At 36.5% G+C, this 72089-nt stretch overlaps 2 protein-coding genes across 2 annotated transcripts in view; one reads left to right on the top strand and one right to left on the bottom strand.

Annotated features, from left to right (window-relative positions):
- Positions 1 to 29270: 29270 nt before the first annotated feature.
- LOC144957654 (contactin-like) lies at positions 29271 to 47171 on the bottom strand. The gene is made up of 10 exons (XM_078888997.1): positions 45995 to 47171; positions 45448 to 45947; positions 41190 to 41279; positions 38327 to 38474; positions 37623 to 37760; positions 36337 to 36525; positions 35406 to 35413; positions 34913 to 35041; positions 34128 to 34194; positions 29271 to 29287 (listed from the first exon to the last, which is right to left on the bottom strand). The coding sequence occupies exons 1-10, from the start codon at positions 47169 to 47171 to the stop codon at positions 29271 to 29273; spliced, it is 2463 nt and encodes an 820-aa protein (XP_078745123.1).
- Positions 47172 to 63127: 15956 nt separating this feature from the next.
- Positions 63128 to 72089, top strand: part of LOC144957653 (contactin-like) — a 28846-nt gene continuing 19884 nt past the window's right edge. The window contains exons 1-3 of the mRNA XM_078888996.1: positions 63128 to 63237; positions 64832 to 64972; positions 66536 to 68805. Of these exons, the coding sequence (XP_078745122.1) occupies positions 63186 to 63237; positions 64832 to 64972; positions 66536 to 68805 (2463 nt within the window). The 5' untranslated portion in view covers positions 63128 to 63185. The remainder of the gene's footprint in view (positions 63238 to 64831; positions 64973 to 66535; positions 68806 to 72089) is intronic.

Genomic DNA, 72089 nt, shown 5'->3' with positions numbered 1-72089 from the left:
TACAACAAACATACTGTGGGGTGGGGGTGTGGGATGTGGGGGGGGGGGAAAGGGGGGGTGAGGGTTTGCTGTGGGGGGGGGTAATTTGAGCATAATGTGATCATTGAAAATGTTGGGAGATATAACATTTTCAAATTTGGTGATTAAATTAAACAAATATGGAAAACCCAAAAAAAAGGGAAAAATTTTTTTTTTTTTTTTTTTTTGGTGTGGTGGGGGGGGGGGGGGGGGGGGGGGGGGAGCCTATGTTTGCTTTTATTTAATTATAAAGTCACGCAGAAAATTTTCCTTTTTTTTGGTTTTAAAAATATTTTGTGTTGACAAGCTTGGAACGCGTAACAAGTTTTTGGGTAAAAAATAATTTTTTTCCCCTTAAAAAAAAAATAATATATCGAAAATTTGTTTCCCTTTTTTCTAGCAAAAAGCCATGGCAGATCTTTTCGTTAAAAAAGTTTCCCAATGAAAAGAAATATCTTATGTCCCCGTTTTTTCCCGTCTACCCATAAAAAACCAACCAAAACCTTTGTCGTCCCTATCACCCGAAAAATTCAAAATGATCTTTTCATCTCCCCTTTTTTTCACGATGGTGTTCATTGAAAAAAAAGGATGGTTGAAATCAGCTGTTTAACCCCCGAAATTTTTTAAAATTTAATTTTTTGTTCATAAAAAAAAATTTTTTTCTTCTAAATTTAAAATTTATATCTTTTAAATTTTTAAACTTTTTAAGAAAAATTTTTATTTATTGCCCGGTTAGCATTGTTATCGTTTTTTTGCCTTCTTAAATTTAAAGAAAACCGATAAAAAATTTAAAAACCATTTTTTAAAATTTTAAATTTTCCTTAAAAACCCCAAAATTCCGATAATTCTCGTTTGCTACCCTTAGCCCGTGACAAAAAACCCTTTATCTTTTTAAAATTTTGGCTACCTGTTTCCGTCAGATTGCCCGGTGATAACTAAAAATTTTAAATTAATAAATCATCGAATGACGAAATTCAAAAGACTTGATTAAAATATTGGCGAGATGCCCAAAAATTTAAATTTATCGGGGGGTGGTATAAAAAGACACAAAGCTTGAAAAAAAATTTCCAAAAAGCACAACAAAAAGGGACAGACTTTTATCGTCGAAGGATGATTGATGCGCTTCGTTAATTTCCCCTATTGAATCCCAGTTTCTCTTTTTTCTGGGTTGCTGGGTTCCCAAAATGGCCATGTAAATTTCATTTTTAACCCATCTTGAATGATCTCATCCTCCCCAATTGATATCTAAGCCCCGTTTTCGGGGTCCGATTGCCCAATCAAAAAAAAACCCCCCCCAAAAAATTTTTCCATGGGGCCCATCATCAGTTTCAAACTTTTTTCTCGTGTATTTTCAAAAATTTTTTTCAGTGCAAAACTTTGGTTTTTGATAGATGATGCTGGTTTTTTTCACCTTTCCCCCTTTTTCTTACATTTTTGGGGCTGTTTGGGTTTTGCTTGCCCGCTTAGGGGTTTTAAGTTTTTTCCTCGCGACCTCTGAAAGTTGCGTCCCCTTTCTTTGTGCCCTTTTGAATTTTTTAGTGGCCAAGGCTCGTTGGGGAAAAAAAAAACCAATTTTGGGTTTAGCCCAATTTCAAAAAAGTACACAGCCGTTTTTCTTATAGAAAATGAAAAATGATCGGGAAATCGCAAAAATGGGAAAAAAAGAAATTAAAAAGTTACAAAAAAAAAACAAAAAAGGGAAAACCCATAAACTTTCAAAATAATATTTACTCGTTTAAACAGTTGTTCCTAAACCCAAATTTTATGATTAAAAGGCTAATTTTCCCTTTTTTTATTATTTGGGGATTTCAACATTGTGGTTTTTAATTTCCTCAATTGTTATTTTTTTAAATTTTCATTTTTTTCAAATAAACAAATCTAAAGGGGGTCAAGTATTTTGCTTGACGGGAAGTAATTTCTAAGGGCCATTTTCTTTTTGGGGGCTTTGTGACTGGGGGGGCACTTTTGGGAAGTTGATGTGTGAGACCTTTCTTTGTCAAACGAGTTAGTCGAATTTGCTATTTTCACAACTTAGTTTACTGTTCTTTTGGTAAAAACGGACAGGTTTTTGCATTCCCCTTTTAAACCCATGGAGAACATATGTGAAAGGGACGTATAAAAAACCTGCCCCTTTTGTTGGAAACGGGTTTAAAATTTTATTTGGCATTGTTTTAAACCCAAGAAAAAACATTATGTCAAAATTTTTACAAAACATATTCTCAATGAAATCCCCCGACAAACAAAAAAAAAACACCCCGTTACTCACATTCTCTCCTTTTACTGGGGTTTTAAATCTACCTGGTTTTAAACCCAGATTTTTCCCACTATGAAAACTTCTCGTAACGGGCGTCATTTTTCTCGTCCTACGGTGTTGTTTTTGCCCTGGGGACCCTTTTTTTTTAGTGGATATTGCGCTATAGAAAAACTCGTTTTTTTTTTTGCCATCTGGGGTTTTATGTTTAGGAGGGGAAAATTTTTAGGATTGATGGGTTAATAAAACCTGGGGTTGGGTTTTCAAAGTTTCCCAATTTTTTTTTAAATTGTTTACATTATGAAATTTGTCGAGAGTCGTTTATTAGGTGTCTATTTACTAAATAAATTTCCCAAATTTTTTGGAAAAGGAGCGAAAATCCCTAGGATTGGGGGGTTAAAAAAAACCCGGGTGTATTTTTCTTTGTTTCCAATAATTATAATTGTTTACATTAGGGAAAACCCGGTAAAGGATTTTCGGGGTTTTTCTAGGGGGACTATTGACGTAAACCCACTCAAATTTAAATTTTTTAGTGGGCCAATTCTTTAAGCTTTTATCATAAATTGTTTTGGGTTGTAAATTGGATTCTTTTGTTTAGGGCCAAAGGCCCCCGCCCAGAAAAGGCGCCATCGTGGTTTTTAAACAAAGAAAATCTGTACTTTTTTTATTCTTCATGTGGTTTAAAAACTTTTAAAATGTTTTCTCGTGATCGAATGTATAAAATTCAAAACAGACGATTTTTAAAGGGTTTTTTCCCTTTTAAAACGTTTTTTAAATCTCGGAAAAAATTTTTTTAAAAGGGGGCCGTCTGTCATTGTTCCGATTTTTTAAGCATTAAAGTTCCCCATGCGCCCTTAAGGGGAAAGGGGCTTACAAATTTTTGGGAGTGTTTTGTTTTAAGTAGTTTAATTTACCCAATAACAGAGCCCCACTTTCCCCTTTTGACCCTTTTAGGGAGTGAGGGGTGTGTGTGTGTGTGTGGGGGTTTGTGGAAAAAAAAATTTTTTAAGTGTGTGTGTGTGTTTTAAGAGAGAGAAGAGGGAGAGAGAAAGAAGATGGAAAAGAGAGAGAAAATTTCCCCCCCTGTGAAGGAAAAAACAAAGGGTCTGAGCAGACACAGTTAAATTTTGTTTGCAAGAAAAACCTTTGATTTTCATTTGGAGTTGTTTTTAAAATTTTTTAAAAAAGTTTTAAAATGACACTATAAAAAATTCAACAACCTTTACTTTTGTGTTTTGACACGTTTTTTTCCTGTTGACATAAATCTTTTTAAACCCCAATTGTACTTTTTTAATGCCAAGGAAAAAAGTTAAATAAAGATAAAAATTTTTAAAATTTCCCTTATTCATCCCATAGGGGAAATTTTCTCTGGGGTCTTTTCCCAAAATCGAGCGGGAAAAACACAGGGTTAACCACGAAATAAAAAAAAAAAAAAAATGTTTGCATTACCCGTGCTGTTGTCATGACTTTTAAAATCATGACCACACATTTCTGACCTTTTCGTAGTAAGAAGTATGTAGTAGTAGTAGGAGGATTAGTAGTAGAAATTAGTATAGTATAGTATTATAGTAGAAAGGGTAGTAGTAGAAAATAGTATTGTAGTAAGTAAAAAAAGGCAGCATGGGAGAAGTATATTGTAGTATTTATAGTATTTTAGTAGTATTAGTAGAAAGTAGTAGTAGTATTAGTAGATGGTAGTATGAGTAGAAGTATTTAGAAGTAATAGTAGTAGTAGTATTATAGTAGTAAAAAAAATAGTAGAAAATTAGTAGTATTGTATTTGTTTTTAAGTTAGAAAATATAGTAGTGGGTAGTAGTATTAGTAGTAGAATAGTAGAAAGTATATTTGGGAGTATAGTAGTATTTTGTATAGTAGTAGTATAGTATGGGTAAATAGTAGTAGTTTTGTTTTTTGGGTTAGTAGTAGTAGTGTAGAGTATAGTAGTATTAGAAAGTATGTATATTTAGTAGTAGTAGGAGGGGGAGGAGGAGGAGGAAAGTAGGAGTAGTAGTGGTAGTAGTATAGTATAGTAGTAGTATAGTATATAGTAGAAAGAAAGTAGTATATATAGTATAGAAAAAGTATTTATCACTAGTAAATTTGTATTTATTTGGGGGGGAAAGTAGTAGTAGTATAGTATTATTTGAAAGTATAGTAGTATAGTGTAGAATATAGTAGTAGTATAGTAGTTAGTAGAAAGAAAAGTATAGAAATACCACAAAATAGAAAGTAGTGATTTAATAGTAGTATATTATATTTGTAGTTTTTGTAGTATAGTAGTAGTATTTTTTTAGAAAATTTTCCCAAACGATATACATTCCAAACATTTTGACCTAAAATTTTCCCCTTTTCTCTCTCTATTACCCCCCTCACCTCCTCTTGCCTCGCCCCTCTCTCTCTCTTCTCTTTTCCTCTCTTCCTCTCTTTTCTTTCATTTTTCTTTTTTCCCCTTTCCCTCTTTCTCTTCTTTTTAAAAAAAATGTCTACATAACCAACCCGCAGCCCCACTTTTAAATTTTTTTTGTCACGGGCTACCCCTAACCCTATTTACTTTGCGAGGTGTTAAAAATTTTTAAAATGGGGTTTTTAGGTAGGGATTTTAGGTAAAATGTATTTTTTTTTCCCCAAAATGTTTTTCACAGACTGAGGCTATGTTTGGGAATCACTTAGCAAAATTTTAAAATATGTTTCAATTTTTTTCCAAATCTAAACCCTGAAAGTATTTTCCTTTCGATTTTGGGGCCAACTATAAAATTCGTTACAGTGATGAACATGTGACTATGTTGTTGTTGTTTGGTTTACACTTATGTTGTTAAATTTTTTGTTGTTGTTTTAGATGATTATTATGAATGATGATTGATTGGGTTTATGAAAGATGATGATGAAAGATGTGATGGTTGATGTTATGGGGATGATGATATGAATGTTTATGATGGTGATGATGATGAGAGGGTGATGAAGATGATTTGATGATTTATGATTATGATGATGAAAGATGATGATGAGATGATGGTTTATAAAATAATCAATTTTCATAAATTTTAATTTTTTTTTTTTAAAATTTTAATTATTTTATTTTCCATTAGATTCCCAACATCCCTTTCTCAATTGGGGTCCTAAACCCGTCTTTGTATTTTGGGTTTTATTGAAACATCCTTTATTACCTTTTTGGGGAGGGGGGGTCGCGATACGTTAAGGGTTCGTTCCCGAAAAGGTTTCCGTTTTAATTTTTTTTCCCCGCTTTTGCCCCAAACCCGGGGTTTTCCCACTTCTTTTGAATAACCCCCCGGATCAGGTTTTTTAGTCGGGTCACCTTTAAACCCCACGACATCTCTAAATATCCCTTTTACTTTATACGGCTATAGAATATTTTTTAAAAAAAAGCGGCATTTTTTCAGGTTTAAAACCCCGCCTTACCCCCCTCATTTTCAGTATTTTCCCAAAAAGCGGGGGCCTTTTGCAGAAAAGTTTATTTTTTTTAAAAAAAAAATTTTTTTTTCCCAACCCAAAAAAAAATTATGGGGTTTGTTTTAAATTTTTTAAAGATCATTTTTTCAAAGTGCAATTAAGTATATATTGTGCGTTTTAAAAATTGTGAGATATTCTCTAGATGGAAAAAGAGAAGGGGGTTTAAATCAATTGGGAAGGGGTTTTTAAAATTTGGTTCCCCTTTTTTCCAAATTTATATCAATTGGGCCCCTTAGTGGGTATAACACCCCCTTTTTTACTACTTAAACGTGCTTGATTAAATTTTGAGTTATTCTAACCCACAGAAATCAAGAACCCACTTGAAATTTTTTTGAGTTTTTTTACTCTACCCAAAATATTTAAGACTACTTGATTGGTTTTAGTTAATTTTACCTACAGAAATCAAGGGGAAAGTTTTTAATTTTTGGTAGTAAAACTAATACTTTTCTAATACTTATGATGATAATGTTTTTGTATGAAGATGATAAGAGTTTATAGAAAAAATTTTTTTTAAAGGCATTAAAATTTTTTTTTAAAGTTCAGAGTTACTTGGGTTGTTCGGGACAGAAATTTTTATCAAATGGATTTCCCCCGAAAGGTACAGGAATGTTTCTACATTACCCTATATTACCAAATTTTTTATGCTGTTTGTGACATTTTTTTGGTGCGTGAACTAACATTAATGTATCTAATTTAACAAGTGCTTTTTTTTTCTTTGCAAAAAAAAAAATATATTGTGTGTAAAAAACATAACTGTATTTTTTTTTTTTTTTTAAATAACTTGTTTTTATTCCCAATGAGAAAATTTGGGAAAAAAAGGGACTGGTGAAGGCCCCTTAGTAAAAGGAGGGGGGGGGGGCATTTTAAAAAACAAATTCCCAAAAAAAAATAATTTTTTTTTCCACTCCAATTTTTTTCATATTTTTTTTTGAAAAACGGTTTTTTTTTTCAATAATAATTTTTTTGATTGTTTTTTTCCAAAGTCAATTTTTGGGTTTTTACTTTTACAACTGCTTTGGGTTTTGTCGTAATTCCCTTTTGTAAGGTAAATTTTTTAATTTTTTCCTCCCCCTCTTCTTTCCCCTTTTCCCCCCCCTCCTCCTCCTCCTCCTCCTTGTTCATCTTCCTCTTTTTTTTTAAACATTTTTCCTTTCTTTATGTCATCATTCATAAATTTTCATCCCTCATCCTTTATCATCATCATCTTTATCATCATCATCATCATCATCATCATATCATTTATAATTTATCATCATCAACATATCATTTTTCATTCATATCATCATTCATCATCATAATCATTTATCTTTATCATATCATCATCATCATCTCATCATCATCTTTATATCATCATCATGTTTTCACCCTCAATTTTTCCCTCAAATCATCATCATTTTTCATATTATTTTTTTAAACCCATTCCCCAAAATCATCTTTACATTATCTCATCATCCTGATCCTTTTTTCCAAACATTTAAAATCATCATCATCAACAAAACATCATCTTTATTTAAATCATAATCTCAAAAATCTTTATTTTGGGGTATTTTCAAAAATATTATTAAGGGGTTATGAAACCCTTTAGTGGCTTTTTATAGATGTTTTTGATTTTCCCCTTTTCATTATTGTAGATGGTAAAAATGACAAAAAGTTTTAAAGGGGGAAAGATGATAACTGAATGCACAAAAGGGCAAGACTTTTAAATAAAAGTCTGGGGTTCCCCTGTTTTAATTTCATACATTTTTTTTGTATGAAAAATTCCAAATCCAAAAACATATAGGGTTTGGGCAAATTTCACATTTTATGAATTTTAAAACCGAAAAAAAAAAACCAAAAATTTAAAACTTTTTTTCTTTTAACCATTTTCACTTATGTAGAATATTTTTTAAAATCCTTAAAAGCAAATACATGTGCGAGAAAAAAAATGTTTAAAGTGTGGGAGGTCCTCAAAAAGAAGAGAAGAACAGGAAAGTCATTTTAAACCCGGGAAAAAATCCCTGTTTTTCCCCCCTTTAAGTTACCCCCAATTCCTTCAAGCCACACCCCTTATAGTTTCGACAGTTCCCTGGGCAAATTTTAATTTTAAAACCCCCAAGATTTAAAACAAATTTATTTTAAAACCCGAAACATTTAAAAACCCTACATATTAATGTTAAACCCCCCCTTTTTTTGATAAAAATATTTTTTTGGTACTTTAAAACCCAAAAAAATAAACAAAAATTTCCCCTTTCAATTGTTGTCCCCTTTTTCCCAAATACCAATGAGAAATAATCAACGAATGTAATTTTCTACTACTTAACCCCAACGACCCCGCTCTTAACCCTTTAAACAATTTAAAACTTCCTAAACCATTTTGTAATTTACCTTATTTTTCAATGAAATCGAACGTTCCCTGAATAAAATCTTTTTAAGAACAAAAACCGAAAAAAAATGTAATCCCTCAGCTACCCCCCTTTTTCTTTTAAAATTGGTTTAAAATTTTTTTGCCATTTTTTTTTACAAATTCTTTCGTACCCTTTTTTGAATAACTTTTAAACTTACCCTCTTACATACAAAAATTTTTTTTCAAAAAAAAAATATCAGGGGAAAATAATGTGATCCCGATTTTGGGTGATGATAATAGAATTTATAATAAATAGTGATAAAAATAATAATAATAATAATAATAAATAATTTAAAAATAATAATAATAATAATAATAATAATAATAATAAAAATAATTTTAAAAATAATGAAAAAATAATTTAAAAATAATTTAAAAATAATAGTTAAAAAATTATTTAAAAATTTAAAAATATAATAATAATAATTTTAATAAAAAATTTTAAATTTTTAAAAATTTTAAATTTTAATAATAATAAAATAATAATAATAATAAAATAATAATAAAATTTTTTAAAAATTTTAAAAATAATTAAATTTTTTTTAATTTATTATTATTATTATTTTATTATTATTTTATTATTATTATTTTTAAATTTATTTTTTTATTATTATTTTAAATTTTACTTTAATATACCATAAAACCCCCCCCCCCCTTTTAGGCAAAAGATATTGAAGGCTTTTCTATTTTTAATTTGTAATAGACATACACATTTTGAACAGTCCGTTTTAAAATATTTTTCAAAGTTTTATTGAAATTCCACGTTGGGCTTTTCCAGAAAATCACCGTTGTAAAAAATTTTTTAAGATTCCCTACAAAAAAAATACATTTCAAAGGGCGGTGGTGAACCAAAAAACACTATTACAAACTGTACTTGACAGTTTTGCTTGTTTCCCTTTGTACAAGGTAGGGCCGGACTCATCCTCATTCAAAGGTTTGGGCCCCGGGCAGGGGCGTCCCCCTTCTTGGGGTTGCAGTCCTAAATAGGGCTTTTTGGTTTCTAAAATAAAACTTAGCGAGGGCCCCGATTCATCTAAAAGTGATATCCTCGTCGCCACCCGCTATGCATCAAATGTGGTGCATAAAAAAACAGGGAGACAAACATTTTACCAGTCAAAAAGACCCGTTTTTTTGTAAACTCCATAAATCATATTTCCCCAGACATAGTAATTTTTAACATGGCTTTTTAGAAAAAATGCGTAAACCAAAAGTTGTTTTAATAATGATATGAATACAAATTATTATTGAACTATAAACAAAATTTTGACAATAATTAACATTTTTAAAGGTTTTTTCCCCTTGGGCTTATACCTTTCCGCGGTGTTATGGTTGCAATGGGTCCCGACTAAAATAAACCAAGGACCCTGCTGGGTAATGCCCTTTGGTTTGTTTAGGGACAATTTGGAAAATAACCTTTAAAAAATCCTGGTTTAAAACCAAAACCCAAATTAATCTGTGTGGGGCCCAAATGAGGAGGGGAACCCCGCCCTGTTTGGGCTTACTCGAAAAAAATGGGGCGAGTCGTTTTAAGGTCTTTGTAAAGACATGGGGAGAAGCAACAGAATTCTATATCGGATCGGTCAGGGGCCTGCCGTAAGCCACGATTCAATCAAAGGGACTGTTTAAAATTTTCTACGGGGGGACACTTTCCGCCCCCGGAATTTAACCCCAAAAATTGGGGGCTTTGAATGTTCGTTTCTCAATGCGCGGGTTTGGGTTTTAAATCGAAACCTCTTTTAAATTTTTTTGTAAAAACAGGGGGAGAAATTTGGGAATTGGGGAGATTTGATGGAAAAAATGTGGGAAAAAAATAACTTTTCAAGGGCTAAAAAGAAATGGGATTCATTGTATGAGGGGGTGCAACAACATAGAGTTGGAAATTTTATTTTTAATAAAATATCAAAAAGGTAAAACATCGAGTGAAAGCATGTATTTTTACCGAAAAATCTCCATTTGGAAAAAAGCAGCTAAAACCCCACAACCCTGGCCATTAATTTTAAGTTCATTTGCCAAAAGCGATTAAAAGTGACTTTGGTTAAAAACAGTTTTTACGAATGTATAGCGGAGGGCAGCCCGCGAAACACTAAAAAAAAATGGAAAAAAATACAAAAAGTGGGTTTAAACAAAAAAGGTGGGATCCCGAATTAAAAACAAATTGACAGGAACATTGGAAGATTTTGGAAATTGGAAAATTTCAAAAACAGAAGCCTGAGGTTATTAGAATTTGCAAAGGCAAATCAACTGACCATACAAATCACAAAAACATCCACATAGGGAAGGGAAGCATTTACTTTTCCCCTCCCCCATGGCCCATCCATAAACCCCAATTTAATTTATTTTCCCCACCACAAAAAGTTTTAAAAAAAAGTAAAAAAAGGCAAAAAAAGAGAATATAACCCGGTGCAGAAAAGGCCCTTTACACGAAATTTTTTCTTTGTCCTCTGAAACTCAATTTTAAGTGAAACGCACTGACTAAAAATTTTGTATCCAAAAAAGATGCAGATAAAGGGAAAGGGAAAACCCAAAAAAAAGGGCCCTATTTGAGAGGTAAGTAGGGGGCAATTGGAGCTTTAAAAAATTTTTTGCAATGACATCCCTTTTTTTTTTCGAAGATATTGTTTTAACGGGAAAAGGGGTTTTTGTTTTTAAAAGAAAGATCGTGGGAAACCCCCTTTTAAAAAAATGCGTTTTTCATATGCGATAAAAGAAGGAAAAAAAAGGGAAAAATCTTTTGAATAAAAAAAAAACCAAAGGGCCCGGGGGTTAAGGGGGGGGGGGAAAAATTTTAACCCCTTTTTTTAATTTTTAACCGGGGGTTATAATACAATTTAAAAAAAAATTTTAAAGCAATAAATCCTTGGCATCGGGCTATGTACCGGGGGGAAAATCAAATAAGGAGGGAATTTTGGGAAAAAAACTGCACTAAAACGGGTTTTTCCCCAAAAAAAACTTTAAGAAAACCCCACCGGGGGAAAAAAAAAAACAAAAAAATAAAAAAACCATTTTTCCCAAAAAAGGGGACCCAAACGTGCAAAAACTACAGGGGGGAAACAACCTCATCACCATCCAGGGAAAAAAAAGTTCGGATAAAATTTTTAAAAACCCCCAAAAAAATTTTAAAAAAAAGAAATATTTACAGAAGACAAGCTTTGGGGTTTTTTGCAAAGAGAAGTACATTTTTTTCATTTTTTTCAAAAACGGGGAAAAGGGTTTTTAAAAAATGCTTCTCATTCCCCAAAAAAAAATTTCCCTTTTTTTAATTTTTTTTCCTTCAAAAAGGCCCTTTTAAAAGGGTTTTGCATACCGGGTGATGGCCTGGCTTTTACGCTATAAAATTTTGGGGAAAACTTATCCTTAAAAAAAAAGGGAAAATTTTTTTCCCCGCAGCAACCCAGCGCGTTTTTTTATAAACAGGGGCAGTTTTTTTTTTTAAAAAAACTTTTTGGTTTTTAAAAAAAGGGTTTAAAAATCTTTTCCCAAAAAAATTTTAAACAATATCTTTAAATAATAATGAAAAAAATCTGCAAGACCACCCAAAAAACCATTTCAAAAGGGGGGGGGGGGGAAACCCCCCCGGGAAATTGCCTTCGCCCCAAAGGGGAAAAACCTGATACCCCGGGGGAAAATTTTTGAAAAGGGGGGGGGTTTTTAAAAATTTTTAAAAAAACCCCAAAAACATTCCCTTTGGGGAAATTTTTCCCGAAAATAACAAGTATTTTTTTAAAAAAACAGGGATAACATGACAGGCAATGATTTTAAAAAAATGAAGAAGTACCAAAACCCCCTTTAAAAAACTGGGTGTAACCTTAAAAAAAAGGTTTCCCCCCTTTTTTGGGGAAAAAAAAACATGACGGGGGAAAAACCAAAGGAAACCCAAAAGGGGGAAAAAGCAAAGTTTTGAAAAAAACCCCATTTTAATTTTTGGGGGGGAAACTGAAATCTATTTCCCCAAACCCTTTTCATTTTCCCATACCGAAAAATGGATATGAGGGGGTTTGGGGCTTTTTTAAAAAAAAAAAGGGAAAAACCTCGTTTTCCCCTTTTTTTTAAAATACCGAAAAACCCCCCCTTTTGGCAACCAAAGAACAAAAAAAAGGAAAAACATTGGGGGAAAGGGGAAGTTTTCCGGAAATCAAGGGGAAAACCCCCCTGTCAATTTTTGAAAAAAGGGAAAAAGGGCGTGGGTTTTTGGGGGGGAAGGGTTTCCCCAGTACAAAAATTTCAAGACTGTTTTTAGGCCCCAAAGGGCCTTGAAGAGCCCAAAGGGGGAAAAAAAGGGGAAAAAAAAGAAAATTTTTGGCAACAAAGTCAAGGGGAAAAAACGGGGGGGGCATGGGGGGGTTAGAAAAAGGCCCAAAAAGGGGGAAAAATTTGGGGGGGTTTTTTGGAAAAAATTAAAAGGGGTTTTTTTTTAAAGCCCCAATTTTTTAAAAAAAAAGGGTCTAAAAATTTCCCCTTTTAAAAAAATTTAAAAAAAAATTTTTTTTCTTTTGTTTATAAAATTTATTTTTTTAAAAACGTATTGGGGAAAAAAAGGGAAAATAAAGTATTAATTAAAATTTTTTTTTTGGGTTTTGGGGGTTTTCTATTTCAGTGAAACGGGTTTTTTTTTTACTTTTTTTTTGGGGAGTGATATGGGGGGGAAAAAATTTCTAAAAAAAATTAAAAAAAATTTTTTGATGGTTGGGGGCAAAGGAAAAGGAAACTTCTTCACCTTTCAGGGGCCCCACCCCAAAAAAATTGACCCCCAAAGGGAAAAGGGTTTAAAGGGGAAAAGGAAAGGGGGTTTTTTAGCAAAAGGGAAAAAAATTTTTTTGTTTGTTCAAACGAAATTTAAATTGTTTTTTCAGAAGTGTGGAAATGGAAAGGGTTGCCAAAATTTTGGGGGTTTGGGAAAGGGGGGGCGAAACATGCCCTGAGGCTGTAAAAATTTTTCAATTATTATTTTTTATTATTATTATTATTTTTATTATTATTATTATTATTAAAATTTTTTTTATTATTTTTATTTTTATTATTATTAAAATTTTTTTATTATTAAATTATTATTTTTTTATTATTTTTTTATTTTTATTTTTTTTAAAATTAAATTTTTTTTTAAAAAATTTTTTTTTAATTTTTTTTTTTTTTTTTTAAAAATTAAAATTTTTTATTGTTTTTGGGGTTTTTATTATTACTTTTTCTATTATAAATTATTTTTTTTTATATGTTTGATGATGATTTATGAAAAAGATGTTAGGGGGATGAGGGTTATTTTTGATGTTTAAGGGAATGAGATGAGGGTTTTTATGATAAAATGATGTTTTAAGATAAAGATGTTTTATGATTATTATTTTATTTTTTTAAATTTTTTTTATTATTATTTTTTTTTTTTTATTATTTTTAAATTTTTTTTAAAATTTTTATTTTATTGGGGGTTTTGAGGGGGGGGAAAAAATTTTTTTTTAAAAATTTCCCCCCTTCAAATCATTTATGTTAAATTTAAGGGTTTTTTAAAATTTTTTTTGTTTTTAAAAAAGTTTTTTTTTATCCGAAACACTTTTTAAAAAATTTAATTTTTTTTTTAAATTCCCTTTAAATTTTAAAAAAAGGGGTTCGGGGGTTTTCTCGTTATCAAAAAAAAAAAAAACCTTTTTGGGGGCCCCCCGTTTTTTAACCCTTTTGTGAAAACCCCCCGGGGGTTTTTTTCCTTGCTTTTTGGGGGGGGGGCTTGGGGGTTTACGGGGGGGGAAAGGGGTGTAAACCCCCGGCGACCGTCACGAAACCACCCCAAACGAGCCAAGGCCAAACTTAGCTGCCCCGGGGTTTGGTAAATTTTTTCCCAAAAAAAGGTGCCCAAATTTTCACCCTACCCCGGGGGGCCCCCCATTTTTATCCTTATGTCAAAGCCCCCTCAGCCCCGCAATGGCGAAAGGGGCTGCCGCCTAGCCAAATAATACCCCGTTCGTGTCGGCCAGGGGTTCGTCGGTCACGTTCCGGAGAAAAAAAGCAAACGTCCCTGCCTCAATCGATTCGCGGCCCCTCATGCCGATCGGAAAAATGCGACGGCCGGGGATGGGCGAATGACGCCGTATATTGTCCCTGAACGCCGAGGCAAGGAGTATGGCAAAAATGTGCTTTTATCAAAGAACTACTGGCCGTTACTGCGTAGATATCCTCCATGTTACCAGGAGACCCACCTTTATTCAGGCGCGCAATCTTCCGATTCAGATCAGGTCTACGGTGGTCCAACGCTGAGGAAACTTCGAGGCTCATAGTAGGGTGGAGTTAGCGTTTACGCTAAAAGACCAATCGAAGGTTATAAGGGTCATGTAAGCGTAACGGACAGCAATGGGAGGGTGGTGAACCGAATTTCCTGGAAGTAGGTAGGCTGGTGTTTGCATAATATTTACAACCACCCAGAACGCTTGGACAACACCAACGTACGGTGTTCAGACCCATCCTTCCCTCTGTCTGGGGAGGACTTTAATAGCCACCATCTCGAATGGGGCTACTGAGGACTGCAACGAGGCAGGAAGAACAACTCGCTCATGGATGGTCTGTAATGATCTACACATAGTGTTAGATCCTACAGCCAAAGGGTACCTTCCGGAGGTACCGCCATAAGGAGGCGTATACTCCAGACCTCACTCTCGTAACGAAAGGACGCGAACAGGTGAACCTACTGCATGGTGAAAAGCGGACAGTCCTTCGGGGACTTTCCGCATTAGCCAGCACAGGCAGGTTCTTGCACCAGCCTGGGGTGACAATACCGATGGTGCAGTCTCTCCCACTTTGCCAGAGGGAATTTCAGGAAGGCTGAGGGGAGGAATGCTGTTCCTATATCGAGCAGGTCTGCCCTGCCATTCCTCCAAAGTCCAAGAATATAACCAAGATTTTAGCTAGGCTACTGGTTAAGAGCGCTCAACGCTCTATTCCACGGGGCCAACGGAAATTCTACACCCCTTGCTGGACAGCAGAGTCGGAAGAGCTGTACCGAGGTACACAGCAGACCCAGTCAGGACACAGCGATAGACTACTTCCAGTCCCTGGCAGAGAGGGAAGGAAGCAAACGGTGGCAGGAGGACCGTGGCAAGTCCGAATTTACACAATCCAAGCCTTCACGCTTGGGAGTTTGATAAAGAATGGGACCAGATCGGGAATTTCGCGAAGGCTGACGGAATGCGAGGCAGACACAATTGCAAGACATTAATAACCGTATAGTAAGCGGGTCCCTAATCAGGCTTTTTTGAGCGCGGTGTTCCGCAAGGCGTACCGTACGATTTTGGACTCGCACTACCTGCGGAAGGAGTCGGGACTGGAACGGCCCCGTTCAGTCCCCGAGTAAGTGGGGGCAGCCATTAGCGAAATGAAGAACGGCAAAGCATCAGGGATAGATGGTGTATATCCAGATATGGTGGACGCTTCTGGGCCCCAGGGCACGGGCCTGGCTAGCAGAGGCAATGTTCTGACAGCCTTGAAAAAGGTAAAGCTTCCACAAGTGTGGAAACATGGCGAAGATAGTTGCCATCCTGAAGCCAGGGAAGGAATGCCGCGAAGGAAGGCAGACAGTTTAAGACCATATCGTTGCGAGCTGTCTTTACAAATTGTTGGAAGCGTGTTCTATTAAAACCGATGGGGACCGGTCCTAGACGCTGCCCTGCCACTGACAGGCAGGCTTCAAGGGAAGGGAGCGTGCTCCACGGAGCAGGTCATTGCCCTTACAGGCATATTGAGCACGGGTTCGAGAAGGAAAACAGCAAAAACAGGTGCTCCCCCCCGCTCTGCTTCTCAACACCCCCCCCCCCCCCCCCCCCCCCCCCCCCCCCCCCCCCCCCCACCCCCCCCCCCCCCCCCCCCCCCCCCCCCCTCATACCCTACTCCACCGGGCGTACACCTCCCCACCCATAGGTCTGGTGCGATGCGGTTAATGCTCAAACTTGCAAAATCATAAGGTGCCATAAGACCTTGAAGTTGCTTCTCCTCTTCGATCTTAGGGAAAGACAATTCCATGGTCGCGCTGGGAGACGTCACGAGCAGAAAGTTAGGAAATTAAAGAATGGGTTCCTCAGCTGGGTCGGTACTTGAGCCAATGTTGTTTAACGTTTACATTAGCGATATGCGAACACTTCTCCCTGTGGCTGGGATACGCAGTCGACTGGGCACTCGTTACTTCAGAGTAATGTGTGGTCCCGTCTCGAGAGCGTACTCAGCCGAGGACCGTCAACCGACTCTAAGCCTACTTTGAAAGTGGTACCTGAAGATGAACACTTCAAAAAACCGTGTGCACTGCTTTTCACTTTGCAGTGGTGGCACACCCGTAAACTGAATGTCCTAGTCGGGACCAGCTACTCCCTATGAGCCGACGTCCAAAATATTTAGGGGTGACGTTGGATCGCTAGCCTTAACCTTTCGGGTTCATCTCGTAGGGGTTTTGCCGGTAGATAGAGAAGAAAACCGCAAACAGTCTTCTTAGAAGCTGGCTGGATCGACTCTGGGGCGATAGCACAAGCGCGCCTGAGAACGTCCGCCCTGGCCACTATGCTATTCCACCGCGGCGGTGTATTTGCGCTCCAGTGTGGGGGTAGAAGCAGAAACGTTGAGAAGGTGGATTGGATGTAAAACTTCCCCTCGCAAGTCGATGCACATAGTGTCGCGGCAAACGCTAGCAACAAGCATAGAGGAATGGGGCCCAAAAAATTAATGGCATGCGATCTAGCCCCCCCGTTGTCCGGAGGGAAGACCATTACGGGAAGACTGGCTGTGTAAGATCAAAGATTAGGGGAACCATGGGGATACCCTCTCATGCACATAATGAACGGTGCCCCATTTCGAGCCGAAATTAAAGTCCCGGCAACCCTTCTTGTACGCAGAATCCTGGACTACGGACAGAGCTGCACATACGAGATGGAAGTCGGTTTGACAAATTTCAATCCCTCGGAGGGGCGGGGGACCTACTGTCCTATATGTTGGTCGAGAAAGTTTGACGGCTTTGTGATTACCAGTAAAGAGGAGACACTGGGGAGCTTGCGAATCGGTTCGGTCGAGGGAGCTGCTAACGGCCCGGTCTGCGTTACATCTGTGGGGGTCTAACTTTCCTGGTCAAATATGTCCCACGCTAGTGGGCACAAGAACCCGAAACGGCCAGAGCATCTAGTCGAAAGGGGTGTGTTTGTGACGTTGCTACCAGGGAGGGTTCGCGACGGTTGCACGAACGATATGCGGACGGACTTTGCTGATTGGGTCGATCGTCCTAAACAGAATAGTGTGATCCCTATGAAGCTGCCTGTTGTGTAGGAAGCCGTTCGGCTTTGTCCTTCACAGGATGTTGACTTTGTCAGTTCATGTTTCACACTGGGTTCATTCAACAGGGGTCATCATTACAGGTTAGTGCTGGATGATATAAGTTGCTGACGGTTACTGTTATATCTAGTCTGTGAAAGGATGATTAAACGCTTCTGCTTCATGCATACCGATCTGTGATAAGATACCGGGGCAAATCTTGACAAGGTTTGGTTGAACATTTTAATATGCAATGTGAATAGTGGGTCGTGAGGGATGTCAAACCAATAACCTTACATTACCACTATCCATAAATGATATTCATGAGGCACTCTTGTGATATGGATGGGGAGGATGATATGTATAACGAGAACATACTAATTCAATGCTTATAAATACTAAATAGGAAACTATCAAGTAATTGCCATATTATATACACCATTTTACAAAATACATGCATAAGTAGTATGTATATATTTATAATATATTATTTTATATATATATATATTTAATATATATTTATATATATATATGTATGTATATATTATATATATTTATATATATATATATATTTATAGATATATATGTTTGTTATTATATCTATGTATTGTTATAAATAATGTAATGTAATTTTTCACTGACCCCTTGCGCAGAGTTGTTCTCGCTTATGTGGGATTTTTCGAGTTGACTTATCGCAGTGAACTCTAAGTAGATGAAATGACATGGGACGTTATCTCCTCCCCACTATGACTTATAAGGGTTTTCGACGGGGTGATGGAAGAGAGAATCTCAATGATCCAAAAATATATCAGGTTTTGGTGCGGCAGCTATTATTAATGGTGGTTTCTTTGGCAATCTTATTCCTGGGGTGTGTTAATTTAGCGTCGTGAGATTCGAAGTGACATCTCCGAGTGACGTCTTCCACAAGTTTTAAATCTATAGGTGCGAAGTTGTGGTCTTCTTATATGCTGTTGAGAAACCAGATGGCTTCCTATCATTGTACCAGGGCATGAACGAGCTAACACATTTGTAAGCTTAAATAGCCATTGGTGGTAGTTTTGTATTGAGTTGTGTGATTGTGGTGTATATTACAATCGAGGGATGTTGAAGAGGTTTGAAACTATGTCAATTACAATAATCATATAATAATGAGAATAATAATAATTACTTTATAATAATAATAATAATAAATAATATTAATAATAATAATATTAATAATAATAATAATAATAATTCATTATTAATTATAATAATAATAATAATAATAATAATAATAATAATAATAAGAATAATAATAATATTAATTATAATAATAATAATAATATTATTATTATAATTATATTAATAATAATTATAATATCATAATATAATAATAATAACAATTTTAAATTATAATAATAATAATTTACTAATCCTTTTTACTTCATACTACTTCTACTCACTTACTTTACTACTTCTACTCTACTTCTACTCTACTACTACTACTCTATTCCTACTACTACTTCTACTATACTACTACTATACTACTACTACTATACTACTACTACTACTACTATACTTCTTCTAATATAATAATAATAATAATAAGAATAATTATAAATAATAATAATAATTAATAATAATATAATAATCTAATAAATAATAATAATTATTATTATTTATTATTATTTTTTTTATTTTAAATATTATATTATAATAATAAAAAAACAATGTCTCTCGCTGTCTTGATAATCTTTATATTTTTCTGTTTCTCAGAGAAAGTAAAGTTTTGATGAAGAGGGTACAAAGGAAAAAAAATGCAGGATGCCACCATAATATATCGTGGGGATTCCGTTTAAAAAAGATTTGTTCAAGGTAAGATGCTGGGAAGAGTGAAGGAGAAATTTTGAGATGAGGGAAAGAAAGAAAGTAAAGAAAGAGTTGGATAGGCGTTAGAAACAGAAAGAGAGAGAGACGGAGGAGAAAGAAAGAGAGAGAGAGGGAGAGAGACGAGGGGGGGAGGATGGGGGGAGATGGGATAGAGTGAAGGCAGTGTATTTAACGAAGGGGAGAGAAGAAAAGGGAGATAGATTGGGAGAAACTTTTTGATTATGAAGCTTATGTTAATTCCGTTTTGACTTCAATAAGGCCTATCGGATAATAGGTTTCCTCTCAGTGGCGGCTTCACTCTGATTGTTATGAATAGTGTTCTCAGTACTCGAAAACTGACATGTATGATTGTTGGTGTCCAGGAGATGTGAAATTGTCAGAAACAGGTACATGTTTCTGCTGTGATGTATCTCTCATGTGCTCACTAATGGTCAATTCACATAAGGGGAAATGGTTAACTCGGTGTATCTATTAACAAACGGGTCTAGAAAGACAGTTTCTATATTATAGGGTGGCATGCCAATGCGCGGAGGGGGTGGTAAGAGGGCTGGCGTAAACGGCTTTGTACCTGAAAGTCCCCCTTTTGTATTCGGATTGCTTGATTTATTTGCTTGATTTTATAGTTTTTGATTCGGTTTACGTTTCATTTCATTACTGCATCTCCTTGTCTCTCTCTCTCTCTTTTCTCTCTCTCATTTCTTTCTTTCTCTCCCTTTTTACTTCCCTTTGCACACATACATCACACTCACAAACGTACACAGTTGTTTTTTTATAATGGGCGAATGTAATATAACATATACTTTAATTTACATGTTTACGGAAGAAGCTAAGGCGGAACGGAAGGTCGTTTTCATTTGTTGCTTATTAGATGAGGGCTTTTTTACTCCCTTTTATTTCACTATTTTTCAGGATGTGCCAGTGACTGGTTGAGCCGCGACTTACAGATCTTAGCTTTCTTGTTGTCAAATGTCATTAAGTAAAATGTGTTCCCTCAAACAACTGGCATTTATTCACACTCCTTGCCTTGTAAAACCCCTATTATTTCTTTGTCAAAACATAATCGTTTGAATTTATGTTTCTAAACTGGGTATAAGATATATTATTCAACGATTACATTATATTTTAGCTTATTTATTAGCTGAATAAAACAGCTGATTGGTCATTTACACAATAACTTTTAGTACGTATAGACACAATTCTAACGTTTTTTATCATTTTCTTTGGGGCAGGCAAAGTCAAACTCCAGAAAAATCACAAATGGCGGAATCGACAACTCTTCTGCCAAGAAAATCAAAAAAATCCCATTTTATAATCATCAACAATTATTCATTCTATCTGAATTCTCCTTGTGCTGGCGAATCCTGCCCCAATCGCCATTACGTTAACAGAATAACTAAAATGATGGACAAAAGATAAACATCAACTTCAACGTTATGATCGTTAAATTTGATTTGAAGGAGCAAAAACAAGGGCTTTCCATTCTTATGAGAGAGTAAGGCTCCTAATCCCACAGTATTCTTTTCTCAATTTGTAGTTTCACCGTTGTTCTTTTGCTCATGGTTTATATTTTATTTATTTGTCATCATATAGAAGCATTTTAAGTTTATAGAACAATCCTTTTATTGATTAGTCAAAGTTTTAAAATTTTCGATACGAACCCACTGTTCTGATATCCTCACGCCGCCATTGCGGTTCTGTCTTTTTTTTTATGAAACCAGCGATAACCATAGGTTCAGTTTACTCCCTACTGGGTGACTACACTTCCCGGGTCTCAGGGTTCACTCCACGGTTACCTACTTCCCACTATCTTTGCCGGATATTGTCGGTGTTTGCCGGGGGATCGTAAAAAAGCACTAATTGCTTGAAATACGAAATTCATTAAGGACCAGGCCACTTGAAGCGAATTTTACACTCGTTTCCACAAGGTGAAGGTATCACTAACTCAAGGGCCAAGTAGAGCATGAAATTATCGTTCACTCAGCATACAGTATTATGCCAGCTGTTCCTTTCTTAAGAACTGATGAAAACTATTCATCAAAAAGCAGTTTGTTTATACAAGCCAACGAAGTCAAAAATTGTCCCAGGAATTAATATGTAGTAAGGCACACAAAAAATTAAATACACAAGGGCATCCGGACTGTAGTTCTTGCTGTTTGGCGTGTTGACAAATCTAGATTAGGTCTATTCAATGGATCTTGAAACAAAATTAAAGTCTACCATGATTTACTCGTTTCTTGATTTTAGTGATAAAAAAAGAATATTACTAATCCATTTTCTTAAACATCGGGCTTTACGATGAAATATCTTAGTATATTACTGAATGAAGTTTCGCAGCAGTCAGATGTTTCAACTCTTCCAACGGCCTCTTGCGCCTTAGCTTTTAATTCATAATTTGCAGTAAGAAACAAATCAAAGAACTAGTTTTACAATACTGCATGTGCTATATCACGCTCTATTTTCTTTCATTTTACACACAGACCTTTGGTTCTTTTAAAATCAATTTTTTGTTTAAAATATATTATTAAAACATAGACTACCATATTTTTTACTGAGGTCGCCGTCATCATAACGATCCAGTTAGTGTTGGTTTACATTCGTAACTATCAGTATTGTTGGGTTACATCGTAAACTATCTTGTAGTGTTGGCTTACATCGTATCGATTAGTTGTGTTGGTTACATTATGTAACGATCTGTATGTTGGTTCCATCGTAACGATTAGTTGTGTTGGTTAATTCGTAACAATCTAGTAGTGTTGGTTTCCATCTTACAATCTAGTAGTGTTGGTTACATCGTAAACGATCTAGTAGTGTTGGTTACTCGTACGATCTAAGTAGTGTTGTTTACATCGTAACGATCTAGTAGTTGTTGGTTTACATCGTAACAATCAAGTAGTGTTGGTTACATCGTAACGATCTAGTAGTGTTTGTTCAGTGTAACGATCTAGTAGTGTTGGGTACTTCGCAACGATCTAGTAGTGTTGATTACATCGTAACCAATTTATAGTTGTGTGGGTTACATCGTAACGATTCTAGTTTGTGTTGGTGACTTGTAACGATCTAAGTAGTGTTGGTTACATCGTAACGATCTAGTTAGTGTTGGTTTACATCGTAACAACTTAGTAGTCTTGGTTACATCGTAACAATCTAAGTAGTGTTGGTTGGTTAAATCGTAAACGATCTAGTCGTGTTGGTTACAACGCGTCGTTAACGATCTTGTTAGTGGTTTGTTACATCGTAACGAAATAGTAGTGTTGGTTACATCGAAACAATCTAGTAGTGTTTGTGTTCATTCGTGAACGATATAGTATTGTTGTATACCATCGTAAAGGATAGTAGTAGTGTTGGTTACATCGTAAACGATCTAGTAGTGTTGGTTACATCGTAACGAATCTATTAGTGTGGTTACATCGTAATGATCTAGTAGTGTGGGTTACATCGTAACAATCTCGTAGTGTTGTTACATCGTTATCGATCTAGTAGTTCGTAGGTTATCATCCGTAAAAATCTAGTAGTGTTGGTTACCATCGTAAACGATCTAGTAGTTTGGTACATCGTAAAACGATCGAGTAGTGTTGGTTACATCGTAACGATCTAGTAGTGTTGGTTACATCGTAACGATCTGAGTAGTGTGGGTTACATCGTAAAGATCTAGTGGTTGGTTACATCGTACGATCTAGTAGTGTTTGTTACATCGTAACGATTAGTAGTGTTGGTTACATCGTAACAATCTAGTTAGTGTTGGTTACATCGTAACAATCTAAGTTGTGTTTGTTACACGTAAACGATCTGGATAGTGTTGGTTACATCGTAACAATCTTGTAGTGTTTGTTACTTCGTAACGATTAGTAGTTTTGGTTACATTCGTAACAATCTAGTAGTGTTGGGTTACATCGTAATGTCTAGTAGGTTGGTTACATCGTAAACGATCTAGTAGTATTGGTTACATCGTAACGATATAGTAGTGTTGGTTACATCGTAACGATTCTCCATTCGTATTGGTTACATCGTAACGATTCAAGTAGTGTTGGTTACATCGTGACGATCTAGTAGTGTTGGTTACATCGTTAACGTTCTAGGAGTGTTGGTTACATCGTAAGACTGGTTGTGTTGAGTTACATCGTAACGATCAGAAGTGTTGGTTACATCGTAAATACCTAGTATTGTTGGTATCGTAACGATCTCAGTAGTATTGGTTACACCGTAACGATCTAGTACTGTTGGGTTACATCGTAACGATCTAGTAGTGTTGTTTTACCCTCCGTAACGATCAAGTAGTGTTGGTTACATCGTAACGATCTAGTAGTGTTGGTTAATCCGTAAAAGATTCTAGTAGTGTTTGGTACATCAGTAAATAACGATCTGTAGTGTTGGTTACATAAGTAACGATCTACGTAGTGGTGGTTACATAGTAACTATCTAGTAGGTTGGTTACATCGAGCGATTCTAGTAGTGTTGGTTACATCGTAACTATTAGTAGTGTTGGTTTACATAGTAACTATCTAGGAGTGTTGGTCTACATCGTAATGATCTAGTAGTGTTGGTTACATCGTAATGATCTAGTAGTGTGGTTACATGTAAGATCTAGTTGTTTGTTGGTTACCATCGTATACTATCTAGTAGTGTTGGGTACATCGTAACGATCTAGTAGTGTTGTTACATCGTAAAACTATACTCGTAGTGTTGGTTACATCGTAACTATCTAGTAGTGTTGGTTACATCGTAATGATCTAGTAGCAGTAGGTGTGGTTACATTAGTAACTATTTCAGTAGTGTTGGTTTACATCAGTAATGATCTAGTAGTGTGTTTTTCGTAACGAGCATGCGATTTTCTGGTAAGGTGAGGGTTAATAAATTTTACCCGCTCTCTAAGCGCCTTACAAGGGGGTGTTCACTGGCCAAAAGCAACTTTTAAACATGTAGGGACGGGACATGCGCCTGTTAGGCGATATTATTACATTTTTGGACAAAGGACAACGCTCTTAACGACAGGGTACTCATTTTATACTGAGGTACGGTTGAGGAGAGAATGTGAGTAAAGAGCCTTTCCAGGACCCTCAACATAGGCCGAAGCGCGAGGCTTCGACCCAGGGACCTTCCGATTCGAAAGCGAGTGTTCATATCACTAGACCACATTAATAAAATGATCTGCTGGGGATGGCAAATCATAAATAAATCTAGAATAATATAGCATCAAGAAATAAGCTGCCTGAAAATCGATATTTCCAGTTGCAAGATAAGGAGGAGATTCGAATGGGACCTATTAATCTAGCGGTCTAAACTGATAAAACGTGGTTCTCGTGTGTAAAATTCATGCGTAAAGCCAGGCTGGAACCGTAGCCATCGTTAACTTTTAGCCTGTACACATAGAACTTGTAAGACGGTGCTGTTTGACGTCATACTTTAGGTTTGTGCCTAGTTTCTGGTGAGGTTGTTGTTATAGGGCTTAAGGAAACATAGTTATTTCATTGGTTGAAACTGTTGAATACAACTGTCGATTTGTTTTCTTTTGTGGCCAAAGTCGTGTCATTTGACGCATTGCTTGCGTCAATGTCTGGCTATATGCTTTACGAATGGCTACGTTCTATCTCAGTACTTAGCAAAGGCTTTGTGACTATATTAGATAGTATTGAAGTTTTGACGTCACTCAGGTCTTTGTTATTTGACTTTTGCCACAGTTTAACCAGATACCTATAAAACGTTCAAGCTTACCACATAGTTTTGTGTGGTGGTTCCGTTATACTTCCGCGATGGCCAATATTGTGATCTTCTTAGCCACGCGCCATACTATCTATAAGGATAAAGATTCACATTGCCTGGGAGTATATAGGTCGTGTAAATTAGACGTAGCAGTAAAGATCTTGAAGCTAATGTTTTAGTTTCTCGTTTTAAGTAGCTGGGTTGTTAAGGTGTGATTTAACAATAAAATGTAGGAATGCATATAGAGTTAGCAACAGAGTAATTTCTAATTTTTTTTTTGAAAATGGGTTTTACAAGTCTTTATAAAGAGCAATAGTACATACGTGTTCTGAAACCATTTTTAGAAAAATAAAAGCAAATTTTAACAATTTTAAAGATTGCTGTTTGTATCCATCTGATTTTACTAGATAGTTGAATTAGAATAACTTAAATAATATCAAGGTGTATGAATATCAAGGATACCATGAATAATAATTGATAGAATCTATGGCATTTATAAAGCAATTATGAAACCGTCGGGGTGTTGGAGAGACAATCGATGCTGTGTTCATGATGGCGGTTGTCTCTGGGATGTACAACACTTCACCTCTAGGAGTTGGGAAGACAGGTACAAAATACATGTTTACTAAGAACATAGCAGATTTGAAGCAGGTGTATAGTAAAAAATTAAACCTAAAACATTGTGCATTGCATTGCAAGACAAAAAAGTATCAATGCCCCTCCCCCCCCCCCCCCCCCCCCTCCCCACCCCTAATACGAGGGCCTCTGTCCTGTAATAAGGTAAGGAAGCTCGTAACTCAAAAGTTGTGAATGGAATGATTGAACACTTACAGTAATAAAACTTTGACACAATTTCTTTACTTTTCAAGGTAGTCGCCGTTCCGTTCGAAGCATTTCCTCCATCCGAGACAGCAGGGCAAAGACCTTGCCATAAAAAAATGACGTCAAGACATTTTCAGGAAATGCTCCACTTCTGTAATCAATTCTTCGACGTCGTCTAAATTGTTTCAATCCATGCGTCTCTTAAGGGGCTCCCAAACAGATAGAAATTGATGGGGGAATGAGATCTGGGTATGAGGAGTGATGTTGGTAATACTTTCCTACGCGTCCTTTGGAAACCAGTGCTTTGTAATGTTTGCCATATCGGGATTGTATGGTCGTGTTGAAAAACGACTCCTCTGCTGTGCCGACTGGGTCTCTTTCGTCGTAACGGCATCTGCTATGTTGTTCAAAGTTTCACAGTATTGGCTGCATTTATGGCCTGACCTGGTTGCAGAAAATCAATCAAGAGAAAACACCTTTGGCACCCCATAACGGTTTGTCCATAAATTTTCTCGCAGAATGTGCGCTTTGAACTTTTTGGCCAGTGCAAAGAAGGACGTTTCCAGTTCATGAATCCTTTTTGATTTCTGGCGTTCTTGTGGTTGAACTTCCCAGGTTTCATCACCAGTGGATAATATGGCCACGAAAACACACGACTGGTCATCAGGCCCTATGTCTCCAACCAGAGTCCAACTCCGCAATTCTTGCTCTTCATGACTCGTTGAAAGACGTTCTAGTGACCACTTCTTTGCACTCTGTTATGGGGAGTAGGCATCTTTGCTTTTATGCAGATCAGAATCTTGTTCATCAATAGTGCTTTAATCTCCGGTTTACATATGTCCAATATCATCATTGGTTAGGAGATATGGTTCTATTACCTTATTTCTGGGAAGCCCTCGTATAAAAAAAACACCAATAAGAACTCACCCTACTGTTCTCAGACTTTTTTGTTGTGCTGAGGACTAGAGGTTCCGAACACCTGTAGAGGCAGGCTGGTTTTTTGGGGTATCTATTGTCTTGGATTTCCTTTGCATTGTTTCATTATCTCTCCTTTTTAAAAATTTCTATTTGTAAATCTTTTGGTTTTAAATATTAATTGACAATCTGCTTTTTTTGTAACATTAAGACTTAGACACCATGGAGTAATGGGCATGATCTATATAAACTTTCATGTGTCGAGGTCATTGGTCACATTGACAAATTGTGCTCAAAGTGACCTACTTTGTGAAACGTGCTCACTGATTTTGACACTATCTATCATTACGATTGGTCATTGTGTTTCAGCTGGACAACATGGCAAGTTGTCAACGTCTTGACAAAGCGATATACTATCTATTGGTACGTTTTATTTGAATGGCTGGACGTCGTGAGAGTATTTTACATTGAAGAATAGTCAGTTCGGGACTTGTGACCCCTTGATAAATTGTTATATTTATAAATACCAAAGTTAAACAATGTAGATAATAGATCTATTGGATATTTACTATAGATAAAATAGGACCGTTGGACTTTTTCTTGCCATCTACAGCACCGCTGAACCCTAAGGACCCTCTCAAGGAATAGACGATTCCAGGCTGAAGGGTCCCTCGATAACTCCACGGGTCTGTTTTTCCCATGCACGATACGAGTCGTTGGAAAGGTAACGAGATGTCTGAGTGCGCCTGCCACCATCGTAACTGGGGAAACAATATGTGACCCCCTCGTCTCAAAACGGTATTAAGTCGGGACGATTTAAGATGCTTCAGATGGAAATTTCTATCCAGATATATCATGTTAAGATGAGTTTTTATGCTTTTTAGAGGAGAAGGTATATCATATTCTACTGTGTTTTATACCAACGTTTCATTTTTTTGAACAGTTTAAACTAAAATGTGACATTTTGCAATTGGTTCAATTCCGACATAATATAGCAATGACTTATGGGACATTTTTTGTTTTCTATTTTTGTAGGGAAATATATTCTTAATCAAAGCCCTATCTCCACTGAGTAAAATTCTTTTGGTAATTTTGAAAAAATCCAATTAATCTATTACAAAGTTGTTCACTTTCAAAGTGTTTTTTTATTTGGCTTGATCACCAAGAGAAAAAAATACGGAAAATATGTGATGCTTTTTCTGTGTGTTATTCTGGTTTGTGGCTGTGTCCCGTTTAGTACGTGGAATTAGATATTAAAACTTGGCAATTTTATGGCAAAATTATCAGAAGATATGATGAAGACGTCAGAAGAGTTCTAACTTGTATAGTTTTAGAGAACTGTATGGCAAGGGTTCAACTATAAATTTGTTTTAAATTATTCCATAAATATGATCAATTTGGAAACTTTCCGAAGTGTAACTTTTGTGATACAACCCATGCAAATGACACGAAAAATGAATGCTGAATTATTATCATCTGTCCGTGAGACCATGGGCTTATGTATTTCTGTATTTATTTGATGAGAGAGAGAGAGTGATGTGAGAGAGATGAGAGTGGAGGAGAGAGACAGTTAATTACTATCCCTTTGACATGACAATGAAACCAATACCTTAATTTTTTTTTAATAGCGCGCAGAGGATTTGTGTCGTCAGTCTCGCGAACAGGTTGCCAGATGACCACGTGGGTGCCCAAATCATATACTTTGTTTCTTTTATTAAATTTCATTCATTTATTTCTGTCTCAGTGACCATTTATCCTAGTCTAATCAATTTTCTGTTTGTTAAAATTTAAGTCCATTTTAAGTGGGGCCAGTCTTTTATAGTGAAAGCCATTTGATTTTCTATTTAGCCACTTTTGAAGCTCCGAATTTGGTCAGGTTAAAAGGTCTGGCCATATAGCAGCCTTGTCTCGGTCACGTCATATTCGTGTCGCGGGTTCGTGAGGAGCAAAATGGCCCGTTCTTCCATACTTTCACTCATTGAAATGCAAATCGGGTGATGTTTTGTGAGAATAAGGAAAAGATATTATCATAAACCAAGTGATTTTGAAATTTTAGAGAAGGGAATTGTGGCATCATTTATAGCCTTATGAAGCGAAAAATCTCTCCTCTTTGTAGTTTTAGAAATATTGTACTCCCTCAAAGAAGTAAAAATCTATTTTTAACGGTCTTCTGGTAATTGTACGAGTGTGTAATGTGTACCAACTTTCAGTCATATTCATCGATAAACAGCGTCGAAATTAATTTTTTTGAAATAGCATATACAAGGATTCGTCCCATATTTTGTTCGCGAATTTGGGCACTTCAGTGAGCGAAAAAGAGGGCCCCAGATTTGTGCGGGATAGTCATGTGGTACAATACCGTTTTGAGACTTACCATGTTCTCGACGGTCATTGGTCACATTGTATAAGATGTGCATCAATGTGACAACATAGTGAAAGTGTTTACAGATTTTTAAATAATCTAACTCACGATTGATCATTTTGTTCAGCGTGACACATGGGTTATGTTTTATAACTTTTGTAAACAAAGCTGCGTGTTTACATTTTTTCAGAATTATCCAATTGTTGGACCGGCAATAAATAAATCATGTGTTTGATGGACCTGGTTGTAAGATACATAAATATAGATCGATTTTCCTTTGGATTCAAATAGCTGTTCCTAGTCGCCAAGCAACGAGCAGTTTGGTTCTAAATAAAGAAAAATCGAGTATTTTTTTATTCGTCATGCTGGCCAGTACTTTTTCACATGTCATGTGATCAGAATGAATACAAGTCAAAACATGATCAGATTTATGTTTTTCTCCTCTGGAATAACACTTTTATGCTTCGTTGGAGAAGTCATTTCATAAGTCGTCGCATTTTACGATAGTTATAGAACCAATTCTAGAGAAGTGACTGTTGAAGTCTATTATTTAACCAGTAGATTCTTGACAATCAAAACAATGGATTTTGTTGTCACACCTTCACACGAACGTGCTGCTCGGACATAACATAGATGGTTGTTTTATAAAACAATAACGTGAATGAAATCGACCTCTCTCTTGATACTTGTAATGGTTTTTATACGCCAAGTGGACATGAATACTTATCACCCCGTTTTCTCGTGATTATATTATAAATGTATACGTTTACACATAGTGTTCAGTGTTTGTTATTTTGACACGCGGCTAGAACAGTGGGTATTTTAATGAGCACACAAACCATGATTGTAAAACTTGTGTAGTTTGATATGCTAAACCAAATCTGCGATTGTTTACAGTATGACGACTGCCCGAGGGGGCGTGGTTATCTAGTGTCTATTTATGCACTGCTTTCCCGTGAAGGAAAACATGTTTCATAATATAGATAGAACGAAGTTGACGTCACTCATGTAATACCCTTTGTTATATTTTTTGCCCTCCGCGATTATGAGTATTCTCTCTAATCTGTATTACATGGACTGTAAATGTTCAAATGTTACACTTGAGTTTGTGTGTTGTCCGGTTTTATTACTTCCGGATTGCAATGTTGTGAGCTTCTCTACCTATAGATAGAATGCGCTTGCCAAGGAGAGTTCACAACATTGCCATCCGGCAAGTATAACGGACCCTACACAACAAACTCGGTATAACCATGATCTTTTATTAGTCTGGTTAATACAGTTAGGGAGAACAATCACAACGCGGATGGCCAAAACAATAACAAAGGCTTACCTGAGTGACGTCATCTGTCATACTATCTATAAATATATGCGCTATGGCTCTCCAAGAAAGTATAATGGACAAAACACACAACCTTGTTGAACGTTTTAAGTTGGATAATACAGTTTTGTGAGAATTATTTCATAAATCGTGAATGGCAAACAAAACCAATAAAGTCATGAGTGAAGTCTTCTACGTTCTATCTATTATATCACTTAATAAATTTTGGAATTATCCAATTATATATTATTCAATTTTTATATTTTTATATATATTATATATATATTTATTTATATTGTGCTATAAATATATATTATATATTTTTTTATTATATAATGATACCTTGTCTTTAGATGTAATGTTCTGAGTTCGAATCCGCGCTGAGCGGCTCATACGGCGAGTTGTAGGTAAAAGGCGATTTACTCACTTTCTATCACTATCCCTGTGTTAAAATGGGTACCTGACTTTTGAGAAACGTTGTCTATATTTCCGAAAAATCTTCAATACCCCCTAATTGTCTTCGTGTCTACATGTACGTGTTGATGTTCGGCTGAGGCCCCTTGTAAGCGTTTTGAGAATATTTAGTGGATAATACGCTTCATCAATTGATCGGGGGTTAAAGTGCACGTTCTTGTAGAAGAAAATGATGATTGATGTTTGTAGTGAGGAGTTCCTTCGTGAAATCGGGACTAAGAATGTGTTTGTTCCTAAAACAGCATTGTACCCATGTGAGAAAGAGACATCGGTTTGTGAACTTATCGGCTAGAAAAAAAGACAAACAAAAAAAACAACAACTGGCTTTTTTATATAAGGCACATTATCCGCTATAAACGTGCTCTAGTACTTAAGCACATTAATAAAATAAATGTCCCTATGAACTGAAACACATGTACTATAGACCGAGACTCGGACGCCTGTTAATACACTTTATATCTTGGTAGAGACAACGCTTTTAACTGACCGGGTACTCATTTTTACACTTCAGTATGGTGGGAGACATGTGAGTTAAAAAGACTTTTCCAAGGACTCAAAACTATTCGCCGAGGGAACCTGGAATCCAGGACCTTCCTATCCAAAAGCGAGTGTCTTAACCTCATACAAGACCACATAGTCGTACAAGAGAGGGATTACCAACAGGTATGAACTATTTGATTCTTGTTATTGTCACATCCAGCTTTGTATTCAGAGACTGTCTTACTTACGCATAAATTCTGATAGAATTTGTAAATATTTATTAAGCGCTGCATTATTTATCTTCTTCATTATGCTTCACTATCTTTCATTCACCCACTCTCTTACTCAACTTCAGGAAAATCGTCACATAAGTTACGATACAACCAACATTTTACATATTCAAATTTCTTTTGTACTTCATATAATTTAAAGAAATGAACAGTGTTTTGTAGAGCATGTTTTTGCCAAGAAATAATGTATGGCACACGGATGTCGTTTACTGCTATTATATCCGAGTGATAATAAAACATATATTACGTGTTAGCTAGTTACTTGGGTGTGACGTTTTGGGGGAAAATCCTGAAAATGGCTGTGAGGAGAGAGTTTAATTCCGCAGAATTACATCCTAATTACAAAAAGTATGTGGGATCCTAAGACGTGTTTTGTATTACGCAATGCTTGAAATGGCCTTCATTGTTATATGTACCTAAAAACAGTGTGCTGACTCTGTTTTCAATATAGCTTGCAATGGCCTTCATAGTATATAGTACCTAAAAAACAGGGCGACGGACTGTATTCACATGTTTGCAATGGCCTTTCATGAGTATATAGTACCTAAAAAACAGGGGGGAGGCTGTTTTCCATGTTTGCAATGGCTTCCATTGTATATAGTACTATACAGGGCTGACTGTTTTCACATGTTTGCAATGGCCTTCTAGTATATAGTACTCTAAAAACAGAGGCTATGTGATTCACATGTTTGCAATGGCCCTTCATAGTTATAGTACCTAAAACAAGGGTTTACTGTATCACTGATTGCAATGGCCTTATAGTTATAATAGTACCTAAACAGGGCTGACTGTATTCACATGTTTGCAATGGCCCTTATAGTATATAGTACTAAAACAGGGCTGTCTGTATTCACATGTTTGCAATGGCATTCATAGTATATAGTAACTAAAACAGGGCTGACTGTATTCAATGTTTGCATTGGCCTTCATTGTATATAGTACATAAAACAGGGCTGACTGTATTCACTGTTTGCAATGGCCTTCATAGTATATAGTACCTAAAATAGGGCTGACTGTGATTTCACATGTTTGCAATGGCCTTCATAGTATATTAGTACCTAAAACAGGGGTTGACTTAGTATTCACATGTTTGCATGGCTTCATAGTATATAGTACCAAAACAGGGGTTGACTGTATTCAACATGTTTGCAATGGCCTTCATTGTTATAGAAATACCCTTCATCAAGGGGTGACTGTATGCACATGTTTGCATGGCCTTCATAGTATATAGAACTAAAACAGGGGTGACTGTATTCCTTGTTTGCATCGGCCTTCATAGTATATAGTACCTAAAACAGGGGTGACTGTATTCACATGTTTGCAATGGCCTTTCATAGTATACATTACCTAAAACCAGGGGTGGGGGGGGAGGGGCTTTGCCTAATCGGATTGGTCATTTTGAGTATTCTTAGGTTGTTGTTGTTCTTTTCCTAATTAGAGAACGTTTTTTTATCAAAAAGACACGACTGTTTGCGAAACTAAGAATTGATAGAATAATGTTGACCGTCACGCTGGTCTTTGTTATTGTATTTGCAATCCGCGTTTATGAGTAATTCTCACTAGACTATATTATTAACTAGACATAAAGGTTTAAAGTTATACATAGTTTTAGTAAATAGTAAATAATGAATTTATAGCGCCTAAACATCCCACGTTAATCATTTAAAAACAACAAAATTAAAAATCACGACACTACATGATACGCATGCATACAAAAAACAGCGTTTAGTGTGCTGTCCGTAATACTTCCGGATGGCAATGTTGTGAGCCTCTTGCCCAAGCGCATACTATCTATAATCTATTTTCGTCCAAATCTATAGATAGTATGCGCTTGGCTAAGAAGTTCACAACATTGGCATCCGGAAGTATGACGGACCAACACACAAAACTATGTGTTATCATTGATCTTTTATAGTCTGGCTAATACCGTTTAGTGAGTGTTACTCGTAAACGTGGTTGGCAAAATAAAACAATAACTAAGACCAGAGTGATGTCAACTTCAATAATCTAAAGAGGCAAAGCCACTATGACCAAAAGCAACATGAACCCAGTTGGCAGCAATTTATTCAATTCCCGAAGTCAAGTGTGATGATGAAACTTGAAACTTGAGCATTGATCTAGTGCAATAGTCCTTTAAAACCCGGGTTCAAATCTTTTTTTTTTAAAAAGGGGACCCAAGCCGACAGCAACACTTAACTTGTAGGATGAGACAACGTTTTTAACGGAGAGTTACTCATTTTATAACTGAGTATAGTGAGAGAATAATAATATGAGTAAAAAGTCTTTTCCAATTATCTCAACTGCGCGCTACACGATCACATAGCCGCATGTGTGTGTGTGTGTGTGCAAAGTGTCTTACCCAGGGATGCAAACTACAAAACTGAATCCAGAGTTCTACAATCGTTGATTTACTAATAAGCCTTCGCTGCTAAATCTAGATTAAGGCTATGATTACATAATTATGATATTATAGTCTAATAAGATGAATGGCAATTGAGGTAAGAAATCCTCATCTTACCTGTGTATCCAGAGAGTGTTTCCTCTAAGAGACCGATGCTGATACTTCTCCATGTAAACCACGACCCCTGTTACCAAAATAGGAAGACACGTGAACAAACTGAGGGTAGTGAAGAGGGGCTGGAAAGGAGGGGGGTGGGGGGGGGGAGACAAAACAAACGATTGATTCCTCTTCGGAGATTTTTTCTTTGAGAAAAAAACCCTCTCTGGATAAGGGTGTTTCTTTTTTTACGAATCCCGCCGAAATCCGATGAAATCCGACGAAATCCGACAATATCCGACAATGTTATGGGAAGTAGGCAACAGTGGGGAGTGAACCTGAGGCTCATGGAAGAGTACATCAGTGGGCAATGTGAACCTGAGGCTACGGTTTTCGCCGGGTTTCGGCGGGTTTAGTAGAAAATCAATTACTTTATTTAGAAACTCGTCGAAATCCCAGTCCCAGGTTCACTCACAATGGTGTACACTCCCTACTGCTATTACCTACTTTCCATAACTTTGTCGGGTTTCGTCGAGTTTCGGCGGGTTTCGTAAAAAAGAAGGACCGTTGGATTATGTAAAACAGTACGTGGAGAAGTAAGACTCAGTCACGTGTGTCTTTCCAGATCGCCAATGAATGGCAAAGGTAAAATGGCCAGACTAGATGTGCGCAAGCATAGTTTCGGTGTTAGAGTGGTTCAAGTGTGGAACAGTTTTACCAGAGAAAGATGTCAGTGACTGATTCACTTAACTCATTCAAGAACAGACTGGATAGCTATTGGAAAAAACCAAGAAACCTATGATTACAAGGCTAGCATCACATTCTGTCTTCACGGTAATCTGCAACCGGGAGAAACACAGATGACACCCGAGTCCAGCGAAGAGGATCATTGAGAACCTGTGCTGGAAATCATCTCTAAGTATCTCTAAGTATCTCTAATATAAAATCCACAGAATTCCAAAGCATTAAAAAAATTAGCTTTAAATAGAGGAATATCCACTAAATGCGGTCAAAGGCTTTAAAAAAGGGTCCCTGCCAACACTACATTTAACACTTAGGACGGGGCATGACGACTGTTAGGCGAAATTGCATTTTTTTCGAAACAGAGACAACGCTGTGTTAACGGCCAGGTACTCATTTTACACGGTGAAAAGAATGTGAGTAAAGAGCCTTTCCCAAAGACTCAACTATGCGCCTAGCGAGGCTCGAACCCAGGACCTTCCGATCCGAAAGCGAGTGTCATACCACAAGACCACATAGCCGCATAGACCCTACAGTAGTCATACCTTGTCCACTTACCATGATAGCTGATAATTTACACATTTTTTTGTGCGTGATAAATAACAATTTTGAAATTGAAAGTAAGTTTCAATCTACTATACGAAAACAGATCAAATCGACGTTTCGGTTTTCCCTTTATCAACAAAACAGGATGAACGAAACACTACAGACGAATGAGCGAATGAGGTCGTGGCGTAGTTCACATCAACTCTTAACAATATTTTTTGTGGCCCAACGTCTCAACTCGGTGTGTACTCGAGGCGAAATGTGATTTGAATTTTATTATATCTATTACGGCACCGAAACCGTGCTGAAACTGAACATTTAGCAAAAAGCCCCGGTTTCTTTGATCTAGCCTGAACGTCACCCATAGTCTGTGTCGTCACCGGCGGAAAAGTTATTAGAGAGAGAACGTCATTTTGGTTGTGCGCATGCGTCTCTCGTCCTCGCGGAAGCTGTGACGTCATCGGCGGAAAAGTTATTAGAGAGAGTACGTCATGTTGGTTGTGTGCATGCGTCTCTCGTCCTGCGGAAGCTGTGACGTCATCGGCGGAAAAGTTATTAGAGAGAGTACGTCATGTTGGTTGTGTGCATGCGTCTCTCGTCCTCGCGGAAGCTGTGACGTCATCGGCGGAAAAGTTATTTGAGAGAGAACGTCATGTTGGTTGTGCGCATGCGTCTCTCGTCTGCTAATCTCATTCCCTATAGGGGTTTGAATAGCGATTGAGAACACAGATCAATTGATTTTTTTCTCTCCTCCTCTTTCTTCTCCTCCCAACCCTCTTGCTGATGCTCCTCCTTCTCATCCTCACTCCTACATTCACAAAACTGCCTCATTTTGTAGCTGGATATCCAAACAACAAATTGTAATTGAAATAAATCAATACACTCAATGTATTAAAAACAAGTAAGCAACAAAGAAACAAAAAATGAAAAAAAAAAAACTTACGAAAGATGTAGGTTCCCCCAAACCCTTCTTCACTCATGGGGCCTAATCCCGCTCTGTTAAAGACCTGTACATTAATCCAAACGTCTTGGTTTGTTGTAAGAGCGAGAAGCAGACCTTCTCCACAGTCACAGTAAATGTTGACCGACTCCATCTCCGGATCATTCTCACTGCCCAAGGCCAGTAGTTTATCTGGCGGAATAAATATCATTATAAAGAATGACATTGACAAAAACATAAATAGGGAATGAGATTAGCGGAAGAGTAGCGTCCCTTGATTTGACGTCACTTTACAGAGAGAATGTCAAAATGGTTTTGCGCGTGCGTCTCTCTCGTCCTCGCTTTCGGTGAAGTGTCTCATGCCGCTTTCACCGGAAGCGAGGACGAGAGACGCATGCGCACAACCAACTTGACGTTCTCTCTCTAATAAATTTTCCACCGGTGACGTCCAATCAAGGGACGCTACTCTTCCGCTAGTCTCATTCCCTATAGATGGGTTTGTAAAAAGATGAGATGAGTGAACATGTTTAGTAAGAAAACCACAACGAGCTTTTAGTCCGTGTAAAATTCACTCAAAGCGCTCAAAAGCTAATGAAAGGGATTCAAGTCAACAACAACACTTAACAAGCAGGATGAGGAATGACGCCTGTTAGAAAATATTGCATTTATCTTTGCAAAAGAGACAACACTGTTAACGGCCACGTACTTATTTGACACATGAGTACGTTGAAAGAATACTGTTAAAGAGCCTCGAACCCAGGACCTTCCGATCTACCGCAAGACCACATAGCCGCATAAGTTATGTCTCGTTCAATATTCTAGATCACAACATTTTGAAGGCATAGTCTATCTGGTATTAGAGTCAAAATGAAAACAAAATATGAAAAAAAAAAATGGTTTTGATACGTGGTAATTGCATTATTGTCACTTCGTCCTTCTATACAAATCAAGCTTTGGGATAGACGTCCTTGGTCCGGCATTAGAAGGATGAAAACAAATACGCTTCAACAGTAATGACGTCACTTCCCTCGTATTGACGCATGGTAACTTAGTAACAGGCTCTAAACTATTGGAACAATGGCGGAAGCCCTTATGAAATATTTCTCAAACGAGCATAAAGGCGTTTCCAGAGAAGCAAAAAAATATAAATCTGATCATGTTTTGACTTTTACATATTCTGATCACAAGACATATGAAAAGTTCTCGCCAGCACGAAGAATAAAAAAAGTACTGACTTTCTTTGTTTAGAACCATGATGGACGCCGTTGCTGGGCGACGTGACATCAGACTATTGAATCCAATCACCTGATAGCCAAGAATGCGTCCCTTGATGTATTCCCTTGTGTTGGGCAATGGATCCCAGTACACCATCATGGCAGTGGCATTGATAGATTCGCCTACCACATTGGTCGGGGTTCCACTCGGTACTAGCAACATGAACAACAGAAAGAGATAAAGGGAAAGTGTATGGGAAATAATAATAAATTAATAAGTTCAACATTAGATGTCGCAATACGTCGATGAATCATTAAACATGGCTTGGAAAAGATAAAATAAATATGACCATTAAAACCAAAATTTAACCAGTATATCTTACACCAATCAAAACAAGGGAATTGTGACACACCTTTACACGTGCTCTGATAAACAAAGTTGGTAGTTTATAAACAATAAAGTGAGTGAATTCGACCTGTCTCTGATCATTGTTATTGTTTTCATACCGCCAAATTGGTGACAAGTTATCACACGGTTTTCTCGATCAGATTATGAACGTTAAGTTTACACATAGACTTCTATGTTGGTTTTTATTCATCAAGCGGTAGAGCATTGGGTATTTTACTTAGACACATACCATCGATAGTAAAACCTGTGTAATTCACTACGTTTACAAATCATTGCCATTGTTTATATTATGACGCTTGTCCGAGAGGCGTGGTTATCTAGTTGTCCTAGTACCTTATTACAGCTGTGAGTAACAAATCATAGAACTTACTTCCTTCAGCAGACATGATGGTGAAAATGGATGAATTTGGCCCATGACCAAGGGAGTTAAAAGCACCGATTATGATCTCGTATTCCAGGAAATAGTTATTTGCCCCCACCAAGGTACTGTACGATGTTCTTCTTCCTTTCAGTTGTCTCTGGTGTGTGATAAATACAATTTTTTTAAAAATTAACTTTTATATAGCTCAATATTCACTAAACGTGCTCAAAGCGATTTACAAGGGGTCCCTGACCAACAGCAACACATAACATGTAGGACGTGACATGACGCCTGTTAGGCGATATTACATTTTTTTTTCGGACAGGTACAACGCTGTAAACGGCCATTTTACACACGAGTACGGTGGGAAAATGTTTGTAAAGAGTCTATTCCAAGGACTCAACTATCCGATGAGCGAGGCTCGAACCCAAGACCTTCCGATCCAAAAGCGAGTGTCATACCACAAGACCACATAGCCGCACAAATATAATGATACAGCATTTGAGACCCGTCGTGTCAATCTTGTGTTGGGTCAGAATTAATTAGAGCTTTTGGGTTTTTATATATGTGACCCTTCGTGTCAAAACAGTATTATGTCGGGATGGACCAGATGCTAAAAAGTCAGACTCAACTATGCGCTGCTCGGGACTCGAGGCCGAGTGTAATTACTCTAGACGGTGTAGCAAGAAGAAAAAGAAGAAGAAGAAGAAGAAGAAGAAGAAGAAGAAGAAGAAGAAGAAGAAGAAGAAGAAGAAGAAGAAGAAGAAGAAGAAGAAGAAGAAGAAGAAGAAGAAGAAGAGAAGAAGAAGAAGAAGAAGAAGAAGAAGAAGAAGAAGAAGAGAAGAAGAAGAAGAAGAAGAAGAGAAGAAGAAGAAGAAGAAGAAGAAGAAGAAGAAGAAGAAGAAGAAGAAGAAAGAAGAAGAAAAGAGAAGAAGAAGAAGAAAGAAGAAGAAGAAGAAGGAGAAGAAGAAGAAGAAGAAGAAGAAGAAGAAGAAGAAGAAGAAGAAGAAGAAGAAGAAGAAGAAGAAGAAGAAGAAGAAGAAGAAGAAGAAGAAGAAGAAAAATATTATCACTGCTTTATCATCATATTCATATGCGTTACCACCGAACGCTTTTCGTTCAGATATTCACATTTTACTCAACCATCCACCCTTCACAAGAACCAAAGCAGAAACACGCACACACGCACACACACACACACACACACACACACAAACACACACAGACACACAAACCCAAATTTTAAAAAAAAGCGGATCAAAATAAAATAACACCCTCAAATAATGAAATCAACAAAAAAAGAAAAACCCCGAAAAAAATAGACAAACAAAAAAAAGAAAATCAATAAAACACATCATCAGTCACCCCAACCGTAGCCATCGTTAACATAGGTGACCCCTCGTCTCAAAACGGTATTAAGTCGGAATAGACCAGATGCTAAAAAGTCAAAATATAGTTAAACTGGTCAAAAATATGAAACGTTGGTATTTACCACAGTAAAATATGATATTCCTTCTTCTCTATAAAGCATATAAACTCAACTTAAGCATGATATTTCTGGCTACAAATTCCATTTTCAGCATCTTAATCATCCCGACTTAATACCGTTTTGACACATATAGCCTGACACAAGAACCGTGGCCTTCGTGAAGTTATGGCCTCATACTGACAAAAAAATGACGTCAAAATGCCAATCTTTTGCCACAAAAGAAAACAAATCGTGAGGTGTTTTCAATAGTTCAACCAATGAAATAACTTGTTTCCATGAGCTCTACTAACAACAACTCACTAAGCGGTGCACAAACCAAATAATGACGTCAAACTGCCAGTCCTTTTGGATTTCAGTATCAGGCTATACATAGTTCGAAGATGACGTCACTCAGGCCTTTGTTATTGTTTTTGCCATCCGCGTTTGTGAGTTGTTCTCACTAAACTGTATTAACCAGACTATATAAGTTCATTGGTACACAGAGTTTGTGTTATGGTCCGTTATACTTCCGGATGGCAATGTTGTGAACTCCTTGGCCATGCGCATTTTATCTATAACATAACGATGGCTACGCTAGAACCCACTAGGACTTATCTTATTAACGTCATTTTGCAGTTTTAAGGACCGCCTAGTGAGTTATCGTTAGCAGTGCTCAAGGAAACAAGTGATCCTATTGGTTGAACTATTGAGCACAAATCACGATTTGTTTTCTTTTGTGGCCAAAGACTTGTATTGTGACGTCACTTTTTGGTCAGTGTCAGGCTTTTGATAGTAAGCGCTTGGCTAAGAAATTCATAACATTGCCATCCGGAAGTATAACGAACCAACACACAAAACTATGTGTAACCTTGATCGTTTATAGTCTCGTTAATACAGTTTAGTGAGAATCACTCACAAACGCGGATGGTAAAATACAATAACAAAGGCTTGAGTGATGTCATCTTCGTTCTAACTATAGATAGTTCGAAGATGACGTCACTCAGGCCTTTGTTATTGTCTTTTGCCATCCACGTTTATGAGTAAAGCTCACTGAACTGTATTGACCAGACTATAAACGTTCATGGATACATACAGTTTTGTGTGTTGGTCCGCTATACTTCCGGATGGCGATGGTATGAGCTTCTCAGCCAATCGCATACTATCTATAGATAGAATGCGCTTGGCCAAGGAGTTCACAACATTGCCATCCGGAAGTATAACGGACCAACACACAAACTCTGTGTAACCATGAACTTTTATAGTCTGGTTAATACAGTTTAGTGAGAACAACTCACAAACGCGGATGGCAAAAACAATAACAAAGGCCTGAGTGACGTCATCTGCATATTATCTATACGTTTCCGATGGCTACGCCTCAAGCTCCGACCACCATCCAAGTCTTACCCCAGTCCACGTATTCCTGGAGACATCCTTCATCCTGTAGTAAACCGTGTATCCAATCTCTTCACCAGTTAAATCCTCGGGGTGCAATTCCTTTTAAAAATAGAATATTTTTAAAAGCAAACAATGCCAGCATTCAACAGAAATTAGTGCAAAATATTTATTATGTCTGTTACAGATGATCAGTCGCTTAAATGTGTATAAACATTCATGTTTGTGTGGATGGATGTTTGTGTTTGTTTCTGTGGGTGGATGTCTGTGTTTGTTGGTGTGGGAGGATTTAGGTGTTTGTGGGAAGATGTATGTGTATACATAGTATGCGCTTCGCTAAGAAGATCATAACATTGCCATCCGGAAGTATAACGGACCAACACACAAAACTGTGTGTATCCATGAACGTTTATATTCCAGTTAATACAGTTCAGTGAGCATTACTCATAAACGGGGATGGCAAAAAAAAACAATAACAAAGACCTGGTTGACGTCAGCTTCGAACTATCTATTGGTGTGGTAGGATTTATGCTTTGTTGATGTGGGAGGATGTTTGTGTTTGTTGGTGTGGAAGGATGTATGTGTTTTTTTGGTGTGGAAGGATTTATGTGTTTGTTGGTGTGGCAGGATGTATATGTTTGTTGGTGTGGGAGGATGTATTTGTTTGTTGGTATGTGAGGATTTATGTGTTTACTGGGTGTGGGAGGATGTATGTGTTTGTTGGTGTGTTAGGATTTATGTGTTTTTTGGGTGTGGGAGGATGGATGTGTTTGTTGGTGTAGGAGGATGTATGCGTTTTGTTGGTGTGGGAGGATTTTTGTGTTTGTTGGTGTGGGTGGATGTCTGTGCTTTTGGGTGTGGGAGGATGTATGTGTTTGTTGGTGTGGGAGGATGTATGTGTTTGTTGGTGTGGGTGGATGTATGTGTTTTTGGGTGTGCGAGGATGTATGTGTTTGTTGGTGTGGGAGGATGTATGTGTTTGTTGGTGTGGGTGGATGTATGTGTTTTTGGGTGTGCGGGGATGTATGTGTTTGTTGGTGTGGCAGGATGTATATGTTTGTTGATGTCGGAGGATGTATGTGTTTGTTGGTGTGGGAGGATGTATGTGTTTGTTGGTGTGGGTGGATGTATGTGTTTTTGGGTGTGCGAGGATGTATGTGTTTGTTGGTGTGGGAGGATGTATATGTTTGTTGGTATGGGAGGATGTATGTGTTTGTTCCTGTGGGAGGATGCATGTGTTTGTTGGTGTGGGAGGATGTATGTGTATGATAATGTGGGAGGCGTGGCTAAACTGTAAAAAAGGAATAGGTAAAACAGGAAATCTTCATTAAAAAGACAAGATAGATTTTTGTTATTTAAAAAAAAATAGTCCTTCAGAACCATCAGCTCCATTGAGCCGAACTTTATCCCGGTTTATGTAGCATGGAACGAATAATAGAAAATGCTTGCTAACTTTGAATATGACGCTAGTCTATAGCAATTTACTTTAGGCCAGATCTAAGAGACCCAGCTACCCAAACACTGAGGTTCAGAAGGGTAGGGGGGGTGTCAGAAAACAAAACAAAAAACAGCAATATGACACGTGATCGATCTGGGCCGATTGCTATGAGGATCCCCCATGATAGGAAACATGTCATTCATTACTAAAACAAAATAACCTAATACAAATGTGCGGCTATGTGGTCTAGTGGTATGACACTCGCTTTCGGATCGGAAGGTCCTGGGTTCGAGCCTCGCCCTCGGCGCATAGTTGAGTCCTTGGAAAAGGTTCTTTACTCACATTCTCTCACCGTACTCAGGTGTAAAATGAGTACATGGCCGTTAACAGCATTGTCTTTGTCCGAAAAATTGTAATATCGCCTAACAGGCGTTATGTCTCGTCCTACATGTTTAATGTTGCTGTTGACAAGGGTCCCCTGTAAACCGCTTCGAGCACATTTTTTGCGCTATATAAATCTCAATTTTTAAAGCTCAAATACTTTAAAATACAAATAAAATGATGCAACATTTTACACAACCCTGACAGTCAGGAAAAGAAACCTTAGGCTGCGTGTCCACCAACACCGACACGATACATAAACGACACAATTATGTCCTTCAATATGGCGCCGAGTCGCAGAAAGCGGAAACTGGCATTGCTGTGGTTTTTGTTTAAAAAGAGAACTAGTTATAGACGCCATAAAAATTATTATCATCATTCTCGTTATCGTCATAACTGTTTTTCATCATCGTTTTGATGTTTTGTCATAACTGTTATTAATTGTTATCGGCATCACAATGAAAATACCTATTATCAGAAAAACAACGACCCCCACCATCATCATCATCATCATCATCATCATCATCATCATCATCATCATCATCATCATCATCATCATCATCATCATCATCATCATTGTCAATATTATTATTATTATTTATTATTATTATTATTATTATTATATTATTATTATTATTATTATTATTATTATTATTATTATTATTATTATATTATTCATTATTATTATTATTATTATTATTATTATTATTATTATTATTATTATTATTATCTATTATTATTATTTTTATTATTATTATTATTATTATTATTATTATTATTATTATTATTATTATTATTATTATTATTATTATTATTATTATTATTATTATTATTATTATTATTATTATTATTATTATTATTATTATTATAAAAATCACATTTGCCATCATTGCCATCGTCATCATCATCATAATCATATTCAACACTGTTGACACCATCATTGTCGGTTGGATTCTGTTTTGGTGGACACGGGGCCTTACTGATGGTGGAGTAGAGATCTCTGGCCTTCATTATTTTCTTGATAGTTCATACAAGTGGAATCCATGTCACATTCATTGAGACCTTGCGACAGGACGTCTGGTAAGTTTCGCAGATGCCGGATTCTATATTTTGGTAGGCTATGTGGTCTAGCGGTATGACACTCGCTTTCATTCGGAAGGTCCTCGGTTCAAGCCTCGCTCGGCGCATAGTTGAGTCCTTGGAGACGACTCTTTACTCACATTTTCTTACCGTACTCAGCTGTAAAATGAGTACCTGGCTGTTAACGGCGTTGTCTCTGTCCGAAATAAAATTGTAATATCTCCTATAAGGCGTCATGTCTCGTTCTACATGTTAAGTGTTGTTGTTGGGCCAGGGACCCTTTGTAATGCGCTTTGAGCACGTTTAGTGATACAACACAAAAACTCCCGAGCCACCCTTTTTCGAAAACAACCTGAGATGCTTGGTCTGATCCTCATTGACAACGACACACTGGTGAGCGTATTGTGTAAGCTTGTCAACTACTCATTTGTACATCTCTAAGTTGATCTCATTGGCGTCAAAAATATATTCTCACATGTTGAAAAAGTGATCATTTAAAAAATAATAAGAAGTTTAACCCTCTCCTTACCACCCATAGGAAAATCGTCACATTCGTTTTGATGCAACCAACAATTTTCTCATTTGTTACTTTTTTGTTTGAGTAAGAAAAGTCTATTTTGTGCAGGGTGGGAGTGAATTTTTGGGGGAAATTCTAAAAATAGCTGGTAAGGAGAGAGTTAAAGAAACAGAAAGACACATAAATACTAACAAACAGCACAGCCATGAACCCTCTCCTTACCAACTACAGGAAAATCGCCACATTAGTTACGATACAACCAGCATTTTTCTTATTCAAATTTATTTTGTACATCATAAAAATGTAAAGAAAATGAACAGTGTGTTGTAGAGGATGGTTTACTATAGAAATTATGTATCGCAATAATTTTACTGCTATTGTGTTTGAGTGATAAAAAATATATTTTGTGTTAGTTGGGGTGAAGTTTTTGGGAAAATCCTGAAAATGGCTGGTAAGGAGAGAGAAAGTTTAAATTGTCTAATTGAGTCAGTCCAAATATGAGATAAGATAAGGAGTAAATATGTCTTTAAGTTCAAACAATATTGATCTCTATAACCAGTTAAATGCTGTACATTGTAAAAAAATACGTGTTTAAATATTTGACCAGTAAAATCGACCTTCAACTATAGATCGATGTTAATTCTCCTCATCTGGCAAACATTTTAAAACCTGGGACCTTACGAGGCCCCAGGTTTGAGAGTTTTAACCGAGATGAGGATCATTTAAATCGATCGATATATGAAGGACGATTTCTCTGGCCAATATTATAAATACATGTCTTTTCAAAGTCTGGCAATAGATTGGTTACGAGCCATTTCCAGATTTTATAATGAGTACATTGAGCACAAACATACTTGCCATTCAATGTTGAGAGTTCCAACAGGACCCGAGCCTTCTCTGACGTCAGTAACTGCAAGGACGGGGGCTGCATCTGGGATTCTGAAGTAAGGGGAAGGAATCGAAGGTGGCCCTGAACCATATCTATTAATAGCAATGACCCGGAAATGGTAGGAAGATCCCGGTTTTAAATTTGATGCCTGATACCTACATCGTTTTACATCTTCCGCGTCAATGACTTGTGAATAAGGAAGATTTTCCGCGAGCACACGCCATTTTGGATTAAAATTTGTGTGGAATTCAATGGTGAAATATAAAATTCCTGATCCGTGATCTGCCCCAACTGTCCATGTTAATGAGACATCGCGCCCAATGGAAAAACCCAAAACACGAGAACATTCCCCTGGTGGTCCGAGTATCGTCAGCATTGCAGAATGTGAGGTTTTGTCATGAACTGTCTGTGCAGTGCAAGTGTACATGCCACTGTGTTGTAGCTGTGCATTGATGACGAACAGGCCTGTGACGCCACTCGGATACCCTTTCTATAATGTGGATCGTTTTTCGTATCTAAGATTGTCCCATAAAGATCCCAAACATAGACTAGATCCTGATAAACATGTTTATCGTAAGAAGCCATGCACGCAAGGAATGAAGTACCGTTAACATGGATGCGATCATCCGTAGGAGCTATTGTGATTATTGTTTTGGATACAAGATGAAGAGATCCGGAACTTGATGCGTTTCCGTGTTTGTTGGTAGCTACGCACGTGTATTCGCCACTATCGCCCGGTTTTACCTCTCGAATCAAAAGATTTCCGTTTTCTAGTTGGATCATTCGTGAGTAGATGTCACTGGCTGTTGGAAGAACTCGACCGTTCATTAGCCACGAAATTGTTGGTGCTGGAGATGCTTCCGGTTGACAGATGAAAGTGGCAGAACCGCCTACAGTTGCAACTTGCAGTGGGTTCACGGGTCGCTTGAAGAACGAAGGTGCAAAGGAAACGATGCGAAGTTGAGCACTAGTAACAGTAGTTCCGTGAGCATTATTTGCCTCGCATTGATACATACCCTCGTGTTTTTCTCTTTTAGTCTTTGAAATCGAGAGACTATTTCTGTGAATTTTGATATCTAAGTCATTGGCATCTGAAAGCGATATAGGAATAGCGTTTTTATACCATGTGTATGTCGGTTTTGGAAGTCCATGGGCCTCACATCTCCAGGTGAACGGTCGATCTGCATCGATGTGCTGATCTTCAAGAGGAAATATAAAAAATGGAGTGGCTTCTATAACTAAATTCAATGTCTTGATACTTTTTGCATTGCTTCCTCTTTTCACTTGACAGGTATAGTTTCCAGAATCTTCCAATTGAGCGTCAGGTAAAACTAATACACGACCATGGTTGTCAAGGTAGGACTTTTGAGGTAAATATCCGTCATCCTTTGACCAAGAATAAAACAATGGTAGTTTTCCAAAGGCAAAACATTCAATCCTCACTGTGCTGCTTCTGAGAGTAGGGGTAGGGAAGGCAACAGGAAAATCTTTGTGTATAGCCGGACCATACTCTAATGCAATCCCTCCTTTTATATTCAGTTGAATTCCTAAACTCGATTTCCACTTACTTTGACCTGTGGCCAAGACCTTTCCTACACCAGCAACCAGACTAACCGTGCAATGGTACAGCCCAGCATCTGCCTGATCAACTTCAGAAAAATATAACCTCCCATTCCCAGAGAGAAACATGTGATCTTTTCAGGTCAAACCTCAGAAAATAAATCGGCCCTCCAGTCTTATACCACTGGTATCTAAGAGCGGGATTATGTGTTGGAGGGTTGCAATTTAATACGGCACCCCTGTAGATTTTTGCGCTCACAGCTCCGATTGGCTCGTTTGAGAATTCTCCAAGAAATCCAAAATTGATCTCTGCTGGATCCGACACAACTGCTCCAAGTGAGTTATTAGCCACACATCGATACGTTCCAGTGTCTTTGACCATAGTAGGATTCTCAATCACCAGCTTTCCATTGGTCACTGTGTATCTTTTGTCTGTCAGGCTGTCCACTCTCGTTTGGTTTACCTGACCAAAATTCTTGAACCAAACATAGGAAGAATCTGGATTACCGTCTACACGACACTCAATAGAAACGTGTTCCTGTTTAGGCTCCAATCCAGAAACTTCCGGTTTTTGACCGCCGTCATGGTAGTGGATGATGACCTTTGTCTGTGGCTGTCGTACAAAAACGAGGACCCCTAGGTATAAGCTGGACATCAAATGTATCTCTGCCATACGCTGTAGGGGACGGGGTGGTAGTAGACGGAGAAGATGAATTTAGGAAAAACAAGACAGTGTTATAATTGTGTGTAATTATGATGACAAAAATGAGTACAAGAAACATACCACCATGGCATGTATTGTGATAGCTGTAACCTTTTACGTATGTCTCTTTTTCTTCCAACAAACAGTCAGTATTGTCAACACGGATCATTTTTTAAAAAAAAACTCTTGATGGAATTTTATTTCTGTTAAAATTTGAAAGTGTTTTTTTGTGTTGTTTTTTTTTTCTTTGTTTTTTTTGCGGGGTGGGGGGGTTTATTAATTTTTATTTTTACATTGTCCTCTATCTTATTTTGCCTATGCTTCCCTATTCTGGAAAACAAATTACCAAGAAAATCCCGTCCTTCAAATATCTGCAAAATATCTCAAATTTGGGAATTCACGAAGTCACGTTTTTGACAAGATGAGGGTCCTTTTTTATCGATATATAGTTGAAGATCAATTTTTTGGTCAAAATTTCAAATACTGTTTTTTTTTAGAGTTTGACCATGGCTTTGGTCCTCATCTCCTCCACATGACAGCTTGTCCATTTTGCTTGCAGCATGTCCACCGATACTAAATTAATGGTCTCAATAACAATAAATCGCAAAACTTTGGTCTTACAATACTCTTTGTGCGGCTATATGTCTATGGTATGACACTCGTTTCGGATCGAAAGTCCTGGGTTCGACATAGTTGAGACCCTTGGAAAAGGAATCTTTAACTCACATTCTCTCAGCATACTCAGGTGTAAAATGAGTACCTGGTCGTTAACACGTTGGACTTTGTCCGAAAAATTATAAATCGCCTAAGAGGCTCATGTCCCTCCTACATGTTAAATTTCTGTTGACCAAGGACCCCTTGCCAAAGCAATTAGTGGATAGTGCTCTATATAAAGCTCATTTTTTTTATAAACTTTACCAAACGTGACTCAAGTTTAGTTTGCTTTAAGATGTTGCACATAAAAAAAACTCTGAAAAGGTAACCAGAAGCTTGAAATCAATTCACAATAAAAAAAACGATTATAGGTTTTCTCATTTGGCATGAAATAGTAGATAGAATAAAAACGTTGGAGACAAATATGGGAATTCTTTAGTTTTAATTTACAACCTACTTTTTACAGAAAATACTTTCCCGAATCTCATTTGGGAATACAGTTTGGCGTTTAAAAGGGTCTACCCTTCATTTATCTTTTACCTCCTCAAGTTTTTAAAAGCAAAATGTGCTTGTTACAGAATAATTTGTAAAATGCTCGTAAATTTTTTTTTTTAAAGTATACCTTCAGACCACCCTTAAGCCCACGGGAATTGGCCTTATCCCGGTTTCTATGGAGCAATTGCAACCTTATATAAAATTAAAAATTACCTCATTACAATATTATAATTTATACAAATAACACGGTTAAGAGTTTTGAACAAACGAATGCTTAACAAACCATGTATCCATTACTTTAAATTATTTTTTTTCGAAATTAATTAATCTATTTCCACAAATAATTTGATTCTAAACTTCATTATCGGGTGGTTCAACTTATTTGTGATCTCCTCCCGGTCCAACAATTCTGTACGCCTCACTCAAAGGTACCTCGCAGATGTATGGATAATGTCAGGCATTCCCTTCCCCCATTGAATGTACCGGAGAAAACTGTGTACTTGTAAACCATATGTCCCCGGAAAACAAGTATTAAAAAAAAGAAAACAGAATAAGTAAGTTTCCATTTCTAAAGATGAATGGGTAAAAAAAAAAAATAAACTTAATATTAAATCTTAACTTTTGTAAAAGATTGAGGGTTTTTAAATTGTTTGAATAAATTAAAAGAGAGACCAAATTTTCATTTTTTCTCTCCAAAGTGGATAATGGGGCGGGGGGTTGGGGGGGGGGGGGGGGGGGGGGGAAAAAAAGGGGGCTTTCCCAAAGGGAGACCCAATAAGACTTGCACCAGCAGCATCCATTTTACACCTGCTCTCTCTCTCTCTCTCTTTTCCTCTCCCCTCCTATCTCTCCCCTTTTCTCTTTTCTCCCCCTCTTATTCTTTTTCTTCTTCTTTTTCTTCTTTTCTCTTCTTCTTTTTTTCTTCTCTTTTCTTCTTCTTCTTCTTCCTCTTCTTCTTCTTCTTCCTTCTTCTTCTTCTTTCTTTCTTCTTCTTCTTCTTTCTTCTTCTTCTTCTTTTTCTTCTTTTTCTTTTCTTCTTCTTTCCTTCTTTCTTTCTTCTTTTTCTTCTTCTTCTTCTTCCCTCCCTATCCATCTCTTTTTTCCTCTCCTTTTCCTCCCTTTATTAAAAAATAATAAAAGCACGCTATAGGCATAATCATGACAATGTCGCTCTTTAAAAAAATGGATCAAAAGAAAATCTCCTGCCCCCCCTGCACCTATCATTCTCTTTCTCTCTTTTCCTCCTCTCTCCTCTATTTACATGCTCTCTCTATCTCTCTAATTTCTCATTCCTCTTACTTTCATTTCAACCCCTCTCACTTTCTTTAATCGAACACCCCCTTTCCCCTCCTCTCCTCTCCCCTCCTCCCCTCTCTCTCTCCTCCTCTCCTTCTCCTTTTCCCCTTTTCTCTCTCTCTTCTAAACACACATACACAACACGGCGCACACACACCACACACCTTTTTTTAACCCCCCTCTACCTTTATCTCCCTCCGTCTTTCCTACAAAACATGACAAGATTGACAATCCAATAGATAATGCGCTTGGCAAGAAAGCTCATAACATTGCCATCCGGAATATAAAGGACCAACACACAAACTGGTGTATCCATGCACTTTATAGTAGGGTTACAGTTCAGTGAGCTTTCCCCATAAACCGGATGGCAAAAAAACAATAAAAAGACCTATGGCGCATCTTCGCATAACTATAACAACAAATCAACCAAAAAAAACCACGCACCTGGCAGAAAGGGGAACGATTCCCGCCCAACCCACAAATCAGGAGACGGCAATTATTTGAGTTAAGTCCCCGACCATATCGAACTCCTCCTGGCCTTTGGCCCACTGGTTATCCATTTTGGCTCCTGAAATATAGGATGATAAAGAAATAGTTTATTTGAACATCATTCTTTTAAATAATAGGGTTGGGGTACGTTCAAAATGGCTTCCTCCATGCCAGTTCAATTTTTGCCCGCGCAAGAAAATCGGGGGATTTAACCCCCCATTTCCAAAAACTGCAAAAAAGCACAAGCCAATATACATTTTTTTTTTCAGATTTTTTTGTACTCACAAACTTTGAAAAAATATCTTTGTTTTAAACAATAAGAAATAAACTCGTTTTTTTAGACGATTGGTGGGTTTTAAAAAAACATTTTTTTGCTAGGGAACCGGGAATTTGGAAAAAAAAAAAAAAAGATCGGTAAAGGAAATTTAAAATTCAAAAACAAATTTTTTTTCAGTTAAATCATCGTCTTTGAAATCAATGGTTATTCTGATTTCACACCCCCGGGAAAAGCCCCGGGCCTCTTGGGTTTAAACAAAAAAAATCAATTTTATTTTTTTTTTAATGGGGAAACCTTTTTTTTCTTTGATCAAGTAAAAAAATCAAACAAGTATTATTTTTAATGTTTTCCCCCCCTGGTACAAAATTTTTCGCGGAAAAATTTTTTAAAGGTTTCCCCCATTGTTTGAAAATTTTTTTTGCCAGTGTTAAAAAGTCACCAGGGTATTGGAAGGGAATGAGTTCGACTATTATCCTATTTTCCCCAAAGCAACAAACCATCCCGTGTAAATCCCCAAAGGCTTTCATAAAAGTCCAAAAAAACGGCTGGCTAGTTGATTTCAATGAAATTCCCCCATACAATAACTTCAAAAATTTTCAACTAATTGAATTTATTGGGGCCAAGACTTAATGTTATTTAAAACAAAGACCAAAAACCACCACAAACAAACACCCCAACACACCCCCAGAGGGGGGGAGAGAGAGAGGGGAAAAAAAAAAGAGAGAGAGAAGAAATTTATGCGCCTAAAGCTTTAAAAATTTATAAGGTTTGGGCCTTAAAAAATACAAAAAAAATTTATTTTATTTTATTTTTATTTTTATTTTTATTATTATTATTTTAAAATTTTTTAAATTTTAAATTTTAATATTTTTTATTATTTTTTTGCCCAAATTTTTATTATCATAAACACATACATCATCTCACATCATCACACATCATCATCATTTTTTTTATAAATTTTTCTACTCATAATGAGGGATGAATTGGAAGGGGCCCTCGGGGGCGCCATTCCGTTTCATTTGCGTCCTCACTTTATTACCAAAACCGAAATTGATCGTTGATGGTTTAAAAAATTTCGTCTCGAAACGTTTTTTTCCAAAAAGCAGTATAAAAATGAAGTTGATGTTCAACTTCTAAATACCTTTTATTTGCCCTAAATTTGGGGAAATTCCATTATTAATCGAGAGAGAGAGAAGAAAGAAAGAGAGAGGGGGGGGGGAAAAGAGAGAAAACAGATAAGAGCGACAGACAGAAGTAATAAATGAAATAAAGATAAGAAAGGAGAGAGAAAAAGAGAGAAAAAGGGGGAAAAACCCAAAAATGTTTTACCTACGATCCATGCCCCAAAAAAAAAAAAAAAAAAATTTTTCTTGGTTTGTTTTTGTTGGCAATTAAAAAAAACAATTAAATTTTTAATAGGATGAATTTTTCAAGGCCTTTTTAAAAAATTTAAAAAAAATTTAATCCTTCACCACAAAAAAAAAGAAGTTTTAACCCCCTCTCCTTACCAACCATGGGGAAAAACGCACATTTTTTAAAAAAAACCCATTTTTTTTTCAAATTTTTTTTTGCATCATAAAGCAAAGAAACGAACGGGGTTTTGTAGCCCCTTTTTGCTAAAGAAATTAGTCCGGGGAAAAATACCTGATGATAAAAAATTTTTTTTGGGTTTGATGGGGTGAAATTTTGTGGAAAATCCGAAAAGGCGGGGAAGGGGAGAGTTAAAAAAGTCAGAAAATTTAATATTTTTAAAACAAGATACCCCAAAGGCCGGGGGAAAAAAATTTTGAATAAAACTTTAAAATTTTAAAAAAAAGGATTTTGATAAAAACCCAACATTTTAGCTCAATGCCCTTTTTTTTAAAAAAAAAAGAAAACAATTTTTGCAAAACATTGTTATTGTCTTCTATTAACCCCCCCCCTTTCCCCCTTTTAGAATTTTCCCCCCCAAAATTTTCACCCCCCAATACCAAAAAAAAACTTTTCCCACTCAAAAAAAATAACAAAACACTATAAAAAAAATTGTTAGACAAACACCCCTTTAAAAAAACAATTTTTTAAGCTAAGCAAAAAAAATGAAATCGGGGGAAAAATGACGGTTCATCGTAACAAATTACGAAATTTTTAAAGGGGGAAGGAAAGGGAAGATTGAAGGCTTTCAATTTTAAAAATTTTTTAACAAAAACATTCATAAACAAATTATAAAATTCCATCATGAAAATTTTTTTGGGGCCAAAAGGCCCTGTCTTTTTTTAAAAACATAAAAAAATATAGGAAATTTTTTCTTTTTCACTGGAGCATTATTTATTTTATCAAAGAAAAGATTTTTATGCTTTTTTTTTTAACCCCCAAAGTTTAGTCCCCGAATTTGGGCACGAAACTCGCGGTAAAAAACTTTGCTTTGACCAAAAAAGGGTGATTCGACTACCCGCCTCTTTCGGGGGTTTTTTTTCAATCATCTCGCCCAAAATTACTACTTTGCGGCTCCGCGCACCCTGATTTTTCCTGTTTTTTTTGGGGAAGGCCCAAAACAATTTCCCCTTAGATAATTAAAGGGGAATTTTTTTTTAAATTTTTTTTTATTATTATTAAGAAACTGCATTCATATTGCAATTTTTTTTGTTAACAAAGAAAAAAAAAAAGAATTTTTTTAAACAAAATTTCAAAAGGTTTCAACACAATCAATCATACAAAAATTTTAAAAAAACATCAAATTTACAACAGAATAAGCAATATAAAAACCAATAAAAAGATTTTAAATCTCACATGTAAAACTAAGGCATTTTGAAGCTTCCGAAAATTTCCATAAATACTTGACTATGTTAAGAAGGAAAATTTCAAATGGGGGAAGTAAAAAAATTGATAAACTTAAAATGCATTTTCAATCTTTTTTAAAATCCTTTTTAAAAAATTTTAACTCGTGACATTAGGGGAAAGGGGAGGGGGGAGAAGGGGGGGAAGGGGGGAAAAGGGGGGGGAGAGAAAAGGGGGGGGGAAGAAGAAAAGAAAAAAAAAAAGAAAAGAAGAAAAAAAGAAAAGAAAAAAAAAAAAAGAAGAAAAAAAAAGAAGAAGAAGAAGAAAGAAAAAAAAAAGAAGAAAAAAAAGAAGAAAAAGAAAAGAAAAGAAGAAGAAAAAGAAAGAAGAAAAGAAAAGAAAAAAGAAAAGAAAAAAGAAAAAAAAGAAGAAAAGAAGAAGAAAAAAAAAAAAAGAAGAAAAAAAAGAAGAAGAAGAAAAAAAGAATAAAAAAGAAAAAAAAAAAGAAAAAAGAAAAAAGAAAAAGAAAAGAAAAAAGGGAAAAAAAAAAAGATGGAAGAAAAGAAGAAAAAGAAAAGAGATAGTCTAGAACCTTCCAAAAAGGGGGTATTATTGTTTAAAAACCAAAAACCCATCCCCAAAAAGCTCCCCGGCAAAAAATAAAAAAAAGATTTAAAACGAAAGGGACAAAAACGGGTCTGGGGAAAAAAAAAATAAATTGCTGGGGAGGGGGGCAAATAGAAATAGATAAAAAAAAACCATTAAACACGGACAAAAGTAAAATTTGGTAAAAAAAATGAAAATATAAAAGAAGAAAAATGAAAAAACGAAAACAAACAATCGCAAAAAAGATAAAAAACAAAAAACAATAATATAAATTATATATATAAATATATATTAAAATATAAAATAAACGTTATTTTGATGGAAAGATTGCTAGGGGTTGTGTAAGGGGGGGAAAAGTTGGTTTTGAGGAGGTTTTGGGGTTCTTTTGGTTTTTTTTTACTTTTTAAAAAATCCAGAAAACAAATATCTTTTGTTTTTTTTAATTTCTTTTTTTGTTTTTTTTAAAATTTTAAATTTTATTCTTTTTCATTTCTGTTGCGTTTTTTTGCAGATGCACCCGCTCCCTGAAATTTCAATTTTTTTCAAGGTCGGGGCTTTTTTAAGTATTTAACCCGCGGCTCTCCATGTCTCGTTCCATGGGCCCCCGGGGTTTGTGGCAATGGCTGACATTTTCCTTTGGGGTGGGAAGGGCCCCCGGTTTTGGCCACCCGGGCGCAAATTGATCCTTGGGAAAAGGCCTTTTTAAAATCACTTCCCCCCCCCTACTCAGGTGTAAATTTTTCGGGGCCTTAAAAGCGTTGTCTTTTTTCCAAATTTTGGGTTTAATACACCTAACAGGCTTTAAAGTCCCGTCCACTTTTAAATTCTTTTTAAACCGGGGCCTCTTTTAAAGCGCTTTGCACTTTTGGGGGTATTCCTATAAAAAAACCTAAATTTTTTAAAAAATTTAAAAATCGCCCCTTTTATAAAAGTTTTTGGATTTCACTTCCAGTTTTTTTTGGGTTCCCCCTTGGAAAGTGAATGTTTGGGGTTTTTTTTTCCCCTTTTATTTTTTTACGTTTACTTGCAAAATTGGGGCCTTTAAAAAAAACCCCCGGGGAAGGACCATGAAAAAATTAAAAGGAACCGAAAAAAATAGCCGACGAAAAAAATGAAGTCTGGGGGATCCCAAAAAGTCCCTCTAGCCCAAGACATTAAAAAAAAAAAAAAATTTGGGGTTGGGGTTAAATAAATTGATATATGTGACCCTTTTCCTCAAAAGGAAAAAATCCGGGGGGGTTAAATTTTTAAAATTGAATTTAAAACCAAAATACAGACTTTTTTTGGGGTTTTTTTGTTTTATTTTGAAATGGGCCTATTTTAGGGGGGCCCAAAGGGCCCAAGCCAAAAAAAAAAAAAATTTTTTACCATTTTTTAACATTAATTTTGCTTTTTAAAAAATTTTTCGTTCCAATAATAAAAAATTTTTAAAAATTGGCACATACCAAAAAAATTGCATTCCCCTTCCCCTTTTTTTTTACCCAAAAGATGAAATTTTTTGGGGTTTTTTTTTCCCTTTTTGGGGGATTTTTCCCCATAGGTTTTGGTTCCTATCTAAAATATTTTTTAAAATTTTTCCAATTGAGATTTTCATAATAATGAGCCGCCCGGGGGCCCAATAAAGGGGAATTTGGGGTTCGTCTTTTTAGTAAGGGTTTGTTTTGGGTGGCATCCCCTTTCCCCCCGTTGCAATTACTAACCCCACAAATCTTTTGGGGCCCCCCTTTTTTTTTCCACCAAAGGCCCCAATTTTGGGCAAAATAAGGCCCCAAACCGGTTTTGTATATCATTTTAAAAAAAAATTCAAAACTGTTTTTTCGATGAATATGAGAAATGGCCCAAATTAAAAAAAAATCATTTTAATTAGTTTGCGACAAAACCCTGCAATTTCCAAAGACCGTTTTAAAAAAAAATTTTTTTCTTTTTGAATAATATTTCTAAAACTCCGGGGGGTTGGAGGTTTTTCGCAGAAGGAATAATTAAAATTTTTTCCCCCCTTTTGGGTTTTAAAAATTTTTAATTTAAAGAAAAATACTTTTCCCGTAAAAAAACCCCCTAATTTACTCTTAAATTTCAACCCCAACCACTTTTTTCGCAAATCAACCAAAGGCGAAAAAAAAATGCCAAAAAAAAGTCCCCCTTTTTTTCCCTTGCGCCTCCAAATAAACACCTTTTAAACTGTAAAATTGGTTTTTAAAAAATGGGTTTTCAAAAAAATTCCCCAAAAAAAGTTTTCCATGGGGGAAAGGGTTTGATTTTAACAAAAATGTTTCCAAAAAGGAAAAAAAATTTTATAGTCTTTGCTACTTAGTTTATCTTTTTTTGAGCTTTTTCTTCTGGGGGGGGTTTTGGTATTGTCAGCTTGGTCCCCTTGGGGTGGGGCCCCGCTTTTTTGGGCGGGAATGCTGGGGGTTCAGTGATTGTTAACCTTGGGGAAGGAACTTTACCACTCTCTCCCCCGTATTCAGGTGTAAAAAGAGTACAAAACCCTTAACCAGCTTCCTCTGTCCAAAAAAAAAATTTGAATACCCCCAAAGGGGGCAGTCCCGCTAAAAAGAAAAAGTTGCGTTCGCCAAACCACTTCTAAACGCATTGAATATCTTGGGGTTTTTAAATTTTTTTGGAATTTTCTTGCTAAAGTTTCCCCTTCAAAATCCCGAATTCCGATTTTTTTAAAATTTTGGGGGGGGCTTAGGGCCAAATCCAAAATTTCTAAGACAAAAGCATCAGAGAAAGACTACAAACTAAGTAGCAAAGACTATGAAAAATGTTTTTTTTCTCTTTTTGAGAAACATTTTTGTCTGAAATCAAAGCCCTATCTCCACTGAGTAAAACTGTTTTTGAATTTTGAAAATCCATTCATAAATAAACAAGTTATGCAGTTTCAAAGGTGTCATTTATTTGGATGGCCCGCAAAGAGGAAAAAAATATGGGACGCTTTTTTGGCATTTTTTTTTCGACCTTTGGTTGTATCTTGCGTAATAAGTGGATTAAAAGATTGAAACTTGAAGAGTAAATTAGGATGGTGTTTACGGGAAAAGTACTCGTCATATTCATATGAAATTTTACAACCAAAAAGAAGAAATGTTCATGTATTACCTTCTCAGCGACAAAACCTCCACGCCCGGTAGTTTTAGAAAATATTATACTCTAAAGAGTAAAAATCTATTTTTAACGGTCTTCTGGTAATTGCACGAGTTTTGTCGCTTAACATAATCTAAAATGATCTTTTTTCTAACTGTGTGCCAACTTTCAGTCATATTCATCGATAAACAGCGTCGTAATTAATTTTTAAAATAGCATATACGAAACGGCTTCGTCCCATATTTTGACGCGAATTCGGGCACTTCGTGAGCGAAAAAGAGGCCCAAAGATTTGTGCGGGATAGTAATTGCTAAACTAAGCGACAAGATAGACACCACACCAAAATCAAACGCCTTCATCACTATCAAAGATCAGTTACCAAACTTCCGTTATTACGAGTCAATGTCGGCCCATTATCTCATGCAAATCTCAACTTGGAAAAATGATAACTAAAAATATCTTAGATAGGCAACAAAATCATACAGGGAACTACACCCAACAATGGAAAAAGAAAACGCCATAAAAGTCATCACTTGGTATAAAAACACAGGAAAGGGGAATGCAATTATTTTTGGTATGTGACCAATTGTCTCAAAACCGTATTATGTCGGAACGAACCAAATGCTTAAAAGCCGAATTAACTGTTAAACTGGTCAAAAATTTTATATTGTTGGCATTGGCCTTGGCACCCTAAAATATGGAATCCATTCTCCTAAATAAAACATACAAACTCAACACAAGTCTGATATTTCTGGCTATAAATTCAATTTTCAACATCTTAACCATCCCGATTTAATACCGTTTTGAGGCGAAGGGTCACATATATGCAACTTCTATCCTTCAATCAACAAATATTTGTTTTGTTTAATAGTCTTCGGGCCTAGAGGCACATAGGGCATCCACCAGACATCTCCATTTTTGCGATCGGCTACTTTTGCGGCTTCCTTTAAGTCTTTCTCCATGGTCCTTCGCCAGGTTTCTGTTATTAAAGGCCCTACAATTTTGCAAGTAAACGTGACAACATCAAAGACGAAGAAACCCATAACATTCGACATTCCAAGAAAACAACAGAAATGCATGGAAGTAGAAATCCAACAACTTTGATGTCACAAGGTCGAGTTAAATTTTAAAAATTGAGCTTTTATATAGCGCAATATCCACTAAACGTGCTCAAAGCGCTTTACAAGAGGTCCCTGGTCAACAGCAAACATTTAACATGTAGGACGGGACATAACGCCTGTTAGGTGATATTACAACATTTCGGACAAAGACAACGCTGTTAACGGCCATGTACTCATTTTACACCTGAGTAGGGGAGAGAATGTGAGTAAAGAGCCTTTTCCAAGGACTCAACTATGCGCCGAGCGTGAGGCTCGAACCCAGGACCTTCCGATCCGAAAGCGAGTGTCATGCCACTAGACCACATAGCCATAGTCACGATGGAACAGAGACATGAGAGCAGCTCGTCGGATTATACATACTCTCACAACGTCCAAGACCTTGACATAAAAACTTGACTCTACAGAGATGACGGGCACGCATCATGCAACAAAAAACCTAGACAAACAGAAATGATAAAGAAATAAATATTCAGAATCTTTCAATAGCAACAACCTAACATGAAGATATTTGATTTCCCGGATATAACAGTCAAACAAACCAAAAGTACACCCCAACCATCCTCGAAAACCAACAATACCCCATTGTACACACAAAGCTATAGCAATCATTCTCCATCTATAATCAACAGTATTTCATATATATAATTATATATATATATATATATATATATATATATATATATATATATATATATATATAGTTTTTTGTTTTTTTTATCTCTTTGCTGATTGATTTAGTCTCTCTGTTTTATTCATTTTTCTTCTTTTTATATTTTCATCTTTTTTACCATATTATACTTTTGTCGCATGCTATCTACCATGGTTATTTAAAAATATAGTACCTATTCACATCGTCCTGTCATGCCTTCAGCAAATTTACTTTCAGTTTCCACCAGACCTGATGTTTGTCGCTCGTGATGTCGATAAAGTCCATCTATTTAATGTTATTTGTCCTTGGGAGCGTATAGGGATAGGGTCTTTTGGTCCATAACATGATAATATGACCTTGTCTAGGAATGGGTTCTAGACTATCTTTTTCTTCTTCTTTTTCTTTTTCTTCTTCATTTTCTTTTTCTACTTTTTGTAATTTTTCTTCTTTGTTTTTCTTCTTCTTCTACTATCCCATTTTCTTCATTTTTGCTGGCGCTGATATAACCTAAATGTGTTGCAAGCGCCGTAAAACCCTTAAAAACGAACAAAACACCTTTTTCTTCTTCTTCTTCTTCTTCTTCTTCTTCTTCTTCTTCTTCTTCTTCTTCTTCTTCTTCCTCTTCTTCTTCTTCTTCTTCTTCTTCTTCTTCTTCTTCTTCTTCTTCTCTTCTTCTTCTTCTTCTTCTTCTTCTTCTTCTTCTTCTTCTTCTTCTTCTTCTTCTTCTTCTTCTTCTTCTTCTTCTTCTTCTTCTTCTTCTTCTTCTTCTTCTTCTTCTTCTTCTTCTTCTTCTTCTTCTTCTTCTTCCTCCTCCTCCTCCTCCTCCTCCTCATCCTAATGTCACAGACTGTTACAAATGTTTAATGAGATTTCTAGAAATGATTGAAAACGTCACTATAGTAAGTTACCAGTATATCAATATTGTACTTACTCCATTTGAAATCTTCCTTCTTAACATATTCAACGTATCTTATGGCTAGGATTCGTGAAGCTTCATAATGCTCTCTAGTTTATAAATGTGGAGATTTATAATTCTATTTTATTGTTATTGATATTGCTTATTCTGTTGTAAATTTGATGTTCATTTCTAGAATTTTGTATAGACGTCTAGATTGTGTTGATAACCGTGAAATTTTGATTTAAAAATACAGATAGTTTCTTTGTCTACACAAGTAAAACTTGCAATCATGTAATGTCAGCTCTTAATAATAAAATAATAATAATAATAATAAAATTCCCTTTAATTATCCTCAAGGGGAAAATTGTCTTTAGGGTCTATCCCAAGAGAAGCCAGGAATAACTCAGGCGTTAGCCGCAGTGCAGCGCCGCAAAGTGAGCTAATAGGGCGAGATGACTTGCTCAAGACCACGCAACGAGGCGGGTAGTCGAACTCAGCACCTTTACTCAGACTTTACTGCTGAGCCACGCTGTCCCCTAATTCATGACTCCAAACGTTGAGAGTTGAAAATCAAGCATAAAAATCTACTTCTATAGATAGAATAAACTAATGCTCCAGTGACAAAGAAATAATCAATTCCATATATTATTATTATTACATTTAAATAGTCAGGGCCAGTTGGCCTCAATAACCATTTACATGATAGGAATATAATATGATTTGTTATATGAATCGTATTATATTCTTAAATTTTAAATTGTAAAGTCCTCTCAATCGTTCCACCCTCTCCTTACCACCTATTGGAAAATCGTCACATTTGTTACGATGCAACCGTCACTTTTCTCGTCCAGATTTCATTTCTTTTTGCTATAGCTATAAAAACTTGGCATTCTGTAACAGAGCTCGTATTGTCGAACAATATTATGTATAGAATGTTCTTGTTACTTTTCTGTTTGAGTGAGGAATGTCTGTTTTTGTATTGGGCGGGTGTGAAGTTTTGGGGAAAATTCTGAAAATAGCTGGCAAGGAGGGGGTTAATAGAAGACAATAACAATGTTTTGCAAAAACGTGTTTATCTTCATCTTTTATTTAAAAAGAGGCATTTGAGCTAAAAATGCTCGTTATTATCAAAATCCATTTATGTGAATTTAACAGTATTTATTCAAATATTCTTCCCAGGCCTATGATATCTTGTTTTACAAATATTAAAATACTTTCATGACATCTTTAACTCTCTCCTTACCAGCCATTTTCTGGATTTTCTACAAAATTTCACACCCATCTAATACAAAAATATTTTTTTTTATCACTCAGTAGTATTCTTGCCATGGACATAATTTCTTTAGCAAAACGTGCAATAAGAAAAATGTTGGTTGTATAATAACGAATGTGACGATTTTCCTATGGTTGGTAAGGAGAGGGTTAAAGCTTGCTTTTTTGTTGTGGTGAAATGGATTATATTTTCTAAGTTTTAAAAATGGCCTTGAAAAATTAGCATCCATATTATCAATTTGAATTGATTTTTGAATTGCCAACAATCACATGCCAACAAAATGGTATCTTCTTATCAATTTCCAGGCGCATGGATCTGTAGGTAAAGCATTTTGAGTGCTCTCTCTCTCTCTCTATCTCTCTCTCTCTCTCTCTCTCTCTCTCTGTGTGTGTGTGTGTGTGTGTGTGTGTGTGTGTAACTCTCGTATTATACTAATGGAGAATCAGCAAAATTTACGGACAAATAAAGGCTATTAAGAGGTTGCACTCATCAGTCTTAATTATTATAATTGTGGAAATCAACGTTTATCGAGACGAATATTATTATAATTTAATTCAATTTATTTAATATTGCGCCTAATCCTCTATACAATAAAGCTCTAGGTGCATAGCAATAACTTCAATCCATTCAAATCTCTCTCTCTCGCTCTCTCTCTCTCTCTCTATCTATCTCTCTCTCCCTCTCCTTTTCTCTCTCTATCTATCTATATATATCTCTCTCGCTCTCTCTATCTCTATCTCTCTCTCTATCTATATATCTCTCTCTCCCTCTCCTTCTCTCTCTATCTATCTATATATATCTCTCTCGCTCTCTCTCTCTATCTCTCTCTCTCTCTCTCTCTGGTATGTGTCTTTGTTTATAAATTATTAGAGTCAGGCCAATCAAACTTCCTTTAGTTTAGAATAATATGTATGCAAGTTAGTTGTATCGATGTCCAATTGTCATTGGAATCAACTAGTCCAAGCCGCCATCTGATGGACGCTCTCATGGTAGACCTTGGAGCTTCCACATGGAGATGACATGTTGACTGTTGACAATAGGATGCAATAGAAGTAACGTCACTTCCTTCCTAATGACGCATGGTAGCTTAGTAACACTGGCTCTAAACTATCGGAACAATGGCGGACGCCCTTATAAAATATTTCTCGGACGAGAATAAAAGTGTATCCAGAGGAGAAAACAATTATAAATATGATCTTGTTTTGACTTTTATACGTTCTGATCACAAGACATATGAAAAGTTCTAGCCAGCTTGAAGAATAAAATGTAATGATTTTCTTTGTTTAGAACCAAGAGGCCGCCGTTGCCGGGCGGTGTGACATCAGACTACTGAATCCAATTGATTTACAAAGATCTGATGTATATCAATCTGTAAAAATATAGTTTTATGAATTTTAACTCTCTCCTTACCGATCAATTTCAGTATTTTACCAAAATGGCAGGCTTACCTAGCAGAAAAAAATGATTTTTTAAACTCACACAATCGCTCTACAAAACAAGTTTATGTTCTTATTGATTAAACAAAGATCATTCTTCAAAGTTTGTGATGTACAAAATAAATCTGAATAAGAAAAAATGTATATTGTGTCGTTGTGACGATTTAGCAGTAGGTGGTAAGGGGAGGGTTAAATCTGCCGATATTTCTCTGCGCGTTGGCAAAAATTGAACATGGCATGGAGGAAGCCATTTTGACACGTACGCCCAACCCTATTATTTTAAAAAGAATTGATGATTCAAATCAAACTATCATCTTTATCATCCTATATTTCAGGAGCAATAAATGGATGACCAGTGGCCAAGGCCAGGAGAGAGTCTCGATATGGTCAGGGGACTTAACTCAAATAATGCCGTCTCCTGATTTGTGGGTTGGCGGGAATCGTCTCCCTTTCTCGCCAGGTGCAGTGGGTTTTTGTTGGATGCATTTGTTGCTTATAGATAGAATGCGCTTGGCAAAGGAGTTCACAACATTGCCATCCGGAAGTATAACGGACCAACACACAAACTCTGTGTAACCATGAACTTTTATAGTCTGGTTAATACAGTTTAGTGAGAACAACTCACAAACGCGGATGGCAAAAACAATAACAAAGGCCTTAGTGACGTCATCTTCGAACTAGCTATAGATAGTTCGAAGATGACGTCACTCAGGCCATTGTTATTGTTTTTTGCCATCCGCGCTTATGAGTAATGCTCACTGAACTGTATTAACCCGACTATAAACGTTCATGGATACACACAGTTTTGTTTGTTGGTCCGTTATACTTCCGGATGGCAATGTTATGAGCTTCTTAGCCAAGCGCATACTATCTATTGGATTGTCAATCTTGTCATGTTTTGTAGGAAAGACGGAGGGAGATAAAGGTAGATGGGGTTAGAAAAGAGTGTGTGAGTGTGTGTGCGCGTGTGTGTGTATGTGTGTGTTAGAATATATATATATATAATATATATATATATATATAGAGAGAGAGAGTGAGAGAGAGAGAGGAAGGTGTTCGATATAAAGAAAGTGAGAGGTGGATTGAAATGAAAGTAAGAGGAATAGAGAAATATAGAGAGATAGAGAGAGTGTAAATAGAGGAGAGAGGAGGAAAAGAGAGAAAGAGAATGATAGAGGTAGCAGGTGGCAGGAGATCTTCTATATGATACCATTTTTAAGAGAGCGACATTGTCATGATTATGCGCTATAGACGTGCTATTTATTATTATTTTTAATAAAGGAGGAAAGGAGAGGAAAAAAGAGATGGATAGGCAGGGAAAAAGAAGAAGAAGATAAAGAAGAAGAAGAAGAAGAAGAAGAAGAAGAAGAAGAAGAAGAAGAAGAAGAAGAAGAAGAAGAAGAAGAAGAAGAAGAAGAAGAAGAAGAAGAAGAAGAAGAGGAGAAAGAGAAAAGAAAAAGAGAAAAAAGAAGAGAAGAGAGAGAGAGGAGAGAGAGAGAGAGAGAGAGAGAGAGAGAGAGAGAGAGAGAGAGAGAGAGCAGGTGTAAAATGGATGCTGCTGGTGCATGTCTTATTGGGTCTCCCTTGGAATCCCCACCCCCCTACCCCATCAACTTTGGAGAGAAAAATGAAAATTTGGTCTACTCATATAATTTATTCAAACCATAAACCGTCAATCTTTTACAAACGTTAAGATAATATTAAGTTTATCCTTACTCCATTCATCTTTAGAAATGAGAACTTACTTATTCTGTATTGAATGCAGTGGCGTGGCAAGCTTACAGTATAAGGTGGTTCCAGAATCGGAAGAAAATGACTTGAAACATGCTATATTTGTAAATACAAAAGAAAGAAAAAAATTAAATTAAAGACTTACTTAAATAACTAAGAGGCGGAATGTAACATTTCTGAATTTTATTATTATTATTTTTTAAATACTGTAATCCATTCACTTTAAAAAGATGGAACGGTGCCAGGCACCAAATCAACCAATATACCCACGCCCCTGATTGAATGATTGCCTTTCCTTTATATTTTAATACTTGTGTTTCCAGGGGACATATTGGTTTACAAGTACACAGTTCTCTCCGGTACATTTCAATGGGCGATAGGGAATGCACTGACTACTTATCCATACATCTGCGAGGTACCTTTGAGTGAGGCGTACAGAATTGTGGACCGGGAGAGAGATCACAGTAAGTTGAACCACCAGATAATGAAGATCAGAATCAAATTATTTGTGGAAATAGATTAATTAATTCGAAAAAAAATAATTTAACAGTAATGTATACATGGTCTTGTTAAGCATTCGTCTTGTTCAAAACTCTTAACAGTGTTATTTGTATAAATTATAATACTTGTAATGAGGTAATTTTTAATTTATACTAAGGTAGCAATTGCTCCATAGAAACCGGGATAAGCTCCAATTCCGTGGGCTTAATGATGGCTCTGAAGGTATACTTTAAAAAAAAAAATTTACGAGCATTTTACAAATTATTCTGTAACAAGCACATTTTGCTGTTTAAAGCTTGAGGAGGTAAAAGATAAATGAAGGAGTAGACCCTTTTTAAACGCCAACTGTATTCCCAAATGAGTTCGAACGTATTTTCTGCTAACAAAGTAGGTTGTAAATAAAACACTAAAGACATCCCATATTTGTCTCCAACGTCTTTTTATCTATCTACTATTTCATGCCAAATGAGAAACCTATAATCGTTTTTTTTATTGTGAATTGATTTCAAGCTTCTGGTTACCTTTTCAGAGATATTTTGTGTGCAACATCTTAAAGCAAACTAAACTTGAGTCACGTTTGGTAAAGTTTATAAAAAAAATGAGCTTTATATAGAGCACTATCCACTAATTGCTTTGCAAGGGGTCCTTGGTCAACAGCAACATTTAACATGTAGGACGGGACATGACGCCTCTTAGGCGATATTATAATTTTTCGGACAAAGTCAACGCTGTTAACGACCAGGTACTCATTTTACACCTGAGTATGCTGAGAGAATGTGAGTAAAGATCCTTTTCCAAGGTCTCAACTATGTCGAACCCAGGACCTTTCGATCCGAAAACGAGTGTCATACCACTAGACCATATAGCCGCACAAAGAGTATTGTAAGACCAAAGTTTTGCGATTTATTGTTATTGAGACCATTAATTTAGTATCGGTGGACATTGCTGCAAGCAAATGGACAAGCTGTCATGTGGCAGGAGATGAGGACCAAAGCCATGCTGTCAAACTCTAAAAAAACACGTATTTGAAATTTTGACCAGAAAAATTGATCTTCAACTATATATCGATAAAAAGGACCCTCATCTTGTCAAAAACGTGACTTCGTGAATTCCCAAATTTGAGATATTTTGACAATTAGCAGATATTTGAAGGACGGGATTTTATTGGTAATTTGTTTTCCAGAATAGGGAAGCATAGACAAAATAAGATAGAGGACAATAAACAAATAAGAATTAATGAACCCCCCCCCCCCCAAAAAAAAAAAAAAAAAAAAAAAAACACTTTCAAATTTTAACAGAAATAAAATTCCATCAAGAGTTTTTTTAAAAAATGATCCGTGTTGAAAATACTGACTGTTTGTTGGAAGAAAAAGAGACATACGTAAAAGGTAACAGCTATCACAATACATGCCATGGTGGTATGTTTCTTGTACTAATTTTTGTCATCAAAATTACATACAATTATAACACTGTCTTGTTTTTCCTAAATTCATCTTCTCCGTCTACTACCACCCCGTCCCCTACAGCGTATGGCAGAGATACAGTTGATGTCCAGCTTATACCTAGGGGTCCTCGTTTTGTACGACAGCCACAGACAAAGGTCATCATCCACTACCATGACGGCGGTCAAAAACCGGAAGTTTCTGGATTGGAGCCTAAACAGGAACACGTTTCTATTGAGTGTCGTGTAGACGGTAATCCAGATTCTTCCTATGTTTGGTTCAAGAATTTTGGTCATGTAAACCAAACGAGAGTGGACAGCCTGACAGACAAAAGATACACAGTGACCAATGGAAAGCTGTTGATCGAGAATCCTACTATGGTCAAAGACACTGGAACGTATCGATGTGTGGCTAATAACTCACTTGGAGCAGTTGTGTCGGATCCAGCAGAGATCAATTTTGGATTTCTTGGAGAATTCTCAAACGAGCCAATCGGAGCTGTGAGCGCAAAAATCTACAGGGGTGCCGTATTAAATTGCAACCCTCCAACACATAATCCCGCTCTTAGATACCAGTGGTATAAGACTGGAGGGCCGATTTATTTTCTGAGGTTTGACCTGAACGATCACATGTTTCTCTCTGGGAATGGGAGGTTATATTTTTCTGAAGTTGATCAGGCAGATGCTGGGCTGTATCATTGCACGGTTAGTCTGGTTGCTGGTGTAGGAAAGGTCTTGGCCACAGGTCAAAGTAAATGGAAATCGAGTTTAGGAATTCAACTGAATATAAAAGGAGGGATTGCATTAGAGTATGGTCCGGCTATACACAAAGATTTTCCTGTTGCCTTCCCTACCCCTGCTCTCAGAAGCAGCACAGTGAGGATTGAATGTTTTGCCTTTGGAAAATTACCATTGTTTTATTCTTGGTCAAAGGATGACGGATATTTACCTCAAAAGTCCTACCTTGACAACCATGGTCGTGTATTAGTTTTACCTGACGCTCAATTGGAAGATTCTGGAAACTATACCTGTCAAGTGAAAAGAGGAAGCAATGCAAAAAGTATCAAGACATTGAATTTAGTTATAGAAGCCACTCCATTTTTTATATTTCCTCTTGAAGATCAGCACATCGATGCAGATCGACCATTCACCTGGAGATGTGAGGCCCATGGACTTCCAAAACCGACATACACATGGTATAAAAACGCTATTCCTATATCGCTTTCAGATGCCGAGTACTTAGATATCAAAATTCACAGAAATATTCTCTCGATTTCAAAGACTAAAAGAGAAAAACACGAAGGTATGTATCAATGCGAGGCAAATAATGCTCACGGAACTACTGTTACTAGTGCTCAACTTCGCATCGTTTCCTTTGCACCTTCGTTCTTCAAGCGACCCGTGAACCCACTGCAAGTTGCAACTGTAGGCGGTTCTGCCACTTTCATCTGTCAACCGGAAGCATCTCCAGCACCAACAATTTCGTGGCTAATGAACGGCCGAGTTCTTCCAACAGCCAGTGACATCTACTCACGAATGATCCAACTAGAAAACGGAAATCTTTTGATTCGAGAGGTAAAACCGGGCGATAGTGGCGAATACACATGCGTAGCTACCAACAAACACGGAGACGCATCAAGTTCCGGATCTCTTCATCTTGTATCCAAAACAATAATCACAATAGCTCCTACGGATGACCGCATCCATGTTAACGGTACTTCATTCCTTGCGTGCATGGCTTCTTACGATAAACATGTTTATCAGGATCTAGTCTATGTTTGGGATCTTTATGGGACAATCTTAGATACGAAAAACGATCCACATTATAGAAAGGGTATCCGAGGTGGCGTCACAGGCCTGTTCGTCATCAATGCACAGCTACAACACAGTGGCATGTACACTTGCACTGCACAGACAGTTCATGACAAAACCTCACATTCGGCAATGCTGACGATCCTCGGACCACCAGGGGAATGTTCTCGTGTTTTGGGTTTTTCCATTGGGCGCGATGTCTCATTAACATGGACAATTGGGGCAGATCACGGATCAGGAATTATGTATTTCACCATTGAATTCCACACAAATTTTAATCCAAAATGGCGTGTGCTCGCGGAAAATCTTCCTTATTCACAAGTCATTGACGCGGAAGATGTAAAACGATGTAGGTATCAGGCATCAAATTTAAAACCGGGATCTTCCTACCATTTCCGGGTCATTGCTATTAATAGATATGGTTCAGGGCCACCTTCGATTCCTTCCCCTTACTTCAGAATCCCAGATGCAGCCCCCGTCCTTGCAGTTACTGACGTCAGAGAAGGCTCGGGTCCTGTTGGAACTCTCAACATTGAATGGCAAGTATGTTTGTGCTCTATGTACTCATTTAAACTGTGGAAATGGCTCGTAACCAATCTATTGCCAGACCCTGAAAAGACATGTATTTATAATATTGGCCAGAGAAATCGTCCTTCATATATCGATCGATTTAAATGATCCTCATCTCGGTTAAAACTCCCAAACCTGGGGCCTCGTAAGGTCCCAGGTTTTAAAATGTTTGCCAGATGAGGATAATTAACATCGATCTATAGTTGAAGGTCGATTTTACTGGTCAAATATTTAAACACGTATTATTTACAATGTACAGCATTTAACTGGTTATAGAAATCAATCTTGTTTGAACTTAAAGACATATTTACTCCTTATTTTATCTCGTATTTGGACGGACTCAATTTGACAATTTAAACTTTCTCTCTCCTTACCAGCCATTTTCAGGATTTTCCCCAAAACTTCACCCCAACTAACACAAAATATACTTTTTATCACTCAAACACAATAGCAGTAAAATTATTGCGATACATAATTTCTATAGTAAACCATCCTCTACAACACACTGTTCATTTTCTTTACATTTTATGATGTACAAAAGAAATTTGAATAAGAAAAATGTTGGTTGTATCGTAACTAATGTGGCGATTTTCCTGTAGTTGGTAAGAAGAGGGTTCATGGCTGTGCTGTTTGTTAGTATTTATGTGTTTTTCCGTTTCTTTAACTCTCTCCTTACCAGCTATTTTTAGAATTTTCCCCGAAAATTCACTCCCACCCTGCACAAAATAGACTTTTCTTACTCAAACAAAAAAGTAACAAATGAGCTTTACAATACAGTGTTTAGTGTGTATAGCTGTAATCAAAGCAATTCTTTAAATGTTGTGGTGCAAAAGAGAAATCAGAAAGAGAAAATTGTTGGTTGCATCAAAACGAATGTGACGATTTTCCTATGGGTGGTAAGGAGAGGGTTAAACTTCTTATTATTTTTTAAATGATCACTTTTTCAACATGTGAGAATATATTTTTGACGCCAATGAGATCAACTTAGAGATGTGCAAATGAGTAGTTGAAACGTTTACACAATACGCTCACCAGTGTGTCGTTGTCAATGGGGATCAGACCAAGCATCTCAGGTTGTTTTCGAAAAAGGGTGGTTCGGGCGTTTTTGTGTTGTATCACTAAACGTGCTCAAAGCGCATTACAAAGGGTCCCTGGCCCAACAACAACACTTAACATGTAGAACGAGACATGACGCCTTATAGGAGATATTACAATTTTATTTCGGACAGAGACAATGCCGTTAACAGCCAGGTACTCATTTTACAGCTGAGTACGGTAATAAAATGTGAGTAAAGAGTCGTCTCCAAGGACTCAACTATGCGCCGAGCGAGGCTTGAACCGAGGACCTTCCAAATGAAAGCGAGTGTCATACCGCTAGACCACATAGCCTACCAAAATATAGAATCCGGCATCTGCGAAACTTACCAGACGTCCTGTCGCAAGGTCTCAATGAATGTGACATGGATTCCACTTGTATGAACTATCAAGAAAATAATGAAGGCCCAGAGATCTCGACTCTACCATCAGTTAGGCCCCGTGTCCACCAAAACAGAATCCAACCGACAATGATGGTGACAACAGTGTTGAATATGATTATGATGATGATGACGATGGCAATGATGGCAAATGTGATTGTGATAATAATAATAATAATAATAATAATAATAATAAATAATAATAATAATAATAATAATAATAATAATAATAATAATAATAATAATAATAATAACAATAATCATAATAATAATAATAAATATAATAATAATAATAATAATAATAATAATAATAATATAATAATAATAATAATAATAATAATAATAATTAATAATAATAATAATAATAATAATAATAATAATAATAATAATAATAATATATAATAATATAATAATAATAATAATAATAATAATAATAATAATAATAATAATAATAATAATAATAATAATAATAATAATAATAATATTGACAATGATGATGATGATGATGATGATGATGATGATGATGATGATGATGATGGTGGGGGTCGTTGTTTTTCTGATTATGGGTATTTTCATTGTGATGCCGATAACAATTAATAACAGTTATGACAAAATATCAAAACGATGATGAAAAACAGTTATGACGATAACGAGAATGATGATAATAATGTTTATGGCGTCTATAACTAGTTCTCTTTTTAAACAAAAACCACAGCAATGCCAGTTTCCGCTTTCTGCGACTTGGCGCCACATATTGAAGGACATAATTGTGTCGTTTATGTTTCGTGTCGGTGTTGGTGGACACGCAGCCTAAGGTTTCTTTTCCTGACTGCCAGGGTTGTGTAAAATTTTGCCTGTTTTGTTATCATTCTCATTTTATTGGTATTGTAAAGTATTTGAGCTTTAAAAATTGAGCTTTATATAGGCAATATCCACTAAATGTGCTCAAAGCGCTTTACAAGAGTTCCTTGGTCAACAGCAACATTTAAATTGTAGGACGGGACATAACGCCTGTTAGGCGATATTACAATTTTTCGGACAATGACAATGCTGTTAACGGCCAGGTACTCATTTTACACCTGAGTACGGTGAGAGAATGTGAGTAAAGAGTCTTTCCCAAGGACTCAACTATGCGCCGAGCGCGAGGCTCGAACCCAGGACCTTCCGATCCGAAAGCGAGTGTCATACCACTAGACCACATAGCCGCACAGTTGTATTAGGTTATTTTGTTTTAGTAATGAATGACATGTTTCCTATCATGGGGGATCCTCATAGCAATCGGCCCAGATCGATCACGTGTCATATTGCTGTTTTTTTTTGTTCTTTTCTGACACCCTCCCCCCCCCCTACCCTTTTGAACCTCAGTGTTTGGGTCGCTGGGTCTCTTAGATCTGGCCTAAAGTAAATTGCTATAGACTAGCGTCATATTCAAAGTTAGCAAGCATTTTCTATTATTCGTTTCATGCTAAATAAACCGGGATAAAGTTCGGCTCAATGGAGCTGATGGTTCTGAAGGACTATTTTTTTTAAATAACAAAAATCTATCTTCTCTTTTAATGAAAATTTTCTGTTTTACCTTTAGCTACGCCCCCAACATCAACAAACACATACATCCTCCTACACCAACAAACATATACATCCTCCTACACCAACAAACACATACATCCTGCCACACCAACAAACACATACATCCTCCCACATCAGAAAACACATACATCCTCCTACACCAACAAACATATACATCCTCCCACATCAACAAACACATACATCCACCCAGACCAA

Source organism: Berghia stephanieae, chromosome 12, assembly GCF_034508935.2.
Source record: "Berghia stephanieae isolate SIO BIC M18660-M18661 chromosome 12, UCSD_Bste_1.3, whole genome shotgun sequence".
Lineage (NCBI taxonomy): Eukaryota > Metazoa > Mollusca > Gastropoda > Nudibranchia > Aeolidiidae > Berghia > Berghia stephanieae.
This window is presented reverse-complemented; position numbering and strand designations above follow the sequence as displayed.

Bases quoted from the DNA above. Each gene is read 5' to 3' on its own strand.
- LOC144957654 (XM_078888997.1), bottom strand. From the start codon at position 47,171: ATGTTTCTCTCTGGGAATGGGAGGTTATATTTTTCTGAAGTTGATCAG. The intron at 41,280-45,447 runs GTATGTTTGTGC...TATTTTTAAAAG, and splicing joins CTCTCAACATTGAATGGCAA to GAATTGCACCCCGAGGATTT. The intron at 36,526-37,622 runs GTCTGATGTCAC...TTATTCCGCCAG, and splicing joins TCAGGTGATTGGATTCAATA to ATAAACTACTGGCCTTGGGC.